Source organism: Erpetoichthys calabaricus, chromosome 13 (genome assembly GCF_900747795.2).
Source record: "Erpetoichthys calabaricus chromosome 13, fErpCal1.3, whole genome shotgun sequence".
Lineage (NCBI taxonomy): Eukaryota > Metazoa > Chordata > Cladistia > Polypteriformes > Polypteridae > Erpetoichthys > Erpetoichthys calabaricus.
Genome location: NC_041406.2, coordinates 118,491,972 through 118,564,060, shown reverse-complemented (window position 1 = coordinate 118,564,060; position 72,089 = coordinate 118,491,972). Strand labels below are relative to the sequence as shown.

Here is a 72,089-nt window from a genome sequence, read left to right as displayed (position 1 = left end):
AGTAATTGAGATCTATCAGTCTGGTAAAGGTTATAAAGCCATTTCTAAAGCTTTGGGACTCCAGCGAACCACAGTGAGAGCTATTATCCACAAATGGCAAAAACATGAACAGTGGTGAACCTTCCCAGGAGTGGCCGGCCGACCAAAATTACCCCAAGAGCGCAGAGACGACTCATCCGAGAGGTCACAAAAGACCCCAGGACAACGTCTAAAGAACTGCAGGCCTCACTTGCCTCAATTAAGGTCAGTGTTCACGACTCCACCATAAGAAAGAGACTGGGCAAAAACGGCCTGCATGGCAGATTTCCAAGACGCAAACCACTGTTAAGCAAAAAGAACATTAGGGCTCGTCTCAATTTTGCTAAGAAACATCTCAATGATTGCCAAGACTTTTGGGAAAATACCTTGTGGACTGATGAGACAAAAGTTGAACTTTTTGGAAGGCAAATGTCCCGTTACATCTGGCGTAAAAGGAACACAGCATTTCAGAAAAAGAACATCATACCAACAGTAAAATATGGTGGTGGTAGTGTGATGGTCTGGGGTTGTTTTGCTGCTTCAGGACCTGGAAGGCTTGCTGTGATAGATGGAACCATGAATTCTACTGTCTACCAAAAAATCCTGAAGGAGAATGTCCGGCCATCTGTTCGTCAACTCAACTGAAGCGATCTTGGGTGCTGCAACAGGGACAATGACCCAAAACACACCAGCAAATCCACCTCTGAATGGCTGAAGAAAAAACAAAATGAAGACTTTGGAGTGGCCTAGTCAAAGTCCTGACCTGAATCCAATTGAGATGCTATGGCATGACCTTAAAAAGGCGGTTCATGCTAGAAAACCCTCAAATAAAGCTGAATTACAACAATTTTGCAAAGATGAGTGGGCCAAAATTCCTCCAGAGCGCTGTAAAAGACTCATTGCAAGTTATCGCAAACGCTTGATTGCAGTTATTGCTGCTAAGGGTGGCCCAACCAGTTATTAGGTTCAGGGGGCAATTACTTTTTCACACAGGGCCATGTAGGTTTGGATTTTTTTTTCTCCCTAAATAATAAAAACCACCATTTACAAACTGCATTTTGTGTTTACTTGTGTTATATTTGACTAATGGTTAAATGTGTTTGATGATCAGAAACATTTTGTGTGACAAACATGCAAAAGAATAAGAAATCAGGAAGGGGGCAAATAGTTTTTCACACCACTGTACATAGAGAACAGGCAGGTGTGGCTCCTGAGCCTAACAGAACTTCATCAAGTCATCATGTTTCAACATTTGTTATCCTGAGTCACCAGCTATAGTGGGAAAGAGGAGATCACTAATGTCTGCAATGAGTTGAAGTTCTGCCATTTTGGAGGTTTTTGCCAGTCTGTGTGTGTGCCATCTGTCTTTTGCATTTTCAGCCTGCTGTGGCTAGAGAGCTATGGCTGCTTCCCTTCCTCGCCCTATTTGGCGGTCTCAGGGGCTGACCTCAGTGTGGGTGCCTGAAACCATGCATAGCATTTACTATTTTTATTTTACTAAGCAGTGTTTTCTCTGTAAATAAAGGATTCTGTTTATTCTTCTGCATCATACTGGACAGGAGTTCTTCCCCGGCCCAGTCCACGCACTCACTCACTGATTCACCTCTGACATCTTCAGCTGCCATTCACCTGATTGGGGTTGTGTGTTGCTTTGCTTACTTTTCTTATTCCATGTCACCATGAACAGCTGATTTTCTTGGAGGCCCCTTTAGGGTGGAGATATGCCAGGTAGTCTGGTCCTGCTAAAATTGTCAAGGTCTTCTTTTGCCCTATGACCCAAAGACCGCCTCTGCCACTTTGCTGATAAAAGACCTACAGTGAGCCCTGATCCAGTGGAGCCCAAAGCAGCCAGCATGGAATGAGGCGACAGGAAAAGGCCACTGTTTTGTCTAGCACACTGAAACAGCTGTCTTTGAAGAAAGGTAGAAACACTGGAGGAGTGCAGCATCCAGCTGCTTGATCGAGTTTTCTGTCAGCATTGCTGCATGCCCCCCATCATTTCTGTAGACAGATGCTTCCTTTCTTCCTTTTTTTACTTTGAGATGCCTCACAGAATGGCAGTGGACTCATCTCAAATGGGGCTTCTGGTTGCTCCAGCCAAATGTGGAGCCCTGGTCTCTGCTGCTCACTCCACCTTGTATGACATCAAGAAAGGAGCCTGTCCTGGCCTGGTCTGGTCTGACACTCAGAGGTTGTGAAAATACCCCATCTCACATCATTCTCAGCCGGTCTCGCCATATGTCCTTAGAATGAGAACAAGCTCAGTAATGAAGTCTCATGGCCAATGGCAAATATACAGGTTCACATGGAAAGCAAATTGTGGATGAGGAATGAAGTGCATCAGCGATGTACATGCGTCAGCCCCCTGACAGAGTCTTCCTGGCATCATTAGTATGTGTCTGTCCCTGGCACTCTTCTTGTAATAGCCATGACAGGCCTGAGGCAGGTGCTGCGACTGCACTAAATGGCTGTATGTGCATGCTTATGGCGGAGCCTGGATGTGTCTGTTTTCAGAACACCGTAGGTGACATGGGCTTGTTTCTTTACAATGGCTTTGTCTTTGATTTGTATGAAAGACTATCTGCTTATTAACACAACAATGTCATACTTGCCTAATCCAGTAGAGGATCACAAGACACTGGAGCCTATCCTGGCAGCATCAGGTACAAGGCAAGGGCCAACCCTCATGCACACACCCACATGGCATGGTTTACCTAAAATGCAATATTGTGGGATGGAAACTGGTCAAATACCTGATGGACATGGAGAACATGCAAACTCAACAAAAGTTAGTGGCTGGGCATTGAAGTCAAATGCAGGATGCAGCAACAACTACTGCCCCACCATTCCAGCCTATTGACATCATTATTAAGGGCTGCTTTTTAAACTTTGTTGTTGTGTTGACCTGCACTTGTTCCTTTCTCCATATGTGTAGGTAATTTATCTACTTTTTTTTTTTTTTGCCTCTTTGTTATTATTATTTTCTGTTGTGCGTGCAAGAGACTAAATGGAAGGGGAGTAAGGCCAGGTGGATTGGAGGTGGATTCAAATTGTTCTATCATGGTGTGGATGGGAGGAAAAATGGGGTAGGAGTTTTTCTGAAGGAACAGCATGTCAAGAGTGTTTTGGAGGTGAAAAAAGTGTCAGGCAGAGTAATGATAATGAAGCTGGAAATTGGAGGTGTGATGATGAATGTTGTTAGTGCATATGCACCGCAAGTTGGGTGTGCAGTGGGTGAGAAAAAAGATTTTTGGAGTGAGTTAGATGAAGTGATGGACAGTGTACCCAAGGGACAAAAAGTGGTGATTGAAGTGGATTTCAGTGGGCATGTTGGTGAAGGGAACAGTGGAGACGAGGAGGTGATGGGTAGGTATGGTGTCAAGGATAGGAATGAAGAAGGTCAGAGGATAGTGGATTTTGCCAAAAGGGTGGACATGGCTATGATGAATACGTATTTTAAGAAGAGGGAGGAACATAGGGTTACTTACAATAGTGGAGGAAGATGCACACCGGTAGATTACATCCTATGCAGAAGAGTTGATCTGAAGGAGATTGAAGATTGCAAAGTGGTGGCAGGGGAAAGTGTAGTTAAGCAGCATAGGATGGTGGTCTGTAGGATGACGTTGGAGATCAAGAAGAGGAAGAGAGTGAGGGCAGAGCCAAGGATCAAATGGTGGAAGTTGAAAAAGGAAGACTACAAGGTTGAGTTTAGGGAGGAGGTGAAACAGGCACTGGGTTTCAGTGAAGAGTTACCAGACAGCTGGGAAACTACAGCAGATGTAGTAAGGGTGACAGCAAGAAGGGTACTTGGCGTGACATCTGGAAAGACGAAGGAGGAAAAGGAAACCTGGTGGTGGAATGAGGAAATACAGGAAAGTATACAGAGGAAGAGGATGGCAAAGAAGAAGTGGGATAGTCAGAGAGATGCAGAAAGTAGACAAGAGTACAAGGAGATAAGGCGCAAGGTGAAGAGAGAGGTGGCAAAGGCTAAAGAAAAGGCATATGATGAGTTGTATGAGAGGTTGGACACTAACGAGGGAGAAAATGACCTGTACCGATTGGCTAGACAGAGGGACCGAGCTGGAAAAGATGTTGAATGGCATGGAGCTGGAAAAGCTGCAGCATGTTAGGGTGATAAAGGATAAAGATGGAAACGTACTCACAAGGGAGGAGAGTGTGTTGAGCAGATGGAAAGAGTACTTTGAGAGGCTGATGAATGAAGAGAATGAGAGAGAGAAGATTTTGGATGATGTGGAGATAGTGAATCAGGAAGTGCAATGGATTAGCAAGGAGGAAGTAAGGACAGCTATGAATAGGATGAAAAATGGAAAGGCCATTGGTCCAGATGACATACCTATGGAAGCACGGAGATGTTTAGGAGAGATGGCGGTGGAGTTTTTAACCAGATTGTTTAATGGAATCTTGGAAAGTGAGAGGATGCCTGAGGAGTAGAGAAGAAGTATACTGGTGCCGATATTTAAGAATAAGGGGGATGTGCAGGACTGCAGTAACTACAGGGAAATAAAATTGATGAGCCACAGCATGAAGTTATGGGAAAGAGTAGTGGAAGCTAGGTTAAGAAGTGAGATGATGATTAGTGAGCAGCAGTATGGGTTCATGCCAAGAAAGAGCACCACAGATGCAATGTTTGCTCTGAGGATGTTGATGGAGAAGTTTAGAGAAGGCCAGAAGGAGTTCCATTGTGTCTTTGTGGACCTGGAGAAAGTATATGACAGGGTGCCTCGAGAGGAGCTGTGGTATTGTATGAGGAAGTCGGGAGTGGCAGAGAAGTACGTAAGAGTTGTAGAGGATATGTACGAGGGAAGTGTGACAGTGGTGAGGTCTGCGGTAGGAGCGACGGATGCATTCAAGGTGGAGGTGAGATTACATCAGGGATCGGCTCTGAGCCCTTATTTGCAAAGGTGATAGACAGGTTGACAGACGAGATTAGGCAGGAGTCATCGTGGACTATGATGTTTGCTTATGACATTGTGATCTGTAGCGATAATAGGGAGCAGGTTGAGGAGACCCTGGAGAGGTGGAGATATGCTGTAGATAGGAGAGGAATAAAGGTCAGTAGGAACAAGACAGAATACATGTGTGTAAATGAAAGGGAGGTCAGTGGAATGGTGAGGATGCAGGGAGTAAAGTTGGCGAAGGTGGATGAGTTTAAATACTTGGGATCAATAGTACAGAGTAGTGGGGATTGTGGAAGAGAGGTGAAAAAGAGAGTGCTGGCAGGGTGGAATGGGTGAAGAAGAGTGTCAGGAGTAATTTGTGACAGAGGGGTATCAGCAAGAGTGAAAGGGAAGGTTTACAGGACGGTAGTGAGACCAGCTATGTTATACGGTTTGGAGATGGTGGCACTGACCAGAAAGCAGGAGACAGAGCTGGAGGTAGCAGAGTTAAAGATGCTGAGATTTGCACGGGTGTGACAAGGATGGATAGGATTAGAAATGAGGACATTAGAGGGTCAGCTCAAGTTGGACGGTTGGGAGACAAAGTCAGAGAGGCGAGATTGCGTTCGTTTGGACATGTGCAGAGGAGAGATGCTGGGTATATTGGGAGAAGGATGCTAAGGATAGAGCTGCCAGGGAAGAGGAAAAGAGGAAGGCCTAAGCAAAGGTTTATGGATGTGGTGAGAGAGGACATGCAGGTGATGGCTGTAACAGAACAAGATGCAGAGGACAGAAAGATATGGAAGAAGATGATCCGTTGTGGCAACCCCTAATGGGAGCAGCTGAAAGAAGAAGAAGAAGTTTCCCCAAACTTGTCATTGTCTTTTTTTGCAATTTATAATTTTCTAGGTACAAGGTATGAGCAAAACATTTTGCTCCTGAGCCTCAAAGGCTTGTTCTACAGTGCTGATCTTGAAAGTGGTAAAGAATTAGGAGAATTACATATTACTAAATTTGTGCTTCATTTTGTATGCTTCTAGTTTCAGAACCATAGTCATATACTGGTCTAGCACTACATCACTAGCACGATACGCCTTCAGAGATTCATTCTCACCAAGTCAACCTACCATGGACCAGTCCCCTCAGATGTCGTGAGAATTTTTAAGCAAACAAAACACTAATTAGAGCAATCCAGACGAGAACAGGCCATTTAGCCCAAGAAAGCTCACCAGTCCCATCCACTTATTTCTTCCAAAAAAACATCAAGTCGAGTTTTGACAGCCTCTAGTCCTACTGTCTACCACAATACCGGTACTTGGTAGCTTATTCCTAGTGTCTATGGTTCTCTGTGTAAAGAAAAATTTCCTAATGTTTGTGCGAAATTTACCCTTAACTAGTTTTCAACTGTGTCTCCGTTTTCTTTTAGAACTCATTTTAAAATAACGGCCTCAATCCACTGTACTAATCCCTTCATAAGTTGAAACATTTCAATCATATCACCTCTTAATCTTGTTTTCCTTAAAATGAAAAGGCTCAACTCTTTTAATCTTTCCCCATAATGCATCCCTTGTAGTTGGAATCAGCCTAGTCGCTCTTCTCTGGACCTTTTCTAACACTTCTGTGTCTTTTTTGTAGCCTGCAGACCAAAACAATACACAGTACTCAAGACGGGGCCTCACCAGTGTGTTATAAAGCTTGAGCAGAACCTCCTTGGACTTGTACTCCACACATCGTGTTATATAACCTAACATTCTGTTAGCCTTCTTAATGGCTTCTGAACACTGTCGGGAAGTCGATAGCTTAGAGTCCACTATGACTCCTAAATCCTTCTCATAAGGTGTACTCTTAATTTTCAGACCTCCCATTTTGTATTTAAACCTAACATTTTTACTTCCTACATGTAATACTTTACATTTACTGACATTAATTTTCATCTGCCACAAATCTGTCCAAGTCCCTCTGTAATGATTCAATGGATTCCAGGTTATCAGCCAATCCACCTATCTTGGTATCATCAGAAAACATAACTAGCTTATTACTTAGATTCCTATCTAAATCATTTATATATATTAAAAATAGGAGCGGCCCTAGCATTGGCCCCTGAGGGATACCACTCTTAAATTCACCCAATTCAGATATGGATCCTCACACCATAACCCTCCACGTCTGCACTCATCTACAAATATCACCCTGAACTCCCACTTCTTTTAGTTTGATGCCCAACTTCTCATGTGGCACCTTATCAAATGTTTTCTGAAAGTCAAGATAAATATATATAATATGCTCCACTTTGATCATATCCTTTTGTTACTTCCTCCTAGAATTCCAGCATTTTAGTAAAACACGACCTCCCTCTTCTGATCCCATGTTCACTGTTCAGAATAACTCCCGTCCTTGCCATGTGCTGCTCAATCTTATCCTTAATAATTCCTTCCATTAATTTTCCTGTGATGCATGTTAAGCTTACTGGCCAATAGTTGCTTGGATCTGCACTGTCACCCTTTTTATGTAATGGAATAATATTTGCCATTTTTCAGTCCTTCGGAATTTCTCCAGTGCGCAGTGACTTCCTAAAAATATGTGTCAAGGGTTTATATTTGTACTTGCTAGCCTCCTTAAACACTCAAGGATAGATATTACCTGGTCCTGGTGATTTGTTTGATTTCAGCCTATTTAAACTGAGCAGCACTTCTCCAAATCACTCGGTATGTGCCTCCTTTGTAGGTCCCGTTACCGCCTGCAGGTTATCCATATCCTCACATGTAAAGATTTCAGGAAAATGCAAGTTTAGAGCATTAGAGTCTATATATTTTAATTCTCCTTTACTATTCCTGATGCATTTTACCTCCTCCCTGACTGTTCTTTTACTACTAAAATACTGATAGAATATCTTAGGGTCATCTTTCGCCTTATGCGCTAGGTTCCTCTCTAACTGCCTTTTAGCCTTCCTAATATCCTTCTTAATGGTCGCCTTCATGTTCTCATGCACCCTACAATTCACATTGGAGTTATTAGTCTTATACTCCTTAATACAGCTGTTTTCTCCTTTCGAGATTCTACTGCAGAGGTTTTAGAATTTTCCGACTAATTCCACATTTTTTGATGTAGCTGCCATGCATTACATGTAAAATGTTTTTAAACCTTTGACACACAGTTCAATCAAAGGTCAATCAATGCAATAATGCAGAGTTCATGTTCCAAAGAAATGATAATAATCTGAAAACTGAACTCCTTTCCTGTATGCAATTCCAACAGCTAATCTAATGTGATCCGTCAGGTATACTGAAACAACAAAAGAGACACGACATGCTTCTTTTAGAATAGTGTTAATAAAATCTTGTCATTTTCTAAAATTTTGTGAACCATTCCTGACAGACAGAATTTTATTGTTGCCAGTTTACAATAATGAAGATCACCCAAGGCCTGGCTGTCCTTTGACATCGATGACAGAAGATATTGTTGCCACCGTGGTGTGAATCATAATGGAGAATCAAAGAGTGACAATGCATGAGATTGCAGACACTAAAGGCATTAGTCACGGGTCACTTGAATCCATTCTTCATGAACAATTAAACATGAGCAGGGACTCTGCATGTTGGGTGTCCAGAATGCTGACTCTTCAAATGAAGTATCAGCAAATCCAATATTCAAAGGACAGGGTTTCTGAACCTTTTTAACCTGAGGACCCAAACAAGAACATGAGGACCCTGGTGGGACCTGAGAAAAGGATTATTACCATAACGACAACTGAGCCATTCCCAGACAAAGCACAATAGCTATATAATAAAAACAGTAAAGGTTTTTGTTTACCAATGTCTATGTCTCACATAAATGTTATTAAAAGAGAAAAGTGGAAAGCAAACACGTTGTTAATAAAACAATTATCGTTAAAAATCATTTCTGGGGTATTTCATTACCATTGTAAATGGTTAGTGTAAGCTATAGGAAACCTAGGAGAAATACACTAAATTCTTTATAATGGGTTCAGTGCGAGGATGTGATGATTTTTGAAGGGACAGTGTGAATAGAAACTGAACTTAATGACATGACTTATGGGGCTGGATAAGACATGAAGTAGTCAAAAATAAGTGAGTTTATTTACTTTGTCTTATATAACATCATTTTTTAAAATAATTTTTTAAAATAAGTTGCACCATTGCATACATTTTTCTAAATGAGTTTGAAAAATGTTCAGTATATCCTGGTTCTCATTTAACAAGACAATAAAGTGAGTAGAAAAGCTGAATTGAGCAGGTAAATTATTCCTAAAAACTGTATGCACTCTTTGTATTTCATACAGGTAAAGAATCTTTGATAAAGTATTTGGCGAACAGTCTAGTCTGAAATGTTTAACACTACTATCTGACCACAGAGGTCTGTGCTTTTCATATTTTCTGTAGTTCTTACAGTTTTCAGTGGTCCACTAGACATGCCCTTCAGTAGACTGAAGTTTATCAAACCACTTTAAAATAGCATTATAAGTAGGAATTCTTGCCTATGTGTTAAACTTAATACAAAGTTATCTTTGCACCTCAGATACAGATTTAAATTCAATGTATGCTATACTGGCAAACATGTACTGAGGCACCGGCCAATTGTCAATGGCCACTGAAACTGCATTTAGTGTACAACCCTTCCATAGCACTATAAATACCCCCACCCAATTGAATGACCCCTAAAAATACCCCGAAAATTCTCACATCCCTGTGACTCACCCATTTTTTTCATTTTCACATTTCAAACTACAATTACGGTATTTTGTTTCCCAACCTCATAATTATTTGTGATGATATGAATATATTTTTTGTTTATTCAATCTTTTTTTTACACTAGGGGGCTCTGCCCCCTGCTCACTTCGCTCGTCAACCCCCTATGCACCAGTCACTTTGCGGCTCTGCCGCTTGCGTATGGGTAAGCAAATGAACAATTTAAACAGATTGTTATTTTCATGGGAACTGTTACATATGCATAATAGGCCTAACTATTTTACATTACAGCAAGTAATTAACCATAGTAAAAAATGGAAAAACGTAATAAATTGAAAGAAGATTATGTTTCCTGTTGCATTAGAGGTATTTGTTGAGTTATATGTTTTAATTCTGTAATTAACACGCAGATACTTTTTAAACTTCTGTGTTTGATATCTTCATCTTTCGAAACTATTATCGTTGACAATTCATCACATGTTGGTTTATTATAAATGCAACCATGATCTTTTGGATTCATATAGAAATCCAAGAAAACTTCTTTGTCCATATTTTGCAGATAAATTTTGTGTAAAGTGTGATACTTTCGATTCTATGTTGCATCGCTTCTCCGTGATCATAAATATAAACCTGACTGAATTGTGGTTTCTTCAAAATTAAACTTGTAGTACCTTTAATTGTTGTGGGACCATAGATTCTCATAGTGTATGATCCTGAATTATGTAAATCTACGTTTTGAGCATTGAATGATGCAAACGCGAACAGATTATTGTAGATTTGGATATTTTGCTTGTAGTGTTTGTGGATTTCACTTTCACTGAATAACAAATCTTTTATTTCTCGCAGATACGCCTCTTAATTGGGAAGAAACACTACTTTTCCCTGATGGCAACATGAATTAGATGATCTACAAGTCTCTGACGTAAACTTTAAAGCAGAACAATATCTACATACTTCTGTTATATCACCTATGTCCATATATTCAATCTCTTTTCACTGTTCCATTATTTCACCAAGTAATAATTTCCTTTTGTTAGCACTAATGTGATCTTTGCTATCAGTTTTTTGAGACTCTCGAATTTTAGTACTTTCATAATCTCTAACCTGCTCTGCATGTGTATCGCGCCAACGTTGACTTTAAATGAGGAAAACATAAAAAGAGTTGAGAGCACAGGAACTGTGTCTGACAAAAGCATTCACACGAATGAGAGTTGAGTGGACCGCTTTTGTTTGAAAATGGTTGAGAGGAGGGTGGGACTTGACAAAATCTCTTGGCAATAGTCTTGTCTCAAGATTTCCTTTTATAATAGAGATAGATATATATAATTATGTGTATTGTGTTATTAATTCTGTTTTTCATTTTGTTTTTTCTGTGTTGTATTAATTTGATATTGTGTTGTATATTTATTATTGTGAAATTATGTATTATGTTAACATTGTATGCATTAGTTTTCATTGCTATTGTTCTATGCCCTGTCTCCTGTAGGTGGAGCCCAGCCAAGTGGGGCCACTTGATTATGCAGTTTGGGTCCTGCCCAGCAATATAAATGGCGGCTGTGGCATTGTTGGCTTTGCTTCCTGTTGTTTGTGTCATGATTCTTGTTTGGATTTCTTGGTTTTGCCCCCTACTTTGATTATACGTTACTTATTGAGATCTCGAAGATTTATATATTCTGAGCCTGTTTTTGAGATTATTTAGAACAATTACTGTATATATCTAGTATGGGGCTTTGATGTACAGTGAGTCTGAATCTGTGGTTGTTTTTTGTGTTTTTTGTCTCTTGACAAAGTTGAATTTTATTTTTTTTACATTCTACCACTTTGCTATTTTTTTTTCGCCACAGGCTTTGAGCATTGTGCTGGCAGTTGCCATGGAAAACTGTCTCAGAATTCCAAGGAAGCAAGTGTTGGTGATGTCAAACAAACAATGGTATAAAGTTCTGTCCATTAAATCTGGGATATCCAACCTTGGTGGATAATAACCCTTTGCTTAGCAAACACCTAGAACTCTTCTGTTTTTTTGTAAACATGTTCCCCTTTTTTGTGCTTGGTGTGTGACAGGACTGGGCTTGCAACAGTTTTGTTCTTCCCTCCTTTGTGTACTGACTGTTCAGGGTTGCAGCAGTTTTGGACAAAGAGACAGTATCAGCAGAAAAGGAAAACAGACAGATAATCTAGAAAACAGTGTGCACAAATAAGACTATATTCATGAGGTTGAGCAAGATGGTCAAAAACTAGGATATGCCAAAGAAAACTGTGCTGTAAGGAAAAAGACATGGTCAAAAAGACAGAATAGATTTTGTAAACAGGATCAAAATAATGCACCAAAAAAGAACACCACAACATGAACAAACCAGGAAGTGCACAATGCTGACCTTTTAAATCAGCCTGGTAATGAAATTGCATTTTGCACAATCCCAAAAGTCCAGCCGAGCAAAAGCAAGCAACCCCTTCGAAATGGCTTAAATATAACAATGATAAAAAATGCATCAAATCAAGAAATCAATTTGACTACAGGACTCCTAGACTTCAATTAATTTTTCAAAGGAAAACACATAAAAAATAAAGAACAAAACATGAATTCATAACTGAAGACTTTCAAAGAGAAGCCCATACTGGTGACTGGCGAGCTCACTGGGTAAAAAGTAACAATGGAGTGCAGCATGTCCTTTGGGTTAAAGGTGCCTAGAAGTAATAGACATGTTGTAGGGGGCTGGCAGAAGGCCAAGGGGGCTTCCTCAGCCTGATGGGTGACATCAAGTTATTCTTTCATGGAGCACCAGATGGTTTGTGTTGCTGACTATCCTCTGTTCTGTTTCTCTTCTTGGTACCATGCTGTGGCACTTGGTTCAACTGCTGTACTTCCAAGCTGTTTTCCTGCTCATGGTAAAGATCCCAGAGATACTGTGAGCCTTGGAATCAACAAATGGAAAGACTGTATCATCAGATCAGCCCAGCAGAGTCTAATAATTTTTAATAATAATTATATAGCGCTTTTCTCACTACTCAAAGCACTTAGCAATTGCAAGTTAAGAGCCTTGCTCAAGGGCCCAACAGAGCAGAGTCCCTTTTGGCATTTTATGGGATTCGAACCGGCAACCATCAGGGAAGCTGCAGACTGGAGTTTTTGTCTTCCTCTCCCTGTTGTCAACTGGCTTGATCTCAATGATTCTATTCATTTGTGCATACTATTAGGATCTATTAGGAAAAATAGGATAATATTAGTACAATTTTGTTCATAGGAATTACTTATGAACATTTTGAAATCACTTCAATTTTTTTGTTGTTGTTCAGAGCCTCCTGGCTCACTGATACACGAGAACCCCCCCCCCAAACCCCACATATGACATACTGTTCAACTCATCTTGATGTCCAGTTAAGCAAAACACCAAGCTTTTACCACTAGTTTATTTCACTGTAGACCTGAGGAACCCTCATTTTAAAGCTATCTTTGACCAGATTTTGTACAGAAAATTACACTCTTATGATAGGCATCTTCAGCAAAAATGATCCTAAGGACTTGAAGTTGTGCATGCCATCTCAACTGGCCCCAGGGGTTCACCCCCTAATGGGATGCAAGGGATCAAGGGTACTCATTTCACAAAAAAAAAAAAAAACAGGGATCAGCAATGTAGACAAGTGAGATGTTGTTTTGTTCCACTGCGAGGTTGCTGATGGTGAATATGGTATTTTTAATTCTTTACTGGTGGTGCTAGGCCCTCTAAATGCTAGTCCCAGGAGATAAAGGCGACAAAGTTGAAACCTAAGCATGTGGGGTATTGTCTAAGACTATTTCAAGGTCACTGATTACAAATATGGTATTATTTTATGATGTTTGATCCTTTACTAGGGATTTAGCCCTCTATGGACCTCAATCAGTGGGTGAAAAATGACAAATGTTTATTACAATTGAGAATGTTTAGACATTAAATGTTTGAATTTAATCACCCATTTTAATATTTCAAATATTTCTTTATTAATATACTTCTACTTAATGAAGTAAATCATTACATCTCTTATGAACACCATGAGTTAGGGAGGCTGATGTTAACTCAGACTTTTTTCAAGTTGAAATTGCTTTGCTTCACTGTTTGTTTGAACTAATCTGCATCTTCATTGTGTAGTTAGTAATTTGTCAAGTCTCTTATTGTATGAGCTTGTTGCATGAAACACAGGCTACGAGTGCTGAACAAGAATGAACTGACTCTTATGTGCTATTTCCATCCATCCATTTTCCAACCCGCTGAATCCGAACACAGGGTCACGGGGGTCTGCTGGAGCCAATCCCAGCCAACACAGGGCACAAGGCAGGAACCAATCCCGGGCAAGGTGCCAGCCCACCGCGGGACACACACAAACACACCCACACACCAAGCACACACTAGGGCCAATTTAGAATCGCCAATCCACCTAACCTGCATGTCTTTGGACTGTGGGAGGAAACCGGAGCGCCCGGAGGAAACCCACGCAGACACGGGGAGAACATGCAAACTCCACGCAGGGAGGACCCGGGAAGCGAACCCAGGTCTCCTAACTGTGAGGCAGCAGCGCTACCACTGCACCACCGTGCCGCCATATGTGCTATTTGCTATTCTATATTAATACAGTGAGAGGTATGTCTGAATACTTGGAGTTACGTTGGTTTCGTTCACTGTGGGTGTTGGACTCCATCAAGGCTGTGTCTTGTCACCACTTCTGTTTGTGCTTTTCATGGACAGGATGTCATGGATGTGAAGGTGTCCAGTTGGGGAGGCTAGGGGTGATATCATTGCTTTATGCCACAGGTTCTTCAAGGTCTGGATAATGGTTGTGGAGATTCAACATTCACAGTAGTATATCATGGGAAAGATTGCCTTGCAATGGGTTGCTGTGGGGAATTAAGCACTCATCATTGCTCTGCTACCCCGTGTAATGATGGTCACTGGTGTTTCTCCAAGGAGGAATGCCAAACCAGGGATGATTGTTGGTGCTGATTCTGGGTGTTGAATGCACAAAAGTGGAAAAATTGGGAAAGTTTAAGAACCACAGCTTCATACAGATGATGTTGTCCTCTTTGCCTCATTTGACTGTGACTATCGGCACGCACTTGAGCAATTTATTGCTGTATATAAAGAGGCTCGGATGATGATCAGCAATTCAAAGTCTGGGGTCCTGGTTCTCTGGCAGAAGAGAGCAGATTGCTTTCTCTAGGTGAGGGAGGGATTAAAGCCCATAGTGGAGGAGTTCAAGTATCTCAAAATCTTGTTCACGAGTGCGGAAAAAATGGAACATGAGATTGATAAGTGGATTGGAGCAGCAACAGCTATTGTGCAGGTGCTGTACTGGGCCGTCTGGTAAAGTGGGAGCTACGGTTAGTCTAAAGACAAAACTCTTCGTTTACCAGTTGATCTACATCCCTATCCTCACTGGTGGTCATGAGCTATGGGTAATGACAGAAAGAATGAGATTGCAAGTACAAACAGCAGAAATGAGGTTTCTTCTCAAGGTGGCTGGGCTGATGTTCTGTAGTAGGATTAGAAGTTCAGCGATTCAGGAGAGACTAAGGAGAGTCTTTGCTCCTCTGGATCAAAAAGAACCAGTTAAAGTAATTTGGGTATGTTGGAGGGATGCCTCCTGGTGCAGCTCCCCCATAGAGTTGCTCCAGGTGAGTCCCTCTGGGCAGAGACTCTGCAGCAGACCCAGGACACACTGGTGGAATTATGTGTCTCAGCTGTCTTGGGAATGCCTGGGAATATCTTGGAAAGAGATAGAATTTGTAGCTAGGGATGGGGAAGTTTGGGCTGGCCTGCTTAACCTGCTGCCACCACAGCCCTCACCAGGAAAATCTGTTTCAGAAAGTCAGATGAGATGGGTACCTTTGGTGTCTGCCCTTTGACTGGTCTCAAGAGTGCAGGATTTCATTTAGCTACCAGAGGGACAATTGTATTGGGCACTGTAACTCCTTGGTGGAGTTTAAAGGCCCTATCCTACCAGAGACTGAGGTGAACTCAGAGTTGGGGTGAGTACTCAGAAATACTGTGAGAAATGGAGACAGGAAGGTGAAAGAGAGAAGAGCTGAGTGTTTGGGACATATATTGTGTATGAGAAGGGTGTATGGGTAGACATGGCCCAGGAGCAGTAGGGGGTGTATGGATTGGTTTCCAGTTTTCTCTCTGATACTGTATTCTCCATATTGGCCATCCCTCCCTTCTATGGTTTAATCAAGTGACCTGCTATTTTGGTTTCTTTTGGTAACATGTGTGGCTAGGGTGAACTATCATGATATTTATTTATTTATTTATTTATGTAAGCTTGTGTGTTGAGCACCTAGCAATGGATCCCTGGGACCCCAAAACTGGCCAAAGCAGACTTGTATCCCCATTTATGTGTGTCAGTTGTCTCATTCTCCACTTTTCCTGCTCACACTTTCATATTTACATATTTGTTAGTTTGCTTATTTCTTTTGTGCTGGCCTTTTTCATTCCCATTTATCCCTCTTTTTTATCATTTCCCTTTGGCTTCATAGTTGATGGACGTGTAAAGGCTGCAGGGCATTTGGGGAGGATACCTCTGGTGGGTCATTGAAATGCGGCTCCTGGCCATTTACGCCGGCTGATGATGATGATGGCTGCAGCATGGTGGGAAGCCACTTTTAAGATGCCTTTAGTGAGCGGTCAGAGCAGCAGGGAGCTGCAGACCAAACCCCCCCTCCCACCACCAACCCTGTCACTACTCTATGTGTAGAGATCTTATCTCTCAGCTTGTTAATCATTTACTGCTGCTGCTGGATTGCACCTTTGTGGCTGACATTGCTGCCTGGGGACAATGGCAGCAGTTCATAAGAAATACGCAGACTTCAGAATCAACAGCCCCTACAGGCCTGTGCCAACAGATTAGGCTTGCCCGCCCAGCCGCTGAGCCTCCTTTGGTGTGCTATACCTCCATGCACCCACCCCATCCCCTGACTGCCCATCATTTTCCAATTTTTATCACATGTTTGACTTTGCCAACAGAAGAAGATTCAAATCAGTAACAGGCTGGCCACCAGGGAGGCTGGCTGACTTTTCCACTCAGCTCCAAGTTTCCCACAATCCTTTGTGGCCTGGTCTGGCCCAGGCAGCACCCGTTCTGGCCAGGGTCAGAGCCTGAGCACAGCTTTGTAGACTCAGCTGTGACTGATCCCGGCTACACGAAAGAAATCAGGAGTAAAATGATGAAGAGCCAGTTACTGCCACCCCCCATGACATACCCCAACCCCCAACCCCCCACACACAATGGCATGGCCATAATGTTGGCATGTACGCCTGGATCATGCCATACACCCGCCGGGCCATGGCGACGCTCTCTCTGCTTCTGTTTTGGTGGGCTGCTGGCTCAGGGAGCTATGGTACACAGCCTGTGTATTTATTCAGTCACAGCACATGTGCGGCACAGTTGATTTAACCCCTTGGTAACCCTGGCAGGCCATGTGCGGGGTCATGTTTACCCACATGACTGGAAACACTGGAAATGTTACCCAGCAGGGGCACAGCGGCTGGAAAACGTTCCAAAATAACTTCCAGATCCCTGTCCGCTACCGGGCGGGCTGATTAGAGATGGCAGCTTTGGATTTATTAGAAGAGGTGTCTTAGAGTTCGACATTTAAAATTCAAATCTCAAAGTGCACTCTGATTGTTTTCTTTGTGGCAGTGCAGCCCTTTGAACCTGTTGAGAGAGCACCGGCCAGAAAGCAACTATTCTGGAGAAGCTGTGGCGCCGAGTCTCTGTATCCTGGTACCTCCCCCCGAGTTCCTACAGACAAAATAGGGCAAGAGAAAGCAATCTTTGTAATATCCTGCATGGACTCAACATGGTCATCTAAGCATGAGAGGATCACAGTCAAAGGAGCAAAGCTGCACAGTGCCCTTCAAATGGGTTCAACAGTGCTACAATTGACAAACATAGTTGGGGGTTCATATGGGACAACCCCTGTGCAATAGCAATGAGGGAAGGGAGTCAAGCACTAAGGGCCTGCACAATTGGAATCCCAAATTTGCCAGACAATAAAAAAAGATTTTTTCCAGAAAAATTGTGTCTGCCACCTGGGGCACATATTCCTTTGAACACGGGTGCAGAACCTATTGAGGATGACCCCAAGGAGCACTCTGCTCACCGACATATGAGACCTACCAGACAACAATTAGACAATGCCTGCCAAACGCAGCACCAACCAATTGGGTTCATCCATTTTTGTGATGTAAAATTCATGGCCTGACTCTGTGGTCATAAACGATTCCTAGGTATCCTTCAGAAAACGTAGGGTGTCACTCAATGTCCTGGCTAATTTACCCACCATGGCTTGGTCATTCTGGCTCCCTAACCATCCCTATCCTTCCATCCTTTATTGGCTAACTCTCTCTTTCACACCCTCACCGCTTAACAGTTAACATGTGGTGAGTGTACTGTCACATAAATGGCCGCCGTCGCATCATTCAGGTGGATGCTGCACAATGGTGGTGGTTCAGGTGGCTCCAATTTTTATCTAAATTGCTTTGAGTAATTAGAAAAACACTTAAATAAATGTAATTAATTCTTATTATCACATCTGCTTTCTCAGAGTCCAGTTCATGGTCACGGACAGCTGCATTGGAAACAACTCTGTACAGGACACCACTTCATCTCAGGGACTGTGCAGCCTTCAAAGCTGATTGAAGCACTGCACAATCACGGCTCACCTTTAAACCCAAAGCACCGATCATGCCCCTCAGGAGTCTGGTCTGACATCTCCAGACAAAGAACATGCTCCTCACTGTTGTGTGTCGAAGCAATGCCATTAAAGCTGATAGATTACTAATTCATTGTTAGCAGCTGTACCACCTACATTTCAGAACAGGTGATCCACCTGAAGCTAAGCATGATTGGGCCCAGACAGTAGTTGAATGGGAGACCATCTACGAAAAGCTTGGATTGCTGCTGGAAGAGGTGCTGGTGAGGCCAGCAGGGGGGCGCTTACTCTGTGGTCTATGTGTGGATCCCCAAACCCCCAGGTGCTGACACTCTCTGGTCATTAAAGATCCCTAGGCATCCTTTAAAAAGTGTAGGTACATCCTCATGTCCTGGCTAAACTGACCATCACATTCTCGTTCATTCTGGCCCCCTCATAATCCAGTGTCTTTTACTGGCTCACTATCTCTCTCACCTTGTTCACCACTGAATAGCTTGTGTGTGGTGTGTGTACTAGCGCAAGAATGTCTGCCTTCACATCATCATCATCCAGGTGGATGCCGGACATTGGTGGAGGTTGACGAGGTACCTTCCTATCTATGTAAAGTGCATAGAGTGTCTAGAAAAGCACTATATAAATGCCTCTGTCTAACTGTCATCACAAATAAAATAGGAATCCTCAGTCAGCTTCACATTAAAGAAGAAAAGATACTCAAGAAGATGCACAACAAGTAAAGACGATGCTAATACAGGTACTCGCTGTAAGCGTTTGCCTTTGTGTGTCCACTGTCTCTCAGAAATGGTTATGAAGTGGTGGTGGAAGCCTTCTTAGGGTGACCCGAGAAAATTTTACTTTTAATCTGCTTAAGCCACCAGTCATGTGGAATGCAAAAAGCGACATTTGTGTACCTAGTTTAATCAAGCACACACGTGCATATACACAGATTTATGGACATGTGTACACATTTAGACACACAAAGAGGCATAATTTAACTGATGCAGTGCTTGTACAAAAATGTACACTATTTTAGAAACATGGTCAGGCCTAAACTTACCTAAAAACGTGCACACAAGAAAGAGGCACACAGATTCATACACACATACGTGCACATTTACAAAAAGAGACTCAAAGAAGCACATATACATACACACGTGGAGGCTTATTAAGAAATGCATGCGAATTTAAACACACACGTGTAGGAGTAATCTGGACAGGCAGACATACACACATACTGTATGCACACTGGTTTATTTACTCAGACATTTAGACCTATTTTTATATAATCTATAGGCAGGGAGTATGGTGTAGTGGTTAGTGCTTTGGACTTCAAACACTGAGACACAGCTGACACTGTGTGACCCTGAGCAAGTCGCTTCACCAGCCTGTGCTCCAAATGGACAAACAAAACAAACGCGACCAGCTGTATCCAATGTTGTAAGTCGCCTTGGATAAAGGCATCAGCCAAACGTATATAAATGTTATATACATGTAATTGGTACGCAGACACTCAGATTTACACACACAGCGTTACTCCGATTTGCAAACGCTTGTGTGTTTCTCAAGAAGGGGGGGGGTTTGAGTTGAAGGTCTGTGTACAAAGTCGTCGCCTTCCGCTTTGCTACTTAGATCGCCATCTAGTGGTCATTGGCTCAAGTCAACAGTACCAGAATGAATCGCGTCCATCCAACCGTTCGCCGAACGCTCAAATTCTAAAGTCAGGGAGGCGGAGTGTCAGAGCTTCTCCCGGATCCAGTCGTCACACGGCACGCTCGCATACGTAAACTTGGAGTAGAGGCCCCTTGCTTCTGCTCCCTGCCCAGTAGGTTGAATCATATACACAGGAGCCGAGATGTGTGTGTTGGCGAGGCAGACGGGTCGCGATCTCAATTTTCAAATGCAGGCCGAGTGCCTTGAGTTTTAATCGAGTTACCCTTCGGTCGGTCAGACTTTAAGGTCGGTGCCAAACGGCCGACGCTTCGAGAAATTATTTAGGATATACGAGTTACGAGTAGAGAAGGCGCTTCCTGTAAACATGAGCTTTACCCTGAAGATAACGGGGACGTGCCAATTTTAAAGTGGGCCCGTACGAGGATAGACGCGTGGCATCCCTTTCAGGGCAGGACTTGCCTTGGGTCCAGTGCTTCACCTGGACAGAGCCCACTTCGACCGAGTAGATTTGATTCGAGTCGGTCTTTTTTTGTGAAATGAGTTGTGTAAAAAGGAATAACCCAGCCACAGGGGATGCACAAACCAGTGTGTTTTTTCGTGCCGGTTCAAAGCCCGGATAAATGGGGAGGGTTGCCTCAGGAAGGGCATCCGGTGTAAAATTTTGCCAAATCAATATGCGGACAACAATACAAATTTCCATACCGGATCGGTCGAGCCCCGGGTTTTAAGACATGGAAGAAGATGAGCCGCTGGGGCAACCCCTAACGGGAGCAGCCGAAAGAAGAAGATGTTGTGTAAAATGGATAACGCGAAGGCAGAAAAGCATATGCAGGCAGTAAGACAATAAGATGATGTAAAATAAAAAATAAATAAATTAGAGTTGCAGAAGAATGGCCTAATATACATCGTGCAAATCAGAACTGTGCAGAAATACACATTATGCTGCACTGTATTAATAAAACAAAACAGATGAACGGTGCAGAAGCTCAGATGATGTACGTTTCTGAGATTTCTGGGGACTTAACCAGATTGTTTGAAGTGGATCTGTCAAATAGATCCACTATAAAGCACATTTCATTATTTGGCGGCAGCTAGTGAAGCTTCAGCAGACAAACAACACTGCTATTCAAAATATGCCACCAGCCAGCAGGACACACGCACCAGAAAACAAGCAAGCAAAAAAACTTCAATAGAGTGTCTTAATTAACATAAATTATAAAAGACGCATTGCACGTGGTTTTAAACTAAACATCATAAAATGGTATTGTTGTAAATCAAGTTTATAGACGCAGCGGCGGAGATCATTCTGGGGTGTCAAATCCCTCCGACGCTTACAATAGCACAATGTAAAATAAGGTGACTTAACTGAGCCTGGCATTCTGAAACCCACACAGTCCAAGTCGGGGTCGTGGGTCAATCCCGATAAGTGAAAATAACGGGCAGATATCCAATTGACCTAAAATTTGAATCTTTACGATGTGGCAGGGAAACCGGAATACCGGGAGAAAGTGTAAGCTGCATACAATCAGACAATGGTCGGGCGTGGGATTTAAATCTAGCATGTTGTACCTGTGAGGCAGTAGCGCTAACCACTTAAATGTATTTATCTGACCGACGCCTTTATCCAAGGGTATATAAAATCTGAGATACAGTCGGTTACATTTCGGTCTTTTTTTCGAAGTGGAGCAGAGGCAGGTGAAGGGACTTGTTCATGCTGGTCACTGTATCAGTAGTCCAAAGCCTTAACCACTACATCGGAGCCTTTAGTAGTTCCGATTTAACTCATTTCGCAGCGAAACGCGATAATAAAGTACACTCTGTGCTGTAGATGATGCTAGTCCTTTGGCAGTGAATCATCGTACGCATGGCTATTAGGGACACCTCACAAATGGCTCGCGCCCTCAGCCCGTACACCATCGCATGTGTCCTCTGGGTGTCCGCAGTTAGCCGCACGTGCCTGTACTTACACACGGGCGGCTGCGCACGCGCGTGACAGTTTCCCGTGCAAGTGCGCCCAGTGTACAGCTATGCGGTCTATCTGGCACATCGCACGCGTGTAGTGATGTCACGGGGGGCTCGCCTCTCGGGAGGTAGGTTGTGTTTGTCTCCCCAGACTCATTGTCATGCTAAGTAACCCAAGAGTTCGCGCTGAGCCGCTTCAAGTGCGTTTTGTTTGCTCAGCCCAGTCGGCGCTGTAATGAGATACGACAGAAAGCAGGAGGTGGATCCCCCTCTCGGAAAGTGCTTCGCCTCTGCCCACCGACCTCACATCCCCAGAAAGGTGAGGCTGGTCGGACGCCAAGTGGATTAAGCACTAAAGCGGCGATTTAAGCGTGAGGAGCAGGAGCCGAGCAGGAGGAGGTGCTGAGCGCTGGCCCCGGCTGCCCAGTTCGGAACTAGCACTTGGCGGCTTTTGTAGGATCTTCGGGCTGATCACCTGGGAAAGGAGAAACGTCAGGATCTGCCGCATAAATTGGGATGTGAGGAGAGTCCAGGGGAGAGTCCAGGGGATCGCAGTCACTAACTGATGAAGGACGGTGCAGATATGCCGACATCACCGGCCTCTTTCAGCCTTCCACTTGGTCTCTTGCGAGGATGCTGACTGTGGTCCGTCTGCCGTGATCACGGCTGACAGCGGCGACAAGCGTGGAGAAGCCGCCCAGAGGATGACACGAGAGTGCCCGTGGAAAGGCGCCCTTCTCGCCGTCTGCGCTCTCGCCCTGCTGCGTCCTGTGGCGCCCTTCCTAACAGGTAAGGGGGTTGTCGCCGACTGGGATGTGCAGTGTCATGACATTACGGGCTCCTGCGCCCAATTCATCTGTTTACATGTCAACAAGTAGTTAGAAAGGAAAATGAGCTGACGCCGTAATTACAGGGTGCCGGCAGGTGCCGGGCTCGGCGCATAAATCAGCAGCACCTGGCGGCGCGCAAAGCGTCCCGGACACCTGAAGGGGAGCGAGGATTGAGTTTCCCAAAGAGAGCGCGCGGCGACTGTACGAGGGGCAGTCGGGGGGGGGGATATTTGGTGGAAGGTCTGTCACAACGATGCTTGCTGCACATCGTCTTGCCTTTTAACTCTTCTTCTCATATTTAGTAGTACTAGGGTGCTGTACCGTGTTAGCCATTATGAATGTAGAGAAAAGCCAAGCAAAATGACACCTTTTATTGGCTAACTAGAAAGATTACAATATGCAAGCTTTCGAGGCAACTCAGGCCCCTTCTTCAGGCAAGATGTAATCTTGTAATCTTTCTAGTTAGCCAATAAAAGGTCTCATATTTAGGAGGTTAGGTCCATCTGGACGATGCGAGATAGTTCGGCCCCCGTGCTTTTCTTCAGAGGAACCTGCAAGATTACACGCCAGACGAAAACGTCTCGCCTTAGCGAGTGGAGTAAAATGATGTCAGGGAATCTCCGAGTACAGAAAAACGAACACAAAGGAGCCGCATGGAAATATGAACTGTGATATTAAAAATTAGCGTGAGATGGTTCAACGAGAATCATTTAACTGGGTACAGCCGCCAGAAGAAAACACTTTGGCCAAACAATGGCAATCACAAACAACAACAACAACAACATTTATTTATATAGCACATTTTCATACAAAAAGTAGCTCAAAGTGCTTTACATAATGAAGAAAAGAAGAATAAAAGACAAATAAGAAATTAAAATAAGACAACCTTAGTTAACATAAAAAGGAGTAAGGTCCGATGGCCAGGGTGGACAGAAAAAACAAAAAAAAACTCCAGAAGGCTGGAGAAAAAAATAAAATCTGTAGGCGTTCCAGGCCACGAGACCGTGTGAAACGGTGTGAGGAGCGCTATATACATAGCGCACTTATATTGGACAGAGCAAGTGCGCTTCGCTCATTTAACAACAATTACTCTAAAACACATTACAACCTATTTTGAGACATTAACGGGCATTTCATGTACTGTACTACAATTTGTATTATGGCCTCTGATGGAGACAATGCAATTAAACGTGGGCTAAGCCACTGCATATTACAGGCTGACAGGGCGTTTAGACACGTTGTCCCCAAAAGGAGTCTCATGAGCGGCACGCGTCTCCCAGAGGTGTTCTCCAATGTAAAAGAGTCGGTCCGATACGAGCAGAATTTCTGTGTGCCAGTTCACACAGTCTGTGACAAAATATAAAAGAGCTACCAATAAGACTTACAAAATAGTCTGCCACTAAACGTCTACTAAGTTGCGGCACTTTCATTGAAGAAGAACCACCCTGTTCAAACAAAAAAAACAAAAAACAAACAGGCGCTATATAGGCCTATATTAAAGGCTTTGGACTTCAAACCCAGAGGGCGTGGGTTCAAATTCCGCTACTGACACTGTGCGATCTCGAACAAGTCATCCTTTCTGCCTGTACTCCAACTGGAAAAAGGAATGTAACCAACCAATTGTACGTTGCCTTGGATAAAGGGTTCAGCCAAGTAATAATAATATAGGACTGCATTTTGGCCGGTGCATCATCGAATTTGTTTTGGCAGGGCAGCGGAATCGCGAGTGGCGTTTTCTCGCGTCCGAAACTAAATCGTTCTTATTTAGGATAACCTAAAATGCATGACTTCGACATTTCTAATATTTGTACATTTTAATGCATAAATTCGTAAAATAATCGTGAATATTATTTTTTTTTTAAATGCAGTGTGACATGTTAAATCACGTCTGCAAGTCTAATGAAGCCACGATCGCTGTCATGGACAATCCAAGTTTGTCTGCGGATAGAACAATACACAATAGCTTCTGTCTGTCTCCGCATGCTTTTTGATAAACACGCCTGCCGGCGACATTGAGTTGTACGTAGCGTCAGATCTGCGCTTTTATTCTTCCTTCCACATTTCCCCCCACCGAGACGTCTTGTTCTGCAGTTTCTCGAGTTAATTCTTCGAGTCTCCTGGCCTCAGGTGATCCCTTAAACTTGACTTCACACCTGCGGCACGCTCTGTTGCTGCTGCTGCTGCTTTTCGGTCACCTTTCATGGCTGAAGTCTCAACTTATGTGGGACTCGATCTATTTGAGGCAATTAATTGAAATTCCAAAAACGAAATGTAAAACTTGTGTTATAAACAGGGTTCGCGCCGTGTGGAGATTATACAGTTACACATTTGCGCTTCCTTTCTACTGAACTTCTTAAGCGGTATGTCGTATTTAGCTGTTCGGTTTTTCTAGTAACTTTACCTTTTAGATGTATTTTGACATTGATTGATCCGTGGCGCACACGTTGAACTTTTCTTAAATGAAGTGTGGTTGATTTGGCATCTCAAGTGGTTAGACAGGGTGGAGCTACAGAAAGTAAACGATCAGAAGTTTATGTGCGACTCGCGGCTTTTTTAACCTGGAAAATGTCCGTCAATACGTAGGTTACTGGTTACCAAACTGGTAGTGCTACTTTCATCGTAATCTATACGAAATTGACAAGACTTCGGTATGGACCCTATTTATTTATTTAACGTACTGTGAATGATGTTGGAGATTTTGCGAGGCAGTGGCCGGTCATGCGCCGTACCGTTTCAGAGACTGGACTTGTCTCCGTCTCCGCCTGTGACTTGCTGTGTGGCCCTGGTCAAGTCACCTCACCTGCGTCACATTTGTAATTGTACAGCACGCCGATCGCGTTAGCAAATGCACAACACTAACAATCCGAGGTCAGTGCACAATGTGTCCGTGTCGAGTAACGCCCTGTAAGTCCACTGTCCTTCAGCGGGGCCTCCCTCGACTGTGCTTCACGTTAACCCACTAAGTTCAAAGCAAACACGATTCATTCCATCTACACCATGAACCCTAGACCGTGGTATTCGTATCGATTTGTGTCCAGTAGGCCGAATCGCTGTGTGTCACGCACTTTATTTATTACTCACTCCCGCAGATTCTACACTGTAACCTGGGCCTGATCGGAGTTCGGTTCACTCTTTTGTACACACCCACGCTCATCCCACTTTTAGATTAGTGAATTCAAATCCAGTGTGCTCTAAGTAAAGACCTTTACACACGGGGAGAACATGCAAACACCGCACAAAAACTGAGCCAGCCTGAAAAGCAACCCCTGGAGCTGCGAATGAGAGAGAGAGTGAGAGAGTAATTTTCGTGACTTCCTGTAATGATTTGTAGGAAAACGATCCTTAAATCAATGAAAAGGTCACGAACTGCAGCGTGCCGCGAGCACCACACGCACTCGACTGGACGAGCTTTAACAATCAGTTAGTTTTTACTTTTAAAACGAGTCCACCGACTGGACAGGACTGAGATTGGACGGCTGGAAAGATGAACTGGGACCCCGTCACCCATCATCATCTCGATGTTTTCTTTCCGTTTATTTCATTTTCATTTGTCACGCCTGCCCATGGCTGTCCTCATAAAACCACATGATGAGTGAAGGGACATCTGAGAAGGACAAAAAAAAAAAGGACATTGCAGCCTTTATGTTTTCCAACCCTGAACTGAGTGAATACGGAGAGTCACAATGTAGTGGCTGTGCAGGTGTGGGGGTCCTGGTCGCTTCCAGTGTGTAGAGATGTGTGTGTGACCCGCCAGCACTAATTTGTATGCTAGCATTATGTAAGTGGTTAGCATAGTGTTGGTACTGCCATCTCTTTGCTTCAGTGATCTGCATTCAGTTTCTAGTCTGTTTTTGTCTACTATAGACATACTGCTCTGTCCTTATGGGTTTCTTGACCTGTCCTGTTTCAATGCAAAAAACAAGCCGTCCAGTTAATGTAAATTTGGACATTATGAGACAGACTGGCATCCCAGCCAGTGTTTGTTCCCACTGGCCTCAGATCCCCACAATCCTGAAACTGAACAGAGTTTTAAAAGCTCTGAAATTTGGCAGTTTCAGTCATTCTGTAAATGATCAGTGAGTTGTAATACACTGCTAAAAATGACGCCTTAGCCGAACTGCACACCTGCATTCAGTAAAGCCATCAAGGAATGACCACTTGTGCAATTTTTTTTTTACTGGAAACAATGCAGAACTAGACTAAGCCTGGATCCCGATTCGTTTGCATTGCATTTTGACATTTCTCAGCATGGCGGATTCCTGCTCTGCATGTGAAACCCCTGTCGGCCATGCCGATGTCAAGTCTGTACCCAAACTTCCACTTGCCTGCAGGTTTTTTCTAAAAATGTGCTTTAATTATTCAGAGTTCTTTTGTTTTGTGCAATACTCCACATTTATTAAAGGCATCAAGTGTAAAGTAGTGTAAAAACAAAACCAAGAAAACAGTACTGCAGTGGGTTGGCACCCTGCCCGGGGTTTGTTCCCTGCCTTGCGCCCTGTGTTGGCTGGGATTGGCTCCAGCAGACCCCCGTGACCCTGTAGTTAGGATATAGCGGGTTGGATAATGGATGGAAGAAAACAGTAACGTCAAAAAGAACACCATCAGCGCTGCTGTCATTTTCTGCTCAGCAGGCAGTGTGGTTTAAAGGAAAAGAAGCTGAACTGTCAGGCCCAGGGTGGCGACCTGTTCAGTGCCAACTCAGGCGCCCTGTGTAGCCCCATGTGTGGCCCGGAGTAGGCTGCCTAGCCTGCGTCTGCTCCAGCTGTGAATAAACACGAATGAACACAGTTGTAATGTGCAGAGGTAGAAACCTGCTTTAGAAAATAAAAGTGTTTAGTATGTGGTGCTCATGAGTGGTCCCAAAAGGAAAAGACCACCCAAGGACACTAAAAACAGCAATAATTTTATCCAAGGTAAAGTGTATAGCCGAGCAGGGTGAACACAAAGTACAAATTAAGAGTAAGGAAGACAGTAGAAGCCCGCTGGTCACTGGGCCTGCCAAGAACCCCTCGGATTGTTGTCTGCTCAGTTGGGTGTCTGATCCACAAACCACAATACTGCCCCAATACTCTGGATTCACGCCTGGTTACACTCCTCCTCCTCCTCCTCCTCCAGCCCTTGGCCACTATCTCCTCTCACTTGTTGAGCCCTTGCCAAATGTCTGGTGGGCAGAAGGGACTTTTGCATGAATTAGCCCTTCTGGGTCCAACATTTTTGATGCTCCAGGATTTGACACCACAGATATAAACCGAGGGGTCCATGTACAGTATATTGTATGGGGTAGCCTATAGCGCCCTTTGTCAGCTCGGTGTACTGCCAACATGCGAATGGGAGTTCCTCATTATTTTAGTTTGACTAGTTGAGGGTTCTGACTGACCGTGCTTCTATCTGGTAATATGGGGTGTTGGCCATAAGTGGTGGCATTATTTGGGTAACTTTGACAGCAAATGTAAATATCAGGACGGTTATGTTTAATGTGATCAGTGTATAGGTAAGTGACACCTTCTTTGAACTTATTACTGTTTAGGGGAAAACACCAGAGAGCAAGCTCTCAGCTTTGTTTTAGTTCCTGTTGCTAACCTCCTTGGTGTTAATCCCGAGACTTGGGCTTGCAATTCTGTCATTACAGTCAAGGCCGAGCCAGACCAGGGGTAACATTTAATGATCCGCTTTACAGTGTAAAGCCTGAATAACCCTCGGGACTGTATTCTGTTGCCATCTAGTGGATGAAACAACATTATGCTGCAAAATGTTATGAATATTATTATGCATTTTGCCACTCTGTGGTAACTCATTAATATTCATGAGTGGGGCAGAGCCTTCAACCAAAACTCATTGGAGTGTAAATGAGAAGCTGTAAAGTAAGTTTTAGGAAAAAATGAAACTGAGCCATTAAGCTGAATCAAGTAATAGTGTTGACAGGGTGACTTGGCACCCAAACCGCCCTGGTATGCCTGCTGAATTTGGTCCTGTGAAGCTTCACCATAGTGCAAGAAGATTTGTGTCTTAAAGGGTGTAATGATTGCGATGAAGTAGGAGGACAAGAAAGACGTTAGCCCCGTAAATGATGTCTCAATGCATCAACTGTTGATGTTTGTCTCAGGGGAAATGTGGAAGTCACTAAGCCTCGAAAGGCGGTAGCCTGCCATAACATAAGGGGCACCGTCATTCTACTCTGTCATGTGCAAGCCACAGACAAAAATATGATAAGAAAAGCGCGCAAATAAACCCACTTCTGTTACTCTGATTGCAACGTCGGGCTGTGCGTTGGTGACTTTTAGAAAATAAACCACATGAAGGACATGAGCTACTGTACTGTAAATGTGCATTAGGACAGCAGTAGACACTAGGCGTGCCTTTCCTATCGTAATTGTGTTGATGTTTTGGTATTTCCATGTTTCTGTTACATATATAACATTTCTTCTTGTTGAAAACAAATGAGCTTTTTTTCTCATTTTTCTGGGGGTAAAGAGGTTCATGGAGAAGTGGCACAGGAGGGGAACTGTGCAGGGGACAGAAGGCACTCTCTTTGATTTGGGTCATCCATATCTGGCAGGGTGCCGTTTTCCAGATTTGGACTCCGCCATCGTACATGAGTGAATTGCTTTACCTGCCACATGCACATGGCTTTAACAAGAATGTACCTCAAAGTGCTTTACAAGATGTGAAAGAGAAAGATAAAAATAAAAAAATAATGATGAATAAATCTAGATATTGTGAAAGATCAGTCCAGACGCTGACAGAGAGACGCAGAGCTCCCAAGTCCAAGGCACATGTTTCTTCTTCTTTGCAGCACCACACAATGCCCAAATCCCCAATCAAAGCTCAGTCCTTTCACTCTCTCTTTGTCTCTGCTCCTCTCTTCTCCTGCCGCCTTCACTCCTCCACTCGTAGGCTCCGTCCACCACCGCCTGACTCCGGCTCCTCGAAAGGCCCCTTTTATAATGCTGATCTGGTGTGGCGGAAGTGCTGCAGTCCAGGGTTCTGGGATTGACCAGGCGCCCCCTGGCGGTGGTGGCCCTAACACCAACCAGGCCAGCTGCCCTCTTGTGTCCCAGTCCTTCCACTCTCTAGGCAAGGGTCTCGGCCGTCTGCCACAATATATAATTAGCAGATTAGTAGTGTCCTTATATACAATATCATATTGTAAGTCTCTAAAGACGAGCCAGGAGGACAGAAAAAAAAAACTCCAATTAAACTGGAGACAAAAAACAACAACAAAATCTTCAAGGGTCCTAAGGCCAAAAGACCGCTCAGCCCCCCACCAAAGATGGCTGAAAGGCACTATGAAAAGCTTGACGTGGCCCATATGAGCAGTTTCGAACCACTGTTTAGCATGATAGCAATATTCAGTGTTTTCATCATAGTTGGTTCGGAGAAAGGCAAAGTGGTGGTGCAGCGGATGGTGCTGCTACCTCCCAGCTCCAGAGTCCTGGGTTCAAACCCTGACTTGGGCTCTGTCTGTATGGAATCTGCATGGGATTATTCCCTAAGTAACTTGTTTTCCCTCACAGATTCCAAAGACATGCACATGAATTTACTTGCTGCCCATCCATCCTTCTGAATTTGGTCCCTGCCTTGCACCCACTGCTGCTGGCATATGCGCTGGCCTTCATGAACCTGACCTGGCCTGTGCAGGCTTTGTGATGTACAGATGAATCACTCGGAGAGGAAGGACAGCGTGTCTTTTACACTGTCTTGCACATTTCACCCGACTTGTCCTATGATTATCTTTCATTCTTTAAATCTGACTCTGCATTTGTTAATTATGGTGCCTCTGGTGCTGCTGTGTAAGCGCAGTGCTGCCAATGTGTGCTTCATCTGTCTTCATTTACTGTGTTTACCCATCCTCCCATTTTTTGAGCCCCTTTCTTTTGCTCAAGAGCCAATCCCAAGCCTTCCAGGGAAGGCACCTAAGCTCACTCACTCATACCGTGTCAGTTTAGAAATAACCCAAGACACCCAACCTCTGGGATGTAGGAAGAAATCCAGCAAGGGCCCCAATGAGGGGAGACCATGCAACCTCCATGTGGACCACCACCAGGCCAAGAACTGAACCTAGATCACCTGAGCTGTGAGAGAGCATCACACAACACCGAGCTAAATTATTTTAAAAACCTTTAACCCTATGTATGCATTTCTGTTATGCAACTTGTGTTTAGAAGTAAAATTATTGAGATGAAAAGCAGAAAGAAGGGTGAGGCCTTTAAAGCCAGCGACTGTCCACAGTGGTCATTTAGGCTTTTGAGCACCATGTGCAATGTGCAAAGCGCTGGCAAAAGAAAGATGAACAAAACACAAGACCACCCAAATCCAAAGTGAATGACACAGAAAGAGTAAGAGCCTGAGAGTTCAGATCCAGCAGTGGTGGACAGTCAAGCAGCATCATTTATAAATGAGATCTAAATGTGAGCAGCTCCTAGGGTTCCTGGTGACACGGAGATACCTGCCAGCCTGGGGGTGAGCACCTGTGTGCTGCTTGGCAGCTGCGTCCCCATGGGGGCCGTTTCCGGGGAGCTTTTTAATCCGGTCACCTGGGAGTGGCGTGCTCAAATCCTCCTCCCTGAAGCTGCTGTCTTACATGGCAAAGGTAAGGGTAACGTAGGGCAGGCAGGCTGTGGTGTGGCTGACTGGATATCGCTGGGGGGGATTTTGATGGACCCCATTCTTATAAAGGAGACACAGTAGAAATGATGTAAAGATCACACCCTTCTTTGCAAAGTGGAAGCCTAATGGAGGGACTGAGGCAAGTCATACAGCTGAGACCTGAAGCTGACTCCTACAGCAATCGAGGATTTGCTTTGTCAGACTGCAGCAGTTGAGTGGAGACATGCGCCCAATCTCTTTACTTTGCTGTTTCTTGCAGGATCGGTGGCCAGCTGTGAAAATGAAGGCCAAGTCTTACAGATTCCAACAATCACCGACAATCCATGCATCAGCTGCATCTGCCAGGTGAGATATGCTGGGACTGACTTTCGTTGTTTCTCCAATTTGTATGAATATGTCTGGAGGGTACATTCGACTGAAAGGCTCACTGTGGGACCCTGGCTGATGCCGTGAGGGAGAGGAGTCAGCGGTACGGCTGCTTCAGCACCACTGTCACAGCTTCACATCTCCAAGACACGGGTGTTGGGTGCAACGTTCTGCTGAGAAAACACGTGTCATGTCGCTCAGGGGCTACCCTGGGTAAAAGCCGCTGCGGTTTTTATTGCTAGACAAAACTGGAGTGGCGGAGGAAGTGCAGGCAATAACTCATGGATATCTGAGGCCACACCATAACACAAATGCAGGCTTCCTTCAGAAGAAATTGCCTGCTTTTGTTTTCTTTGTCTTGTCCAAATTGTGCCCCATCCCCCCCCCCACACACACATCACTTCTCAGTCTATAACATTTTACTGCCATGTCTCTCTATCCATAAACTCCCAACACATTGTTCACTCTTTATCTCCTTTCTCATGCTGGGTTTCAGACAGGAATTTGCCTCCACTTAAGACATTTAGAAAAGGCCTGGCCATCTTAATTTGAGATGTGAGTATAAGGTCCCTTTACCAGACCCCTTTCACGTGATCTTCCCCACCATCCGCTGCTGACTTCTCATTTACATGGGTAACTCCTATACATGAAATGAATTCTATATGTGACACCAATCCAAAAGACATCAGTTTTTCTGGAAAACGATTTAGTGAGCATAAGATGGACAGCGAGAACACGGGGTTATTTTTTTAAAAGACTAGGCTGCTTAACCCACGGCCACCTCCTCCTGGCCCTACTCGGCCACGATCACTTCAACACACCTCTCACGTCTCTGTTAGCACTTAGCACAGCATTTCTCAGGCACTTCACTGAGATCGTATCTGTCCTCCAGCTGACAAAGGTGACAATGGGACTGTAGCCTCAGGGCCACTTTCATCTAATGCTCTAGTAAGAAGTGGGATCAGATTAGCACACTAGACGGCTGGCCGTTGACTCGAGAGCGGCTGGGGCGGAGCGGGTGACACTCCAGACTGGTGATTGTGTGTGTCCGGCAGTGGAGCAATGCAATGTCAAAAGCAGATAGTCACCATTTCAACGTGATGCCTTTTAGAGGGATGCCAGCATTTCTTTGTGTCTTAAAGCAGATGAATCTCGTGAAGAGAAACTGCCCACCAACTACTAATAGTAACAAACACAGAGAGACACTTAGGGGCGATGAGCTCTGCTGGAGGCTGCAGACAATCACCAGTTCACCCTGGCCGTCTTACTGAGCCACATCCATGTGGCCAGCCATTTTAAATTTAAAGTCTTCATTAGGGTAAGCCATCTTAATTCAGGGTGTTCATAAGAAGTGTAATTATGACGTACAAGAACATAAACAAGAACAGTTGCATCAAATATTTAAAATCCTGAAATGTGTGCTTAAATTTACAGTCTAAATACTTTCAATTGTAATATAAATGTATTACTTTTTACCCTCTGACAGAGGTCCGCAGACAATCAGATTCCTAGTAAAGGATGAAAAATCCAAAATGTCATTATATTTGTAATCAGTCAGTCAGTCATTGTCCAACCCGCTATATCCTAACACAGGGTCACGGGGGTCTACTGGAGCCAAGCCCAGCCAGCACAGGGCACAAGGCAGGAAACAAACCCTGGGGAGGGCGCCAGTCCACCACAGGACACACACACACACACACACTAGGGACAATTTAGGATCGCCAATGCACCTAACCTGCATGTCTTTGGACTGTGGGAGGAAACCCACGCAGGCACAGGGAGAACATGCAAACTCCACGCAGGGAGAACCCAAGAAGTGAACCCGGGTCTCCTTACTGTGAGGCAGCAGCGCTACCCACTGTGCCACCGTGCTGCCCTTATTTGCAATTACTGACCTTGAAATAATCTAAAACAATTATTATAACCACATGGTTATGTTTGAAATGTGTCATTTTTAACCTTCTGGGAGTGGCTCTTAGAGGACTAGGACCACCAGTAAAGAATCAAATCTAAAATACATGCAGTATTTGTGATCAGCATCCTCAAAATTGCATAAAGTGGCGCTCCACATGCCTGTATTACTGACGTTTTGTGAAAAGGAGCAACTTTGACTCTTTGTTACCCATTAGGGGGTCAATGGATGTGTCCTGCACAACTTTAAGTCCTTCTGATCAGACACCTATCGGTTTACTCTTTATCATAAAGGTGTAATTGCCTGAACAAAGCTGGGTCCAACAATGTCCTGCAAATGAGGGTATTTTGGGTCTAGAGGGCCAAACAATAGGGGGACATCTTACGTACTGTCTCAGAGGTGTATTACTTGTGGGAATTTTCTCATACCAGTGAGTCAGGAGGTGCAGGAAAATAAAAAGACTAAATTGACTTCAGAGTGTTTATAATTAATTCTTATTAACACTACTCATTCAAAAGTAATTAGGATATAATATTCTCAAAACTGCTTCAAGCAATCCAGGGTCCTGGGGGCCTAACCGACCAGCACAGGGTACATGGCAGGAAACAAGCAGCACAGGGTGCCTGCCCACCAAATGACTGCCAATTGAACTAACATGGCTGGTGGTCCAGGGAGGAGTTCCAAAGAAAAACATGCAGCCTCGTGTAAACACAGACGACGGGATCCCGAGGCAGTAGCACTTAGCCACTGGGCTACCAAAGAATCTGACCAGAACTCATTAAGGAAGGCATTCGATGTTCAAACAGACATTAACGTGCAGCAGCGGCCTTTCCCACTCCACACGTCCTCTGAGATCCCTCACATCTGTGGAACTGCCTCTGGTGGCCTCTCCTGGCACCGCAACAAAACTGCAGTTGTAATCCCTTGAGAAGTCGCTGGAGTGAAATAAAAGCAGCGCATCTTCTAGTTTCCAGCATGGCAGACTTTTTTATTCTCATGTATTACTTTTCATTGCAGAACAAAGAGGTGACCTGCAAGCGTGAGAAATGTCCACTCATCCCTAAAGACTGCGCTCTGGTGGTTAAACAGAGGGGTGCGTGCTGTCAAAAGTGCAAAGGTGAGAGTCACTGAAACAGGACATGTGCTAAAGAAAAAGGCACGCGTTCTCTGTGGGCGCATACTGTATCTTTGGGGTAGTCAAAGAGGGCTGGGCACTCAGGATATGGCTTTCAGATGAGGCCTTTCAATTACATTAGGTCATGTTGGTGTGTGGCAAGTGCCCCTGCTTGAACCCCTAACATTGCAGGTTTAAAGGGCCTTCGCTACCTCAACTCGTATTCTTTTATAGCTCTGCAAATTGTGCTCACTGTTCTAGTAAATCAGTCTGGCATAGTGACCACACAGAAGGAGTTTGCGTAAAATAAGGAGAACCTCTTTAATGACCGTGCTGCGTGGTGGCATGGTGGTTAGCACTTTTGCCTGATGTGGGTTTTTCTTCTGGTCAGTCGCTGTCTGAGTAGAATTTGCAGAATTGCCAAATGTCCATGTGGGTTTTTCACTGGTTTGTCTAGTTTCCTCCCGCATCCCAAGAATGAGCAGTTGAGATTAAATGGTGTTAGTGAGTAAGATTGTGCCCTTGGGTGGCTAGTGCATTTTCCAGCCATGTACCTGATGGGATGGTCTATAATGGGTGGAGTGGTGGTTCTGAGGCTCGGGATTTGCGCTGGCAATCGGAAGGTTGCTGGTTTGAATCCCATAAACGCCAAAGTGACTCTGCTCCGTTGGGCCCTTGAGCAAGGCCCTTAACCTGCAATTCTTCCATCTTGGGTATGAAGTTAATCTGCATCCAGACCCTCCAACCTGTTGGGAAAAACCTGGGGGTTGGTGGCAGAATTGGCATTCCAGCCACCATAAAAAAACCTCACACTGGTTCCACTCCATCTGAACTTGTGTGGTGCTGAGGTGTCACACGTCCCATGGCTGCACTCGGGTCCTAATCTGGGGCCCTGAGTTGGTTTGTCGTGTGGTGGATGCAGCAATGCGCGGTATCAGTGCGTACTCCTATAATGGAAATAGCTGGACTAAAAATATGAATTGGTGAAAGACTGATGACTGATTTTGAAGGGTTGAGGATTTAAATTCCTTATTTATCTGACATTATTACAATTAATGAGTAACCTAAAACTATCAAGAAAATCATTGTTTATTTTCTGTGCGTATGCTGGCATCAACCTTTTTTTTTTCACGTTTTGAGTTAAGTGCTTCCTGTGCCAGTTCAATGGAGGTCATCAGTCAGTGGGTTTCCTTATCTTTAAATGTTTACAACATTACATCAGTGGTGATGAGCAAAGGGAAGCATTCCCCTGCCTTAAAGGCTTAACATTAATGGGTTCAATGTACGATGTAGTAATCTACTGCCAGTGTGCGAGCCCACGCTGGTGATGGTGAACGGTTAGCCGTTTGTGTCACACACTCTGCCACCAACACATTAAGCTGAGTTCAGCCGTTGAAGTAGTGGGGTCAATGCTCTACTGTAGTTACTTCACTACACAACACCAATAATCTAGTTCATCATGGTGACCTCAGGCCCTCTTGGCTTCCACCTCTTTTCACCCATAGTCAGTGTGACTCCTAAATAGTGTCAGAAGAAACTGAAAAGCAGTTACATGTGTGTTTCACCACAGGAGCTTGGGGGCACAGTGACTTAACATCTTTACTTCTTGTCCAGGGTGTCAGATCGGCGGGAGTCGTTACAACAGCTCCAGCAGGTGGCAACAACCCTCCCAGCCCTGCAGCCAGCGAGTGTGCCAGGTAAGCAAACCGCCTTCCAGGGCAAACTGCTTCCTTAGACAACAGTGCCTGATTTGATTGCAGAAGGACTTAATGGTATTACTGTTGAAAATCAGAATCTGAGATAGTGCCAGGGCTGGTGAAAGAGATGGCAGATATTTTAGACCTCAAGAACCATTTTCTGTAAAGATGTGAAAGACCTCAGAATGATGTGGGCACACTTGCAGTCCCACCAGCAGTGGCATTGTGACACTTGTATTTCTAATCGTGGGGTCCAGAGAGTGGATGTGGTCTGCCGTCAGTTGTTTTTACAGGGAAGAGAAACGTTTATTTGTGACCGCTATATCAATATGATTTGGCATTCTGTCATGTGTACAGCATCTCACTCTTATATATGATGAAATACCACCGTACCATCAGCATCTACTGTAACAGTTACACCTTTACAGGTGTTTACACATTCTATTACAATATTTTGTAACATTTTAGTTTTCATTTTGACTTGCCTGATGTTACGAGGCTGTAATGCAGAATGTGGAAGAGAGCATCTGAATAGCCGCACAGGTGAACGTGTGCTTGTGGTCTGCAGCAAGCCGTCTTCTTTGATTCTACGCACCCTCGCTGGTGTCCTCAGTGGTCTCACTGGCGACATAATGAGACTGCGACTTCATGCTTCACAGTTTGGCTGCCTTCCAACCCTCTTTACACCACTGAGCAGATGCAGCATTCTATCGAGAGGGTCGTGAATGAAATTCCCCTCGTCTTCTGTCAGCATCACGACACTTCTGGGCCGCACAGCATGGCTCTGGCAGCCAACATACCCCTTCTGGACCTAAACTGACCACATAAACTTGTTTTGAGCTCTCTGATCAGGCGTGCCAGATGTGCCTGTGAGCCCACATTGTAAGGCGGATGCTTCTTGTGGAAAACAGTGCATCCGAGTGGAAGCGGGAAACCGCCATGGTGGCACTTCAGGCTGTCACGTGCTATGGGAATGACCACGTGTGACGTCACACCTTCTCATTTATTGTATTTGGATGGATTTTCAGTTGGTGGTTTGGGAGAAGCCTGGACGCACGGTTGATTTTCATCTCGGGCCACACAAAATACGAGGAAAGGGGTAGGTGCTTTTTTCATTAAAGTAAAAATCAAACTAAATACATAAAATGTGTGTCATATTGCTCCTAATAAAATGCAACTGCCATTTCTGGCCGGGTTGGTTATCTTTTATTTTATATTGCTGTCCATGTGGTGTCCTGGTTTCCTCCTCCAATTCAAAGACATGCAGTTTAGTTGGATTGGCATTGCATCTGCGACGACTAAATTTAGGGGGTGGGCAGCACATGGCACAAAGAAGCGCTGGATTTTTTTTGCAGAATTCTTCTCTCCACACCTTTGTGCTTACCCTTCATGATGGCACCATTGTCACATGATTGCCTTCTGCAGTCATCAAAAGGAATATTTAGTTCCTCTGTGCAGAACAAAAGAAGTCAAAATCTCTCCTGTCATCTCTGTTACTGGGAGAAAGTGCCCTTTAATCCTGGGTACTTCCTCCAGTGTGATCATTCTTAAAATTAGTGAGGTTTCTGCTCATGGCTAACATCAGGTATACAGTCCAAAGTAATGGAGTAAAGTCTGGACTGCTTGATGTCACTCACTATCTACTCAATTACCATCTCAGTTACAGAATTAAGAAGCTCATTTTGTTTTGCTAAGGTAGGTTGTGTGGGTGCCAGTGCCACTCTCAACATGTCTGACACGCTGTTTCAAAACAGGTTTAAATTTGGCAAGAGGTTCAGCTTCATTCAAAAAATGGCAATTGTTGGTGTGGTGTACAGTGTATGTGAACCTCCTCAAAGCAAGATTTGTGTGTGCTACGGGCCGAAGTATCACCTCTGAACAAGTGAGACGCTCGCTGGCTCTCAGACTCCATGAGTGTCACATCTTGTGTATCAATTGTCGAGACACTTTTATGGCGCAATTCTAACTCCTTCCAGGCTTTCATGTGCTTTCAGTGTTCTGGACAATTTTCACGATTTCCAATCTATGAAGTACAGGTGCATTTTTCCAGTCACTAAGTCCCTAATGGTTCAAATTGTAGTTTTTTGTTGAATATAATTTGCAACAGAAGCAATGCAGGGAATTATTTTTTTTTCAGTAGTTGAGCAAGCTTCTTTTTGTTTTTTTTATAAAATAATAGTTATGACAGCTTCTGCCATCCTCTCTTTTTTTTTTGGAAAAGTGAAACTGACCTTTAGTTAAAATGGCTCTCCTCATGACCAAATCAAATCTAACGGAATCAGACAGGACAGGAGGCCAAGCAGCAAGAATCAAGTGATGGCGTAATGAAGGAGCTGTCTTGCTTTATCTAATATGCTTGTCTCAACAGCTGGCAATGCGTGACAATGAGACAGTAGCTGGCTGGCACCAGTGAGTGTGCGTCTCTGAGACTGGGGAGAGGGTGGGCTGAATGGTACCCTTAACTTGCTGGTATCGGGCGCAGGGAGAAGAGGCAGAGTGTGGCCATTAGCTTCAAATGGAGATGAGGCTTGAACATATTTTAGTAGTACACCTGAAAGGATGCAATAGTCAGATACAATATAAATCATTCCAGCCCGTGTACTTAAATATATTGATGATGTGATAAATTGTGTAGCTTCCCTGCGACATAATAATTTATTTGAAAACATTTCAGTTAATAAGACAGTGAGTTGAGCTGAATAAGAAAATATCAAAACTAACTAGCAAGATAAGTCAGAACAAAGCTACAATACGTAAATACATAGAATAATCTGTATATATACTGTATATAAAGCCAAATACCACTGACTCGCTCATCACAAAATCTCCTGAAGCATGAGGACTTGGGACTTGAAATTTGGAATGTGGGTTACCCCTGGCCCATAGGTGCTTGCTAAGAAATGGTTTTAAAAGTTTTGTGGTCCAAGCTCGAAATTTCTTACAGTTTTGTAGACCCGTCTGTATGTCTGTCCGCTTTCTCTATAATTTCCTTGAACATTCTATTGATCTTGCGTCTTTCTCATTGCGGTAAGTATCATAGTTCACTTGCAGTACCAATGTATCCGCGTCTGCCTCGGGGTGTAACCTTAACTCTGCTTAGTTAGCGAACGAATGAACTACTTAATGGATTTAGATCTTTTTTTTTCTACAATTTGCGTGAACATTCCGGTTGATTTTACGACTTCTTTCATTGCGCTAAGAATCATAGTTTGCTTGCAGGAGTGATATATTGGCGCTAATCTGAAGAGTGACGTCAGGAGTAGAGAGCTGGGCTGGGCCCTCCTCACTGCCCTGTTTCACTAATATGTGGGTGAAGCCGCGGGGGATGGCTAGTAATTAATAATTCATTTAACATTGCACAACCAATATAAGTTATAAAACACACTAATATTCTAGTCAAACAAAATGTGATGTATCGGGTAATCAGGCACATTCAGGGTCTTTTCCCTTTTTTTATGTGGATACCCTTCTCTTGAAGCAACCAATGGGAATCAGAGTCACCACACATGAAAATACAACAAACTCCACGTCATCACGTATGAGCAATCTTTTTTTTTTCTCAAATGAGAAACAAGTATAAGCAGTCCTGGCTCTGGTTTGCTTCTCACACACAACGAGTCATCCCTCATGGAGATTTCCGATTTGATTATTTAGTTAGATAATTTCAGATCAGTTCTCTTTTGTGCAAGATGAGATGCTTCTTTTCTCGTGGAGTACTACGGCTTGCAGTGAAATCCCTTGTGTGGATTACCTAACTAAATAATACAAAAATTACCAACTGCAAATAAGTATTAGTAACCTGGCCCTGCCATCCTAAGTGTTTGTGCTTTATACTTTATTGCAGGGTCTGCTCACTGATAGCATGTGCCAGTAGCTGGCAGTCGGGTATCTCAGTTGAAAGTTACTGCCCACCTGCTAACCTCAATGAACGTAAGCTACTTATAGCATGTCACTCTATAAAAGTGAATCAGTGACACCTCCCAAAAAATACGACCACTTTGATCGTTCCAACCCCAAGGGTGCACGAAATTGGCATACAAAAAAACAAACAAACCTTGAATGTGTTTGATGCGTGGTACCCATGGTGCTTTGCACCCAAGCTGATCGCTATGGCTCCAGCTGCCGTGTGATTCTGCCCTGCATAAGTGGGTTAAGAAGCTGGGTGGATATCATAGAATAAGATGAGAAGCCCATATTGTATTTCCCACTAAGAAGCTCATTTTTTCCATCTGTCTTAAAGCAGGAGTGTCCACAAAACCACACCTCACCACTAAGACCCAAAATTAGGCTTATGGGTGATGTTCTTGAAAGGCACGGTGACGTAGTGGTTCTTCAAAGATTGTATATTTGAGTGTCAGCCCAGTTACTGTCTTTGTGGAGTTTGTATGTTCTCTCTGTCTCGGTGTGTGCTACGGCCCTGTGTCCTGGCTGTGGTTCAAGGTTTGGTTTCCAGGCTTGAGCGGGAAAGCAGCAGTTTTGGCTGGATGACATGCAGTATTTTGGTGCTGCTTTTCTTAATGTTGTGCATTTTTTTCCTACCAAAAATAAATCTTCACGTAAATTTTTAGTAAATTTAGAGAGGCAGGCAGTATAACGTACAAAGGGGACTTCTGTAGGCCTCGCACGTATATTGAAATACAGAATGGGTTCAAGGCACTTGTTTCAGAGTCAGTTGTGGAAGAAAGCTTGGCACTAGTGTGTGTGTTTGTGATAAGTAAGAGATGTGTCTGGCAGTCTTTCTCCATCTTCATGTGTTTGCCTAGCCTGTTCTGTAATGAACATTGAACGTCTCATGTTTGACTCTACGTGGTCTGGCTTTGTGTTGTACCCTGGAAAAATGCTTTGTAAATGGTAGAAGGAAGCTGACAGCTAAGGCCTGCTACTCGTGTATGCTGCTGGTTGAGTGCTTTTAGAAGAATGGTAGACTTTTACAGAGGCCATTACTGTGTGCTGCCCCTTCACCACACCGGCCCACCAGGTGACTCCGCATCTGTAACTGAAACCTTTAGCTCAGCTGCCTGTGCGTTACGCTGCCATTCATTTTCCTTCCAGCCACCCATTTTTTGAACTTGTTTTTTCCATCAGTCCTCTTAAATTCTCTTGTTCATTTTTCTTTTTACTTCACTAGAAGTAGTTTTTGAAGAAGCCGTTCTCTCAAGATTAAGGGCTCCACTGTGTCGGCTCACTTTTTATTGGCCACCAGTAAAAACCAGGAACTGTTTTAATGGAAAAATCAAACTGAAAAAGTGCCTAAAAAGGGAATCACCAGAAGCGCAGAAGAGAAGCGAGTGAAGGTGGATGATGAATAGGCTGCTGTGTGCCTAAAGCGGTGACCGCAGCGCACGTCCTTCTAAATCATTTAGAAGAAGAGAACAGGCACCACGGCTGTTTGACTCTGGGGCTGGAGAGTAGGATTAAACACAGAACTCGCTGAAAGACAGGAAGTGATGTGGCCTCTAATGAAAGGCCAAGGCGACACAGCGCTGCTGTTGGATGCTTTTACCAGTCCAGGGTATTTGATTTCTGATTTGATTCTTGTCTGGAGTGAAGTTGGGGTTGAGCTGGGAAGTTCTGCCATTGTTCCTATAAATCACATAAAAAGTCAGTGCCCTGTTTTTTCAATCCTGTGGCTTTACATGTCAGCACATAATTAACTGCCATCCAGTCCTCACTAAACCCTAAAATTAGATACATCTGAAATGAGGTGACAAACAATGCCTAGCAGATTTGCCTTTGTCACTCTGAGTAGGCCTTGTGTGATTGTAAGTGTGGGCGTGGGCCCTTTAGTAGAGATGTGCCCATCCAGGGCATTGCACTGAAAAGCTGCCAGATTAGGCTGTAGTCCCCGGCAAGTCTGGTTTGGAGTGAGTGGATTTGAGAATGTTTTGTTTTTATTAATTTTGTAAAAGAAAAAAAGCCAAAAATGGATGTACTGAGTGACTTTTACACAGGACTGTCTACCATGCCTTTAAGAGCACACAGCATTGTAAAGTTCCACGTCAGAAAAACAAAGTGATCTGCAAGTATACCTGAGGAATTTAACAGCAAAGACTCAATGGAGTTAACAGATCGAAGGGATGGGGTCATGGCAGCAGTGGCAGGCAGAGCAACAGTCGGAGGTTGACTGACTGATGAATGATGGCCAAGCTGTCGGAGCTGCTTAATGTCGTACACAGTGGGCCCTGTGGGCCCAACAAAGACTGGGTTTCCATTCTCAGAACTGACTCTCTGTTGGCGGTAATGAACTGGCAGCCCCTCAGGCTTGGCATCTGCCTCACGCCCATTGCTACTGTCTTCTCTCAATACCTGAATTGTGTACAGTGAGCTCCTAAAGACACCCCATCCAGTGTTGAGTCCTGCCTTGTGCCTAATACTGCTGCGATAGGCTCGGGCTCCTGCCACCCAGAGCTGGTCTAGGTTGATGTGATAATGGATGGATAGAACGGAGGCTAGTTTAGTTTGAAAAAATGTGTTAGCAATGTAAATTCAGCAACGTCTCCCATCACACTGCTTCACATGAAAACGAACAATTAAAACAAATTACATTTATCTTTAAAAGAATATATAATAAGAACATAACCAGAGCCTGTCCATGACACGTCTTTTGTAGTCACTGCAGAGAGCCTTATGAAGTGTTCTGATATCCATGGTTTGGAAAGCAGCAGCCACCGGTGGGCTGTCAGCAGAGACGACAAGCCCAGTGTGAACGCTACTGAGCAGCTCTGCTTTCTACTAAAGTCATTTGAAAGGTAAGAGCCTGAAAGATGAAAGAAATGCCAGCCGTGCTCCTGTGATGGCTGCAGCCAGACTCGAATGAATGTGTGGCAGACCTCCCTGTAATGCTGGTGGCGTCTCGCCAGGTTGGGGAGGGCAGAATGCTTACTGTCTGCTAAGCCCTGAAGCGGGGCACAGTGCTGTCAGCTGGCAGCTGCAGGCGGGAGTCCTGCTTTCACTTTTTATTTCTTTAGTGTCCATTACCGTGTCTTTTGCGTAGCGCTGCGCCTGCAAGTGTTTGGCTCTCCCTGTTTCCGCCACCTGCTGCTCCTCCAGTGCTCACTTCAAAGGCATCATTGTGCTGGTGTTCTTTGTGTGTACGGGAGGCATTTTTGAAGATGACACTTTGAGGGTTGTGGTGTCAACCACAGCTGAAGTAATTTTTGGTCTTCTTTTGTTTCCCTAAAGTACAAGATTGAGAAATGAAGGCAGCATTGCATCTGTGATGTACCACTGCAGTGTTGGGTGTCAAAGGGGGGGAATCCCAAAGTAGTTTTGAGTGGAGAATAGAAATGATAAAGAACAGCTCCACCACCTGTAGGTCAGCCCAGGTTCACACCATTGACTGGACTAAAGTGCTCTGCAAGTGAGAACTTCAAGGCCAGAGCTAGCATAATTCCAACAAACCTAACCCCTCAACCTCTCTGTGAAGAAACCCATAAAATTAGAGGTTCTTCTTCTTCTTCTCCTTTCGTCTGCTCCCGTCAGGTGTCGCCACAGCATATCATCTTCTTCCATATCTTTCTGTCCTCTGCATCTTGTTCTGTTACACCCATCACCTGCATGTCCTCTCTTACCACATCCATAAACCTCCTCTTAGGTCTTCCTCTTTTCCTTGATCCACCCAAAATGTCACAGAGGCCTTAAATAAGGTACACTGACATGAACAGAGAAGAACTTGGATATACAAGTCTGCAGATAGCTTGAGAGTTTTCACAAACAAGTGCAAAAGTCATTGGTTTGTTTGGCAGTGTTAGCTCTTTACAAATGTCTGGAAATTTGAGGGAATCATTTGAGTATAGGAGTAATTTGGTAAGCGATCTGCAGAAACAGTAAAGGGTCATGGCAATGTCAGAACAAATGAAAACGGTTCTGAATATAAAGGGCGTTGTCAGATAAAACACTGAATTTTAACTCTTCGAGGGCTGAATAGTTTTTCCGAAAAACTCAGTTTTCTGAAAAAGCACAAAGATCAATGGCTTCACAAATAAATCAACATAAAACATCTGTTGCTGCGTGCTATGGCTGCTGTCGCCGCCTGTTTGGAGTCTTTGGCAGCAGCGCCTGCACAGGGGCAGCTTGATGACCAGCAGGAATGCACGCGCGGCCGACTGCCTGGCTGTTTTCACGTGGAGGTGGCAGTCGCAGTGCGACACAATCTGGTTTGTACCGCTTGTCATTGTAATTGGTGGTCCTCCCAGGTGAATGTTGCTGTAGGCGCATCAGCTACAAAAACATATTCAGCTCTACGATCAGCTGGGGACCGCTCACCTGATGTTAGTACCTCTCCTTCGTTTTCGATCTCCAGATCACGTGCATCAAAATCGGAGTCCAACAAGTCAGAGTCTGATTCAACGATAATACGCAAAATGTCATCCACAGAGTATTTAGCTTTGTGTATTCGCTTAGGTCTCCCACCAGATGTCGATGCCATTTTAGAGGTTAGTTGCCCTTCGCTACTCATGCACGCACAAGGAATCGAAAATCTAACTTTCCTTCTAGCAAAGAGAGTCAAACTAAAACATAACAGTGTGTTTTGATGCAGTTTACAGCTAATTACCATCCCCTACCCTGAATTTCGACAAAGTTGACATCCGCCCTGAAAGAGTTAAACAAATTGGAAATTCACTGGCGGTCTGTGTTTGTGGACCTCATCTCTGGCCTAACTTTAAAACTGTCAATTGTGAACAAAGTAATAAATGAGTTATTAGTGTAAGCCAACTAAACTCGTAGTGTAGTCAGTCCTCTAACATGCCAGGTTTTACTTATTAAATCAGTTTAATACTTGAATTACATACTGTATAATATCACTAAACTAAGTGTCTTCAGAAATGAAAGCATGGATGACTAGACTCTGTTACATGGCCTGTTTTCAGTGACCTGTTTGACAGTTATTGGTAATCATTTTTAATATTCAGTTTGAGGACTTTGTCAATGAATCCATATAATGTGACACTTTTTAATCAATTAAAATGTGGATCCTGTATTCAACCATTCAAATGGTTTGCTTTCACTAAAAAGGATGATGTAAGATGATCGTTTTCTGTTATTTTTGCACATTTACACACTTTTGCATTGCTGTATTGTAATGGACTGATGTCCCATCCAGGGTTGCCTCCTGCCTGAAACATCATCTTGCTGCAATATTATTCTTTGGTAGCCTAAACACTTAACATGAAATAGGCAGGTTCAGGAAATGAATGATGTGTTGCTTTATGTGGAAGTCTTAAGCTTAAAAAAATAATTTGCTCTCACTTTTATTTGGATTTTTAGGCTGAAGATATGCCATTAATGTTGTACACTTCTTTTATTATACATTAAATGTGTTTTGTTATTACAGTATATACTGCCCTTGAGGCAGTGAGAGATTCCAGTTATCTAACTTCCAATGATTTTGCAAAGTGACTCATTAAAATAACAAAATATGACGTATTTCTCAAATGACATCCCTACATAAAACTGTGGTTTCAAAAAGGTTACCCTGTCATAATACCTTCTTTGTTTATATACTAGCCGTGCCCTGTAGCTTGGCCCATGTATTAGTGAAAAAGGACAGCGAGGAGGGTCCTGCGCGGCTCCCCACTCCTGACGTCACGCTTCTCCCTCCCCTCGGCCCACAGCCTCTGTTTCGCATTAGCGCAAATATATCGCTCCTGCAAGCAAACTATGATTCTTAGCACAATGAGAGAAGTCGCAAAATCTACCGGAATATTCAAGCAAATTATACAGGATGGGACATACAGTAAGTTTCCATAGGAAAATAAACATTTTTTTATGAAAAACCATTTTTATTTATATAATGTGCTCTACATGACTGCCATTGTTTTGGAAACACATTTCAATACGTGTCCGCCACTGCTGATGAACACGTATTAGCACAGCTGGAGTTATGCTTGTAATGGCGTTGGTGATACGTTCCCTAAGATGATTTATGTTTCGTTATCTTTTCCTGATACACCATGGCCTTCAAATGCCCCCAAAGATAAAAATGAAGTGGGGTGAGATCTGGGGATCTGGGAGGCCACTCCAGAGGACCACGGCGACCAATCCAAGCATCCGGAAATTGCTGTTGTAAAAATTGACCAAAAACCATATGTATGGAAACTCATGGCCCACCCTGTAGAAAAAACCTGATCTAAATCTGTTAAGTAGTTCTCTCGTAAAAAGCAGACAGACATACAGACAGACGTTGGATTTTATATATATAGAGATACTGTGGTGGACTGCCGGATCACTTACCCGGCCAGGATGCCTTGATATCGGAAGGACTGGGGGAGAGAGCTTTTTGAGTACATTATCTCCCCGGAATGCTAGAGGCAGCCCCCCTGGCTAGCAGCAGGGTCACGGGTTTGGAGCATAGAAGCTCAACCCTTTTGGGGCTCGTGGCCACCGCCAGGGAGCGTCTGGACATTGGCAGAGCCCTGTTTGGCAGCATTTCTACCACACCCAGAAGTGCTGCCAGAAGAAGCTCATTGGACACCTGGAGTCCTTCTGGGTGTTCTATAAAAAGAGCAAGCCGCCAAAACTCAGAGAGTCGGGAGGAGATGGACGAAGCTTGCTGGGAAGAGGAGTGGAGGTGGAGAGAGAAGAAGAAGAGGGTTTTGTGCTGGACTGTGCACTTGGTGTTTTTGGTACTTTGGGAGCACAGCTTTAAAATGTGACGCTCAGTCTCTTTCGCTTCCAACATATCCGTATGCCACTGTACACATAGCACTCTAATATTATCAGCAAAATCACAATTACATTGCATTGGCATCTGTATTGGCATTTGCAAATCAGTAGGTAAGAAAGGTCCTGAAAAGTTTGTAATGATCTTCCAGGCGGCTAACCGTCAGTTTCTAGCATTTTCCTGCAATGCTGTGTTTAATGTCCTGATGAACTCCTGGTCTGCCATAGGTTTTCCTGGCTGAAGTACATCACAGTTTAGCACATAATTTGAATCACATGACACACAAAAAAAAACTCCTCTTACTTGCAGGGCTTGAAGCCGCCACACTCATTTGACGAGCATTTGATACTCGCAGTGATGTGGAATGTAGTGGAGACAGTGTCCCAGTTGAACGCCTTCCCATTACACTTTTTAGTTCCATCATCAAACAGCAATTCCTTCTCTGTAAACATTCTACAGTTAACTGTTCCAAACACCAAACTGCTCCTCTGCACTCTCTTGCAGTTTATTTACTGCAGTTTGTTTGTATCCATGCAGCCCTTCCTCCCTAGACACAGTGCTTTAATTCTCATTCAACACTGAATCATCCATTGCACTAATTCTCCCTGCATGCTCTTTCACATCCTGTCCAATCCCAGTCATAAACGTATCCTCCAGTTTATCCACGTACAACATATCTAGTTCATTCAACATTTCAAATACTCCATTCTTTTGCTCAGTGTAACATGGCAGTCATCCATGAGGAGCTCACTTTTCTGCTCTGCCCTTTGGCTTGAGCAGCTCTGGCTGTGCTGAGCACATCAACATCCTGATCAAATTATTTATCCTAACTGTAATACACCAAACTCAAGGGTTTCTCAAAAGTAGTATCAAGTGGCTAACCTCTTGTCCCCTTAAAGCAAATAAAGGGTATGGTGGTGCAAGTTAGACCTATTTTACCAGATTCCATTTATGATTAAATGATTAAGTCCCTGATTTTATGAATGGCTTCAAAGTTAATAAGTTTAATAAATCCTTCCACAAAGAATCACCTGGAAGCTAATGAACCCCAGTGAAATGTTCAGGTATATTACAATATAACAATAGTTCAATGCACGACATAAAGAAAATAGATAATATTTCATCCTACTGTCCGTATAAATCAGCCTTTGTTGAATAAGCTGTTCTGAAACTTATCTTCTGCCAGCTAATGAAATGTATCCTCCACCATAAACAGTAAATGGTTTCCAAGAAGGATGTAGCAAAAAGTAATGCTCAGCCAGCTCTCCAACATCAAACCTGGTATCAGTAGCGTTGTGCGAGCGACTTGAGTATCCTTCTTCTGATACATGGATTCTTTATCTTCAGCCAGAAAATTCTGCAATACAATTCACTTTCCTCTCTACTTGATTGTTGACCGCTGATTTGTATGATTGTCTTCAATCTTTCCGAGTTTAACAAAAATATATCTCTTCTGTGTTGAGTGTGCCTGCCTTTATACTACTTCCAGCTGCAGGAACATTTATAGTGGTCATCACTAATCAAAGCTGATGAATGTGTATTCTTAATATTCAACATTTACAGTATACTATCTGTCCCCCACGGCTTTGCCCGTGTAGTAGTGAAACAGGAGAAACTTTAAAAATCAATAAACTAACATGTATTGGTAGTTAAAAAGAGACAAAGTCCACTCCAAAATGTGGCCAAAGGTACAGCGATTCGAATGGAGGCTGGCGCATGAGTAAGGTGGGCCCCAGCCAAATTCCCACTCCTGCCATCACACTTCCCCCTCCCCTCGGCCCACAGCCTCTGTCTCAGATTAGAGCGAGTGTATCGCTCCTGCAAGCGAACTATAATACTTTAGTGTGATGAGAGAAGTTGCAAAATCAACCGGAATGTTCAAGCAAATTGTAGAAAAAAACTTGAATCCAAATCCATTAAGTAGTTCTCTTCATCACTAGCTAAGAGGATGTAAATTACGCATTGAGGATGGCGCGTGAGTAAGGAAGGCCCTGCCCCCCTCCCCTCGTCCCGCTGTGTCTCTCTCGGATTCACGCAAATAAATTGGTACCACAAGCGAACTACTGTATGACACAAAGCGCAATAAGAGATGTCACGAAATCAACCGGAATGTTCAAGCAAATTATACAAAAAAAAAAATCTAAAACCGTTAAGTAGTTCTCTTGTGAAAAACAGACAGATGTTGGATTATATATATATGGAGATTTATACACTGTGATTTAAAAAAAGGAGGATTACATATGCAGATGATGAAAAATAAATTACTGTACATACAAAGAACAACACATGCATAATATACATAAAATCCTTCAGATTACTCACAGTATGCAGCTTTGTTACAGTTGATTTGACTTTTCTGAATTCAGATTGGGGTACAGATGGTAGCTACACAGGTCCAGGACTAGAAAATATGTTGGGTGTCACATCTTTCCTTACCTGTTTTCCCTAAGTGACTTCCAGAATTGCCATAGCAAATTAAACATCTAAAGCAAATCACCATTACGTCAACGTGTTATATGGGTTTTTGTGGTGTTTCATTAATATGGACTATACAATCATTATCATTAAAAATTGTACATCTTTCTGGCACTGGCTTGGACCTTGAATGTCAGGCACAATCTTCTATTTAGGTTATTGTTTGGGTTCTGGGCCCCGTTGACATATCCAAGTTTCATCCCCAGTTATGAAATGCTTTTTAAACTTCTCCCAGTCTGAATAACTTAGGATTGTCTTTGGAGCATTACAGGCTGTGATTTCAAGAGTCCACATTCTCTGCACCCACTGTGGACAGTCCCTGCTCATATTTAACTGTTTGTTAAAAATGGGTTAAACTGATCTGTAACTTTATAGTGTCTGCAGTTTCATGCACTCCCATTCTGTAATTTTCCTTTACTACATACTGTATATGATCTATGGTGGCAACAATTTCTTGTCAGTAAAGTCAACAAATGACCAGGTGGAATTGTACAGCTCACCTCTTGACTGCAGCTTATCCTAATAGAGCATGGTTAGGTGATAATGAATCTCCACTTTCCCTTAACATTTCTTTTTTTTTTTTTATATTTTTATTTTATTAATTTTCATTGTAATCATTCCATACAAATAGATCAATTTATAACCCAACAAAACTGAAGACAAATCAAACCCCATCCCTGAGAAGGAGAGCTTAGCCGAAGGAGAATTGCTTAGGGCTTTTTAATAAGACAACAATAAACAAAAGAAAGGGAGAAATAAATATATATGTAAATAAGAGATGGAGAAGTGGATTAAATGCGGTCATAACATTTCAAGTTCAATGATGCCAAGATGCTTGGTTCTAAAGCAAGTTATACACCTTATAAAGCACAGCGTTTTGAAGCTTGTAGTTCATATATTTTAGTACACAGGACTTAATCTTTGTCCCCTTGCAAAATCAGCACAGTAGAATTACCCCTTTTCAGATTATATCTCAACATATTTTGGCCACCTCTCATATAACTAGAGAGGTACCTCTAGTAAATACAGAAAAAGCAGCACGTAACAACCTGAGAGGACTATAACACAAGATCGCACTGCAGAGGTCTGAGTTTCAGTGACTCTTAAAATAGCAGTCGGGCTGAGAAAGTAACATAAAACTGATGTAGCAGAACTTTGAGTCTTCCACTGTGGTCTCAGCTCTGTGATACTGAGGTCAGTCTGCTTTCCTAAAATGATCTGTTGGTTTTGAGTCACTGCCCCAGTGGCATGAACCAGGCCCCAATCTGAAAGTGTGCCTTTGTGCCTTGATGATTTTTGAAAACTGGTGTTTACATGCCCAGTCAACATGGCCATTGTGTACTTCCTAGTTTCTAATTGTTTAATGGGATATGTGTCAGTGCTGATTGTCAAACGATGGCTGAACATATGCTATGTACAAGGAAACCGTTATGTAACCCGCCAGACTTTTAATATAGCTCCCTCCAGCTGATTGTTTGCAGTCAGGCTGAAGACCACAAATGTTATCTCTCTGACATGGAGAAACAGGAATAAAAAACATAAAAAACGATTGTGAACCTAAGAAGATAAGCCCTGGAGGAGAAAGGTAAGGTCACCTTCAGCTATAAACTGACTTATTCTGGTGTGGTGTCCCCTCTGAGCCTTCTGTCCTGCCTCCTTGAAGAATTTGTTTAAAATTTGAAATGCTTGTAGTTGCCGTCCCAAGTCTGAATTTAGGAGCTGGGATACTGTAAGTGACACAGGGTTTCTTCTAAATTGAAGATAACTTCAGTCTCTCTGATCCGACAGCTTTGTGAAAGGTGCTATACACAATAACTAGCTGTAAGAAATTGCCTGCCTCCACTAGCACGATCCCCCCCCGTCTGCCTCGGGGGCTGACGTGGAACAAGAGGGGAGGCTACATTTCTAGGACGCCTCATATTCTACCACTTTGATTTTTGCTTCAAAGCTGAAATGAAAGGGAACGGCTGGAGTTTGAAAATGCGTTTCCTCGCTTTTGTCGTATCTGCTGTCAGGATGTAATGGACGGCTCTAATTACACAGATGCTGGTAATGATGGACCTGCAGCCCGCCACTGGCAATTTTGTCTCTGTGCGGCCTGAGAGCCCCCTGGCTGGTTGATGTTTTGGGGGAGGAACAAGTTTAGTGTCCGGAGGGATTTGATCCCAGATTGGGGGGTTGGGGTGGGGTGTGTTGGGAGGTCCTCAAAAGCAGCTAATGTGACGTGAACAAAGAGCATATTGGAGCCATCCTGACACCAGTTTAGTGCTGGTTGAAAGCCATGTGCAACCCACTCCACCATTAGCATTTTCAAATGGGGAGTGCAGCTCAGTGCATGGATAACAGCGTATTGGGGTGGGTGGGAGAGTTCAGAATGGGAATACTGAATGCATTCCGTCTCCTGAATGCCAGTTTACTATGACTGAGTGGTTCACTAATACAGCACCAGCTGGCACACGCTGAAATCTTTTGTATATTAAACAACGAGTGCAGGATGGGAGCCTGTTACCAGTTGAATATGGTGCCAGTATAGCGCTCAGTGGCTGTGTTGAAGTGCACCAATGCCCACTCCTGATTTTCACAACTGAGTTTTTTAAAATGTTGTCTCACTCACTTTAATGTGTTGCTATCTGATGAAGCATAGCCAACAGGATGAAAAGTCTGGCCAAGCGAGCATGTCTTATGAACTCCTCGGGTTGATGGGGGGCTGTCAGTCAAAAGCCACTGATCTTACCTTTTTTTATGTTTTTCTCTAGGGCACACCTGTGCCAAATGGGTAGTGTGTCTGTATCCCTATGATCCTCCCCCTTTCACGTGAAAGAGTCGCTTGTGTTTGATGTACAGGTGTGGAGATCAAATGATCAGCTGGGTCACCTGTAGTTTGCTTGCCATCATGGCAGCAGGGAGCACCCCTAACACTTGTATTTCTCTTTTGCCACAGGAAGGTGTTGTCACTGAATCAGACGTGCAGTGTGTAGTGCATTGCAAGAATCCCATAGTGCAACGAGGCATGTGCTGCCCGTCGTGCCCAGGTAGGTGCTTTGTTGCTTTCATTTATTTTGGAGTGAATTTGTGTGTTTAATCTTTAGGGTTACTTTTATGGCACTGTAGACTATTTTATTTGTTGTCTTGAAAACGACAGAAAGTGTAGGGGGGGTGGCACAGTGGGACAGATGTGTTATTTTGTATTGACATTTTCGTGGTTTCGTGGTTTATGTTTGATTTACTGTAACTTCTATTTTCTGTCTACTTCATTAAAAATTGATTAAAAAATACAATAGCAGAAAAGGATTTGTTGAAAATTCCTTTTTGGTAGAATTCACCTGCCCCAGCCATTTCACAGTACAGTATTGATTGTGGTAAGGTGACCTCTGGTAACTTTGGCACATATCTACACATTATCGCCAAATGGCAAACACTGGCCACTAATTATCATCATCATCATCTCCTACCATAAAAGAGAGAAAAGAGAGAGCCAAGCTGTGCTAGAATGGTGAATAAACAGCACAAAGTGCGGACACCGTATGACTCTTCTTTCCACGCTCACACTTTGAAATGACACACACGGCCGCTCCAGTTGCCTAGCACCTCAGGCACTGATTGGAGGGCCAGTTCTCTGGATGTATCACTTGGGCACTAAGGTTTATCGTCTTGCTCTGTCAGCCTTTCTTAAATGTGTTATGCTGTTTTTATGCTGATGTAGAATCACTGATGCAAATGGAAGTCATTTATCTCTAAACCTGGTAAAGGGGGTGTATGTGGGTGCCGGCCTGGTATGGCAGATAAGTCACCACTATCTGAGTTTCCCTCAATGGTCAGTTGAACGACACCCATTAAGGTCATATGTGTGACTGGGCTGAGAAGCCCAATCTTTGACCCATAATGTGAACAAGACTTTCTCTTTGGGAGATAAGTAGCCAATACCTGCTTACCCATTATAAATCATTGTCTGACAGAGATGCCTCCAGACCAGGCTGGACCCACTTTGGGCTCCAGAAAGGCTTCTGGCCTTTGACAATGAGAATTCCAGAGTCAGTCGAATGTCCGGTTTGTTAGAGCATGTCATCTTGAACTTGCTTTGCCCAAGGATATAGGGTTGTCATAAGTGTCTCAACATAGTCCCTACATTCCTATCCATGGAGTGGCAACCACATTGGTGGGGACAGCCAAACATGGCCCTTGATCTCATACAGGCATTTGCACTTTTTATTTTAAAAGGAACAAATAACCAGTGAGGTATGACGTTTAATGCGGACGATGCACCCTACAAACCACCCACCCCCAAACACTCCTTTTCCAGCAAGACAAATGTACAGAAGGGTCGTCTGTCTTAACAGGTCCCTCCTTTGGCAGTGCCTCTTAACCCTTTGCTTGCTGTCTTGCAGGTTGTGTCTTTGCAGGCCACCAATTTCAAGAGGGAGAGGAATTCCACCCAGAAGGGAACAGATGTGTCACCTGCCTCTGCACTGTAAGCACAGCTCTGCTTGTGTGGCCCAGATGCATCTGGCCTCACTTGCTCCACTTTTAGCAGCTTAGTCTGGCAGCTGTGGTGCCATTTAATGCCCGCTCTTTGCATCTCTTAATGCTGGCTTAGCAGTTACTCCCCGCCAGCTGTGGTTGCATGTTTTTGTAATTGAGCGTCTCCATAGATCTTTAACTACCCCTGATTTAGAAGGCTGGTTTGCTCTGTCCGACTTTTCTCTTGGGACTGGAAGACTTGAGACTGACTGATCTTCACTTAACCCTTAAGCCCCTTCTTGCTCAGTTTTTGCAAGCTTATAAATAAGTGTCACTCACTATTTAGTGTCCATTTGCGCATTAACGCTAACTTAGACACCTGGAACATATCCTCATCTTAGACATAACTTTCAAGAGGAAGACATATGTGCCCGTGTTATGGACACTTCTAATTAGCATAAAATCATTGCTATTTTCTTCCAAACCAAATGTTACACCCTTAAACTTGTCCTCGTCCCATAAAATGACGTGTCCACTATTGAATGAGGACGGAATCACTGGCACCGGAGCCTATCTCTGCAGCATCAGGGCTCAAGGGAGGACCAACCCTGACCTGGGCACCAGTCAGTCACAGGATACACGCACATTCACTTACACAGGCCAACTAAAAACACATTCTGATCTTTGAAGCATGAGAAAATGAGTCGGTTGAGAGACATGGACAATGTTTAAGCTCCACAAACTCTTTGGCTGGGATACAAACCCAGTGTGCTGGAGCTGTGAGGCAGCTGTGCTAACCACAGTGTTCCAGTGCTGCCCTATTTCTCTTTTACTTATTTAAAGTACTGTTTAAAAACATGGCCAATATCTAATCAGCACAATCTGCAGCCAATTTATCCCCAAAGGTGAACTATCCAGGATAGATATAATGTGTCATGCTCCCATGTTTTATCTTGAGGATACGCCCTTTGTCAGCCAAAAACTTTTCAGAGGCCTCTCGAAAGCAATATGAACCTGTGCTGCACAAAGCTACAGACACTTGCTGTGATGACTGACCTGCCTCACTCCATCTGCCCAGCACCCACATCATTAATGCAGAGTCAGTCAACCCGCTATATCCTAACTACAGGGTCACGGGGGTCTGCTGGAGCCAATCCCAGCCAGCACAGGGCGCACGGCAGGAACAAATTCCAGGTAGGGCACCAGCCCACCGTAGGACACACATACCAAGCACATACTAGGGACAATTTAGGATCGGCAACACACCTAACCTGCATGTCTTTTGACTGTGGGAGGAAACCGGAGCAGCCGGAGGAAACCCACGCAGACATGCCAACTCCACGCAGGGAGGACCCGGGAAGTGAACCGAGGTCTCCTTACTGCGAAGCAGCAGTACTACCACTGTGCCAGTGTGCTAACGCAGAGTCAACCTTTCTGCAATGAAGGCCTAACTATTCCAGTGTACAGTTATTACAAAGTGGACAGACAGAAAGGGAATGTGCCAATTTGTCATTTGCATCACCGTTTTTGCTGTATTAAAACATTACCTACATCCATACCACCAGCACTTCAGAACAGATAATCCACCTGAAGCTAAGCATATTTGAGCTCTGGCAGAAGTTGGATGAGAGACTATCTAGGAAAAATTAGGTTGCTGCTGGAAGAGGCATTAGTGAGGCCATCAGTGAAATGCCAAGGACACTGCTGTAAAAATCGGCACAGTTTTTTGGATGAAACATGAAACCGAGGCCCTGACTCTCTGGTTATAAAAAATTCCTGGGCAACTTTCGAAAAGAGAAGGGTGAATCCTAATGTCTTGGTTGAATTACCCATCATGGCCTCATCCATTCTAGCCCCCTAGTCATTCTCCATCATTAATTGGTGACTGTCTTTCTCACCCCTTAACCAACTAATAGGTAATGTGTGGTGAATGTATTGGTACAATGAGCAGCACGGTGGCGCAGTGGGTAGCGCTGCTGCCTCGCAGTTGGGAGATCTGGGGACCTGGGTTCGCTTCCCGGGTCCTTCCTGCGTGGAGTTTGCATGTTCTCCCCGTGTCTGCGTGGGTTTCCTCCGGGCGCTCCTGTTTCCTCCCACAGTCCAAAGACATGCAGGTTAGGTGGATTGGCGATTCTAGATTGTCCCTAGTGTGTGCTGGGTGTGTGGGTGTGTTTGTGTGTGTCCTGCGGTGGGTTGACACCCTGCCCAGGATTGGTTCCTGCCTTGTGCCCTGTGTCGGCTGGGATTGGCTCCAGCAGACCCCCGTGACCCTGTGTTCGGATTCAGCGGGTTGGAAAATGGATGGATGGATGTATTGGTATAAAACAGTAGGTGGATACTACACATTGGTGGTGGTGACAATGTAAAGCACTTTGAGTAGGTTAAAAAAATCTATAAATGTAATTAAGTATTATTATTTATTATCATTTTGGAAACGTGATGGTGGTCACATATCAGATATGTGAATCTTAGGGCCATACCAATACACATAGCATAGATGAGAACCATCAAACTGACCTGCAGCAGAATCTTATCAGCCACCCTAATGCCCTGCATTGCACACAGACCCTGAGTAACATTTCTAGAAGACCATTTAAGAAAACTTGCAAGTCAGGTCTCAAGTCTACCATCCATCCAATTTAAAACCTGCTTAATCCAGTTCAAAGTCGCAGAGGACCAGACTCTATCCTGGCTGCATTGGGCACAAACCACATACCAACCCTTGATAAGGGTCCTAGACTACTGAGATTACATTTACACACATACCTACATTGGAGCAGTTTATAGGATGGGGGAGAAAAACAAACCCATGGAGAAAAAAGTACAAAGTCAGACTAGGCCTGGGATTTAAACCCGGTCCACTGTGCCATCGTGCTGCCTCTGTCAGGCACCATATCCTGTGTCATAGTCATTACCTGTAACTGCTGTAGTACAGTCAGTGGGTTCAATAAAACTCAAATAGGGATTGTAAAGAAGTGGTCACATAGTGCAAAGTGTGAGTGGTGACTTTCTGCTGGGTGTCATGATTAAAATACTCCATACTGTTGAATTCAGGGCTTGAAGTGGGCCATTTTCACTGTGGCATACTGGCAGTAAATGGTTGTATGCCAGCATTTCCCACTCTAACCTTCACTCTAACTGTCCCCCACTGTCTGTTCAAATATTTGTATATCATCCCGATCAAAACCTCTAGGGGATCCCCACCCCCTTTCTGATCTAATGTGTGTATTTTGTCCTGATCAAAACTCCAAGGGGGGAATCCCACTGTCAGTAAGGAGAATCAAGAAATAGACAGAAACAGAGTACCGGCATTTATGTGTTTCCATTTCCATTTAATTAAGTATAATTTAAGTATAATTAAATTAAATAATTATAATTATATATATATATATATATATATATATATATATAAAATAATTATAATTAAGTATAATTAAATTACATATCCAGCCAAACAACTCAGATGTTTGCCGACTATCTTGTTGTAGTGCAGGGTGCACGGCGCGAACGAGTCTGTCAAAGGCTGTCCATATTTATACACACCTGGCCAATTTACAGTCTCTGGGTTGCCAGTTATGCACGGTCTTGGGAGACGAGTGGATGTAAGTTGCCATGTGGGCAAAGAGAGAACATGCAAACTCCTCACAGTGGTCTGGCCAGGAAATGAACTCATGTCCCTAGAGTTTGAAGCCATTTTGTCCTCAATTAATTTAATCAATTTTTATTTTATAAAATGCCTATGACAAAGTACTCCACTTAAACAGATACATGAAAGAGTTATAAAACATATGTAAAACCGAACCAAATTCCAGTGACTCCACAGGGATGTTCAAATGAGTTGCATTTTGGTGCCTTTTTATCAGACAGGTCTTGGTGTAACACCAGAAGTCTCACAAGAGCAATGGGATCGTGAGCCAATCTAACCAAAAAGTATAGCTAACAGTTGTAAGGTCAGGGACCACAGAATGGGTAAGAGAAGCCAGCAGGTCTTAGAAAACTCCCTGGGAGGTCAAAAGGTCTGCCGTGGAGTCATCACTGAGCAAGATAAAGCAATCACTCCCCAGTTCAATGAGAAGTGGATAATTGAAGCGAGCCAGGCCCTTGGCACCCACAAAGCCCCCAACACTAAGCATGGGCCTCTCGCGTCAGCTACCCAGCCACAAGTGCCACAGCATTCCAGGCTGTCAGAGATAAGGTCCTGCATTCCGCACTGGGGTGTGTCTGTCTGAAGGCAGGCTATTTATAGATGTGTTGGTGCTTGTGGTCTTATTAAACAGAGCAGAGGGCAGCATGGGTGACACGTGCCCAGTCAGTTTTTTCACCACGCCTTTCAGGGGCTGGAGGGGACAGTGCCTAGTCAGGGATATCTCACAGCGGCCTGTCGGAGCAGCTCTTAACTGTTTATGTCCCAGCAGGGAGGCCGCACCCGCTGCATGAAGGAAGTGTGCCCCGTCCTGTCTTGTCCCCAACACCTGAGCCACACGCCTGCTGGACAGTGCTGCCCGAAGTGTTTAGGTAAGCTCCTTCTGCATGTCACGGAGGGAGGGGAGCGTTTTACTCACCCAGCTGCACGTGTCTCATGCTCAGTTTGTTTTTCCTTCCCTGCTTCCTGATTTCATCTTTCTTACTACTCAGAACACCATGCCCAGTGCTTGTTACCTTGTTTACAAAACAACAGCATTCATTTCAGGAAAGCCCCTGACAGAGTATTCACCCACATGGGTACAGCTCAGGGCATCACAGGCACAGGTGCCAAAGTGTTGTGAATTTTGCAAGTTGGCATCTTACCAGAAGATACCCTAGTGCTAACTGACAGAGGATATGAAGGAGTGGCAGGCCCCTTGTTTCTTTGGCCGCAGTTTACATCTCAAGCTGTCTGGAGTGATGTCGTTGGTGACATGCACAACCATGTTCACAGTCTGACATAGCAACTAACAGCTAACCACCTGGTATGGTACCAATCACTACGTGTGGGCATTTTGCCACTTTTAAAACACGTGCAATGAGTTCTGAATATAAGGATGTCCAGTTTAAAAAAAGCGGTAATGGATCCTATTGATATGGTGGGGAGGTGTGTGAAATTTTTCGGTGTTGCTCCAGCTGTCCCCTGTGTGCTGCTCTGAGCTACGCTGATGATTTTTCTTGTTCCCATATCATTTGTAGGCCAGAGGATTGTGTTTGATCTGTCCCTTGGAAACTGCCTCTTTCATAGCGAAGTGTATGAGCATGGAACGTCTTTCCAGTACGACAACTGCACGACTTGTGTCTGTAAGGTGAGAGGAGTATAACTGGTCTTTGTGAAGGCCACAGAAAAACAGGAATGCCAATAAGTGTGCCATTGTTGGCATGTAGCTCAAGGTGTCAAACATCTCCCATGCCTGTATTGCCTGCAAGCAGCTGGGACAAAGTTGAAGAAGCTCTGTCCATGTGTAGTTACAACCAATGTCTAGAGATGTGATTGGGGTCATTGTGGTCCTGTCCTTTTAATCCCAGTCATCAAACAAAGATTTAGGCTACTCGCATTGGTTGTTTGGTAGCTGCTGTTGCAGTCCTCTTCACCCTCTGGTGCCATACTCCCCATGTGGATATTGCATGTCTGTAACCACCTGGTTTCAGGGACAGATATAAGAAGATATGTTGGTTATGTTCATTTGACATTGGATATTGGACACTACAGTCACTAGCCATCTCCCTGTCGGACCCAAGAAGTAAGGGTATTAGCAGCTGCATGGTGGATTTCTCCATTTTGCCTCAGCTGTCAAATACATACAGGTTTTGACCAGGTCCTCCTAGATATTTTGTAGCTCTAGTTGTCTTAGCTGGCCCTTGATGTCATTCTGTCCATGTAGCTTCATGGATTAGGAAGTCCACAGTTATTCACAAATGTCCCGGTCTGTGCAGAATGTCAAACCTGTGTCACTGATAATAGAATTCAACAAAATCCTGTGTCTCTGATCCTAGAATTCAACAGTTGTTTGTCAGAGGAGGTGTTCACGTACTGGAGAATGTCATGGGGAGAGCGACCAGTGCTGTGAGGAATGCGTGTCCTACGTACCAGCTGAAGAGGTCAAATTCTGCCAAGATGGCAATAAAATGTATAGGGTGAGTTGGGATTGGGACTGAGGAGTTGGTTTGGGTCTACAGCTTCACCCATCACCTGGACTGTACAGGGATTTTGTGTCTGCATGCTGACCGCTTAAGCAAGACGTTTGTTATTATGAGTATAATTTAATAGTGTATTTCAGAGCTGCTTCTGGAGTGTTCACGCAGTCATCTCCAATTTGTTTGGATAGGCCCCAGAATTTACTCCCGGCCCACCATTTGTCATGCAGTTTCCATTGCTCCAACCATCTTCATTTGTTGCCAAAATGCAGTCATGTGATGGAAAAGGCAAGATACACTAGACTAGAGGCTGATCATGAAGTACCTGTGCACAGAGAGCTCTGTTTTTATTTCCAGTGTATGCCCTAACCCCATTTACGCCCAGATATGCACATTGAGTCACAGTACCAGTGAGATGGGTGGTGCCAGGGGAAAATGCATTTGAAAGGAAGAGCCTGGGGTCAAAGTTCACACTACATCCTCACAGAGCTAAGATGGTGTGCATAGCTGCAGCACAGGTGGAGGCAGTACTGTGTAAAATGATGTGTGGGGTCAAAGGGAGACCTCTGAAGTGATGACCTGTCTTGTAAACTGACAGGCAGTCACACAAGTACAATGCTATTATTAATGAAAGAAATCTTACAGAGTTACTTGACTAAAGGATGGGTCAGGTTTCACAACCATTAGATAAGGCTTCCTGTCTGCAATGATCACCCTAGTCTTCACTGGTGTTACATTCTATACATTTTAATTTTTGGTTTTGTTTCAGGATGGAGAGATGTGGCCATCCACTAACTGCACACTTTGTGCCTGTGTGAAGGGGAAGATGGAGTGCCACAAGAAGGAGTGCACACCCATCCAGAGCTGTCCACCAGTGAGTAGGCAGTCTGTTCATGACATCTGTAGCAGGCTTGAACCACCTCATCGTGAACTTTGGGTTTCTCCTGTGGCGCATGTTCAGGCCTCTATTCTTCATAACCTGCTCTGCAGTCCTCTTGTCTCCTGGCTGACTCATCGGTCAAGTAGATGGTCTGCAGTTATAGCTGTGGCCAGTTTTGGGGACACTTAGATTGAGAAAACCCAAGTTGTGATTCCATAATGTAAGAAACCCAGTGGTACACAAGTTTAGGAGAATCTGAACATGGTGCCATTGGAGATTTTTTTTGCCACTTCAGTTGGCAATCTTTTGAGTAGAAAGTGTTCAAAGAGCATGGTTTGACCCTTGCTTTTAATTGGTCAACTAATTCTGGGGCATGAAGCCCTGGATAGCTGTGTGCCAACTTGCCTCTTCTAATTAAGCCACACCTCATGAAAGCGCAACATGCTCCTGTAATTGGTGTGATTAATGGTAGTCCCAATACACTCACGGACTGAAGGTGAATGCAGAAATCCGTCAGTCAGGTCTGTTTCTGCTTGATGACACACTGCCGGCAGCATGGCCGGTTGACAGTCCCTGTCATTAGTGTACTGTGTGGTGCAGCCAACACCCTTTAATGCTTTGAAATTTTTTCTCCTCAGGGGAAAATCCTCAATCGTAATGGCTGCTGCCCTCTGTGCACTGAAAGTGAGTATGTTTTACTGTTAATCCAACTTTGGTCAGTACAAGAGGCCCCGGTGACTCACTGTTTTGGGTTCTGGGCCAACTGGGAATCAGTATTTTAAGATTTTAGGGAATGTCTCTGGCAGCAGAGACACAGAGCCTAACTCTGGGTCACATCCCTCTTGCTGTGACATGTGTGAATTGACCTGCTCCTCGCTAAGGCCTGGAAACTGACTCTCATTCTCTCCCTTTTCTGATGCACAGAACCTGGAGTTTGCACTGTGTTCGGAGACCCTCATTACAATACTTTTGATGGAAGGACGTTTAACTTTCAGGGCACATGTCAATATGTTTTGGCCAAAGACTGCTCTGCAGCTGGCAGCTTTCAGGTGCTGGTGAAGAACGATGCCCGCAAAACACGCTTGTTCTCCTGGACAAAGTCAGTAGAGTACATCACTAATGATGTGAGCATCAGCTTGCACCAGCACCTCTCAGTGAAACAGAACGGCACGCGAATATCACTGCCCTACGAGACACCGCACCTGCACATTGACTTAGAGGGGTATTTACTGAAGCTGACGACAACAACAGGTGAGTTTTGTTTCTCTGTTTGCATTGTACTGTGATGTCACTGACACCCCCAAAGATCAAAAAAGGGTTGCCATTAAATGATTCAGCTTAAGCTATATAGTTGAATCCCTTTCTCTGTTTGTCAGTTGTAACGTTTGGACAGAAAGGCTGCTTCCTAAGAAAGAGGGGGTGACAGGTCAGAAACTGAAAATATGAGCAAACAGAATTGGAAATAAAGCAGGCACCAAGTACCTGGCACTCTCACCGCTGCCCTTCTCTCGAACTCCACATCCTACATTTCACACAGCTGGTATATTAAATTCTCTGTTATTTTTCAAGCTGTTTTAGTGTTGAGGCCTTTCAGTGAAAATACTTGGATGAGAAGGGCTGGTTGGCACTCTTTGAAAATAAGCAGAAAAGGAAGTTTAATCGTGGCTCGCTGGAGATGTGTGTTGGCAGCTTGCCGACAGTCTCCCTTACATTGTCTGTGGCTCCTGTCCAACTTGCATCACTGTAGGCTCCGACCCTCGTTTATCGTTATTTCCGATTAAGGGAACCGAGTGTTTTATCCTCACTCGGGTGGCTAATGTAAAATAAGTAGTAGCCTTTACTAACTGGCAACTGTGCAAAAGTTGGGCCGGTGATGTTACCGTCAGGTGCCTGGGTGCAGCTGGCACTTTGTTTTATGTCACTATGCATTTTTGGGTGGCTTCTTTTATGTCCATTTTCAATGTTTCTCTTTATCCCTGTTGACTGAGTAGGATTTTTTATTCAAGTTTGCCTTTTTTTTCCACCAGAATACTTCAGAGAAGCCGAAGTGGCTTGGTGTGATATGGGCTGCCAGAATCCAGTGAGGCAATTGGTATATCCTTGGGCAGCCAGCTTTGCACACAAGTGTACCTCTGAAACGTGAACCTCTCTGTTAAGTGTTCATCACAACAGGCATTAATTTTGACTACCTGAAGCCATTTCTCCCTGACTTCATCTGAATCTGAAACTGTGCATCCTGCCTAGGCTGCTTTGTGGACTACAGTTGTTTTCGTTACTTCCATAGTGAGCAGGGAAGGCCAGTCTTGCACAGATGCTCTTTCCTTTGATTTCTGTGCACTGTGTTTTTCGTCTCTGTGCTGAAAGTGCATATTTAGATCATTAGCTAGAATAACAGTGATTTTCTGGGGCGCGCCGAGTGGGCCCACACCGAGCATTAATTGTGTCGCCTGTTCCTCCTCCTGAAACTGAGAGTTATTCATTAGTGAGGCTTATCTTTATGAAGGATTTCATGAGGTGTAAATTACTGCATAAAGATGTTTCTAGGCTGTAAAGCGGCATATTGAGTGCTCCCTGTGTTTAGGCAGACAACATGGAGAAATTACTGTATACTGGAAACAGAATGAGAAGGCACAGGCCTTCTTGGAGTCAGAGCACCTGCCTGATGCTGTTTATTTGCATCCAGTCTAACTCACTCCGTGTGCCCCCTTTGTGTTTCCCCAGGACTGGAGATCTCGTGGGATGGCGATAGCTTTGTTGAGATCACTGCAGCCCCTCATCTGCGAGGCAAGCTTTGTGGTTTGTGTGGAAACTACAATGGACACAAGCGGGATGATTTCATTGGAGGGGATGGCAATTTCAAGTTTGATGTCGATGATTTTGCTGAAACATGGCGGGTAGAGTCCAATGAAGTGTGCCACCAGCTACAGAAAAGACCCTCCCCCTACCTTTGCCCCGGAAGTGTCAAAGTGAAATTCCGTGCTCACCGTGAGTGTCAGAAGCTCAAATCCTGGGAGTTCCAGAAGTGCCATTCCACTGTGGACTTCACTTCATTTTACAGGTGACGTATGGTGGCTTGGTGGTGTGGGGTGGGCCTTGGTCACTGAATTTCTCTAGTGCTCTAGTTTCTCAAAAATGGGTGTGACAGATTAACTGGAAGCTGTGAACTAAGATGGAAGAGAATTAATAGGTGTGTACATGAGTGTGTTCAGGGTGGTCTGGCTTTATTTCTAAGGTTGGAATCTATCTCTACACCGTGTGGCTGGGACAGACTCTTGTCATCAGTGATTTTGTAACAAAAAATGTAAGATATGAAAATGGATGAAAGGAATTTGAGAACAAGACTTGAGAACAAGATTTGAAATATTATGGATGGTCACTTTAATTGCAGACCAGACAAACACCTTTGGAAGGTGTAATAGCAAACTTATAGGACAAATCAAAAAAATGATAGATATCCTTTACTGTGTAAATCAAGATAAAAATATAAAGGGAGCATTTAGGGCAGGAAAAAATACAAAAACACAAAGAACAAAAGAAAGAGAGAGAAGGCAAGGAAGAGGAAACTGTATCATGGCTAAAGAATACAACAAGTGGCTTTAACATTGAATAACCCCAATTCAGAATAAAGTAACAGAATGGTGAATATTGAATAGAACGGCGCAAATGCCCCTCTGTTCTGCCCTGCCAACATCCCAAATGCTGGACATTGTGAGGATAGACTTTGGGAGCTTCCCTTCTCTCCTCACCATGCCAAAGCTCCTACTCTGTCTCTGCCTCACCTGCCAGCATTCATGTTCAAGGCAAGTCGTTCAGCGGTCCCAGTGAGTCCAGTTTTTGTTCCATACAATTTTTTATTTTCTTAAGGAGCATATTGTCCGTGTGAAGCACTTGGGGGGCAGTGCATGTGTTGTCAGATTTTTGAGACAGATTATTTTGCCAGCTGGATTTGCCTGTCTGATCCTTTCTTCAGTGTATGACCACAATGCATGGTATTGATGGTGAACCACGAATGTACACAAATCATGATTAAAAAATAAAATCTACATGAAAAATAATTGCTACATTCACTAAGTTTTCATTGTCAAAGCTGTTGTGATCTGGACTAATGCTTTTTGAAAATAAGGATTATGAACCATTTCAGTTTTGGACTGTGTTCAGAAAACAAAGTTATTAAAAAAATAAGTAAATAAAAACTACAAGAGCACCTCTGGTTTCTTCGAAGCCCAGCCCCAAACTCAGCCTCATATTCTTCAGCAGGGTGCAGGAAACAAGCAGCTTGACAATGTTCCTGACACCTGGAAAAAGAGTCTCTGCGGGGTCAAAAATGTTCATCCCTCTTGTTTTTGCAAGCCAGTATTGTGATGTGAAAAGCTCAAAATTGGGAGCCAGGAGAAATATTAGAAGGAGTCTGATAATAAACAGAGTGTCCGCTGAGGAATTGGGATCCTGTTCCGGGGTGAGGAGGGCACCATTAAAAGGCCCATCCAGTGGAGGAAAGGGAGGAATCCGATATTTCTGTCTTCCTGGAGAAGCACTTAGCAAAATAAACTGCTGTGCAGCACCATGTGCTAAAGGAGACGCTGACACAGGCTGCATTGACAGCGAGACAGAGAGGCCACTGGCTGCTTACAGTGCATGCTGGGGAAAGCGAACAAGCAGCTTTTTTATAGCAAGTTTGATTTTACTTCATATTTCATTTAAAAGCCATATCCATAAATAAAAAAAAGTCTGTTCGTATTCATTATTAGTTTTTTCTTTTCTCTTTAATCTATGATTTAACAGCATGGGAATGGCTGACTTTTGGGATCTTTGCATGCCTTTGCTTTTCCCCATTCTAATTATTTAACGTTTCTATTTTTACCTTCTTTTGCTTTTCTTTCCCTTCTTTGAAGTATTACATCCATCCCATTCTGCCTAAAAATATAATTGAAAGGAATTATCACCATTTTGCTGGTTAAAGCAGACTTGGCTTCTCTGAGCGCTACTTTAACACTCTTAACACAGTTAATATTACACCATTTATTTCCTCTTTCATTATTAGGTTTTCCCTTGTTTAGACAAACTGGACATCACTAAATTCTTAGTAGATTCTACTCTTGGCATGTCTTGTTTTCAGACTTTCCTCTGCGCTTTTTTCTGTTTGCCCAACATGATGTGTGCTGCGGTTTCTGTTTCATGACATTGAGTTCTTATACATCTTTTTTTTTTATGAATTAGTCAGTAACTTGCTGGCCTCCCATTACACTATTTGCAACTGGTCTTGATGCGATACCTTCTTGCTTTGGGTCCTTGAGTGAGTTTTGAAAATAATATATAGAAACTAGGGGGTTCCCCACTGCTCGCTTCACTTGCCAGCCACTTTGCGTCTCTGCCGCTTGCGTTGTGAAGAGGGGGGCTGAACACACCCCAAGGAGACACGGTCGCTCCTCCGAAACCCCCTCTTAAACGGTGATACAATGGGAAACACCTCTTTACTCAATCAGCTGCTGGCTTGCTGCTGCTGCCATGCCGTGTGATCTGCATCTCGCGCGGCACTTCGAACATTTTAAAGCCTGTACAACAGCTCTCCTACTGCTTGTGTTTTATTTCCGGTCCCGGGCGTGGTTAAATCTTTTGGCACAAAGTCTCCTCTTGCAGGACGTGAGTTCTTGATATTTTTTAGTTTATAATTTAAAACCAGAATAAGAATCTGAAAATCTAACAACATCACATTAAAGTTCCATAAATTCTGAAAAGAATGATACCAAACATATATACAGTATGTAACTTTTAAAATAAGCCCAATTTAAAGCATGACAAAAAATGTGGCATTAAAAACGTCATCGTTGCACTTTTTGGCTTAGGATTTTATATATATATAGAGTAGATAAGTTTGTGGTAAACTTGACAGATGATAAAAATATAATGAAAAAAAAAGATAAGATTAAAACCCTGCTACCTACTGGGTATATCGTGGCGATCTGCTACACAAACCAAAAGTGAAACTAAAGGGTTAAATGCTTACCAAACTGTCAGAAAATAACTACTATTTATTTACCACTAACAAAACATAAGGGGGCTCACCTCTCAGCTATACAGACTGCAAAGATGTGCAAAGTGGCACCCATTCTAGCAGGTGACCCCTTTTCCATATAACATTACATGTACATAAAGGTTATACTGTACATTTTAATTAAGATCCTGCAAAACATATCCATAAAAGTGCAGATTTCTTAACATCCCACTGGCAATTATACAAAGGGACAGACCTGTTATCTAATGTTACAAAAGAAAACCCCTGCTGACCCCTCAAAACATATAAAAGGACAATACTGTCAAAATATCCAAAAGAAAGCCCCTGTTGCCCACTGACAGATGTTATGCACACTGTACAGTATAAACAGACCTTGACACAGTCCACTTAGAAAAGTACAAATGGGGCATCCCTCTTATCAAAAAATATAAATACATTCTTGCAGTCACATTTCACTAACATTAAGAGTTAGAACATCTTGGTGGTATGACTAGCAGCCATACCACCTACACTTTAGAACTGGTAACCCACTTGAAGTTAAGCATGTTCAGGCCTTCCAGTATTTGGATAGGAGACCATCTAAGAAAAGCTTGGGTGGCTATTGGGAGAGGTGTAGCTGAGGCCAGCAGGGCGCACGTACCCTGTTGTCTGTGTGTAGATCATAAAAGTTGTTATCATAAAAGGGCCCCGGGCATCTTTTGTAAAGGGTAGGCACAGTGTTTCTTGATGTCCTGGCTAAATTGCCCACCATGGCCCCTTAATCACCCCCAGTCCCTGATTAGCTAATTATCTTTTTCACCTTCTCACCACTTGATAACTAAAGCATGCTGAGCTTAGTGGTGCAAAATGCCTTCCGTCACATCATCCATGTGGATGCTGCACGTTGGTGATGGCTGAAGTGGCTCCCACACTTTCTATGTAAAGCTCTATCAGTGTCTTGAAAAGCTCTACATAAATGCAATGTCTTCTTCTTCTTCTTCTCGGTGTGCATACATTTATATATACATGGGTTTTGTTATTTTATCATGGGGCAGCACTGTGGCTCCGCGATATGTCCTCACAGCTACATGCTATTGGATTTCTAGGTTTATAGATTAATTACTTTCACGTATACAGAATGCAGCCAAATGAATCCCATCCCACTCCTTGTCTGTGTGGATATACATGTTCTCCCTGTATTCTTTGTAGGTTTTTTACCCAGTACTCCAGTTGTTCTCCTTATCCTATTGACGTGAGTGTTAGGGTTAATTTTCAGATTTCAATTGTCCTTGTATGATTGGATGTGTGTGTGGGTATCTCCTATGATGAATGGGTGCCATTTTCAGGGCTAGTTCCTGCCATGCACTTGATAGTGCTGGGGTGAGCTTTGAATCCCCACAGTTCTGGTATTAAGCTGTTTCAACGGTGGTCAAGTGGATGGATGGACAATTATTTAGATGTTCTGTCTGCCGTGCTCTGAGTCTGCTCAGTAAGAAGAGTGAAGTAAACAGAATAAAAGGATGCAAAAGAGACCACCCTGCACATACTAAATAGTACTGTCTCCCCATCCCAGACTGCCCACTACACATGGACTTTGTAATGAGAGGAGTTACTTTGTGGTAACCAAACCAAACAAAGACTGCTTCATGTTTCCTATTTAAAAAGCATCTCTGGCAATATGTGCTCAGCGTGTTCTTCAAAAACCAGTAATTATAAAAACAAGCTAGCAAGGCTTCAAGCGAACAAATAAAGGGCACTGCGGTTAGGCCTACTGCCTCACAGCTCTGGAAGACTGGGTTCAAATCCCAGCACAGTTGCTATGTGCTTTTTACAGGTCTGTGTGGGATTTTCTTGAGGTTCTGTGAACATTGTAGTGTATTGGACTTTAAACCAGTAGGGTGCTGGTTCTGCTGCCACACTATGTTGGCTATCTGTGGTGCAATTGTAAAAAAAATACACAATTGTATTTCATCCTCATCTTGTAAGTCGCTTGGATGAAGGAGCCATCCAAACGTCATATTAATAATAATGAAATGTTGTTCTTGTGAGAGTGATTGGCAGTGTAACAAGTTCTGTGCCCAGCCAGCACTGCCACCAAGCAGCTCACCCTTTAGGCAGCCTTGTCTGTTTCATTCAAAGTACACAGCCTTTGAGAAGATCTCTACCATTTGAAAGCTTTCATAATATCCGTGCCTAAAGTTGGCAGGTGTTTTGCAGGTTTATATTGGCATTAATGTCACGTGTGCAGAGCAGAGTGAAATTCTTATAAGCATAATCAACATGCATTATGTCATCACTCTGATGTTTGCCCATATCTTCACTTGGGACAGTTTCTTTTGCAGTAAGCCAGCTGTCCTCTGCCCGGTATTAAAGAGAGAGATTCATTTTTGACAACATTGTTTGTTTATTGGAAAGGAATTTGGTGCAGTCAGGGGGGAGGTGAGCATAAAAACGGATAAAAAACACACTGAAGTGTGTATGTGGGATGAAGCCTGTGATGGACTGGCTGTCTGTTCAGGTGGGCCACCCTGTATGGCCAGCACCCATTTTGTGACTTCCATGACTCCATGCAGGCCACAGTGGCTTCAAAAGCACAACTGAGTGCAGCCTTAAACGTGCTGGTGTGTTGTGTCATACTGCCACCCAGTGGCAGCCTATAAATGAGTAAATAAACTTCAGCCAGTTACAAATTTATATAAAATATTTCACAGAAATTAGTATAACCAGGCAATGTACACAAAAAGTATGATACAAAATGGGACAGTGCAATAAAGATACAAGAATGCTGAGACTTTTGAGTAAAGCCTGCAGACATCATGACATCAACTCAGAATGCAAGAAGAGAACCAACAGACAGCCCAGATATGGTTACAGCAAAGTCAGTGAGTGACACAGTGTCAACAAGTCCCAGAAGCAGCCCCTGGCCACATTAGTAGACTACATCTCTCTGCCAACCTGGGGGCGCCTGTGGAATTCCCTGGGAGGAGAGGGATGCTGTCATTAACCTGAGGAACGTCTGGCCTTTTAACAACGTTGGTTCATAGAGTCAGTAGTATAACATGAACAGGGTAGAGTGAAACTCTTGTGCCTTCTAATAAAGTTCAGCATGTTGCCATTCTCCAGCACCATGACTAGTGAGTAGAACAACCTTACCTCATAGTTTCTGTCATCCTTACCTCAAGAATTCTGTCTTATGTGAAATAACTGCCTTACCTCGCATCATGGTAGCAGTGCAACTGCCAACAGGTCCAGTGTTTTTAAGTGCTTTTGACAGAGGACCACAAATGGTCCCTAAATAAGCAACACAATGGAAAGCAGAGCACCAAAAGCTGACTAAATAAGAATCTTAAGAAGATAACTGGAGCCAAGGGCAACTAATCAGATAATTAATGGTTAGTATGGACTGAAGGCACATACTGGTAAGTAGAGTGGTTGAGCTCAGGACAACAGGAGGTGCTGAATACCCATTATCCTCAAGCACAAGAGGCTATGAATCCCACCAAGCACATTGGACTAACTATTCATGCACATACTTCTTCCGCAGGTCCTGTGTTACAGACATGTGTGAGTGCCCAGTCCACAAGAACTGCTACTGTGAGTCCTTCATCGCCTACAGCCGTGCCTGCCAACGGGAAGGGGTGCAGGTGCACTGGAAACCGGAGCAGAGCTGCATGGGTGAGGAGAATGAGGGCACAATGAAACACACTTGCCATACCCTTTCATTTTTAATTTTTTGAAAATGTTTATTGTATAATCCCTGGTGTAAAAATGAGTTGTAAGGTTGACTAGGGTCTGCACACTGCTCCGCTGCCCGAGAATGTTGGACTGGTGTACCCCACAGGTGGATCTGGCCCCTGGACCGCAATACATTTCCTTTTATTTATTGTCCAAGGAAAGCTGAGCTGTTTAGACTGTGTACAGGCATGTCCTAGGCACAGGAGGGCTTACTTCATCTGACCATACTTGTTAGGTGTCATGGAGGTGTAGCAGTTAGCACAGGCAACCTGAAATCAAATACTAGACAAGTTATTGTGTGTGTGGAGTTGCAGGTTCTCTACAGGGTTTTCTCCTATATCCCAGGTACATGCAGGTTAGGTTCACTGCGGCTCTAAACTACTCCAGTAATTGTCTGTGTGCCCTGTTGTATTGGCTGGCTCCTGCCTTCCTGCTGACAAAGGTTCAAGCTCTCCACAATCAACCTGTAATTGGAAAAAAAATGGATAAATAAGCTCTGGCATGATGCTTCATAATGCAGTTTGCGTTTTCCGTTGTGGCCCACCCTTGTGACTCATCTCTCTTTGCTTTGCCTTTCCAGCCACCCAATGCAAGCACGGAGCAGTCTTTGACACCTGTGGGCCGGGGTGCACCAAAACCTGCGATAACTGGAATGAAATCGGCCCGTGCAATAAACCCTGTGTGGCTGGATGCCATTGCCCCGCAAACCTTGTTCTGTCCAAAGGAAGGTGCATCAAACCCACACTATGTCCCCGCCGGTGACAGCATCCTCAGCGGGAGCCTTGGCTTCCGCGACCCGCGACCTCGGCAGCCCTAGAGGCGGTGGGCTCGGCCACTGGACTGTCGGCTTGTGGAGACCATGAAGGGTCGATAAGCTGCTTGGTGACTGAAGCAACTTAGGAAATGAGACAAAGCAGTGTAGCTGTAGCCTGATGTGTAAATGTTAATTTTTTACAGATTATTTTAAAGGGAAGAAAACTTTATTTATGAACAGAACAAACCCGTATTTAGTCCGACTCTAGAATTATCTTCATATTTAATAATATAAAATGTCCAAAACTAGGCACTGTAGTGTGCGTGTTGTTTTTTTATGCTCTGGTGTTCCCCCTTTCTTATTCTGAAACATTTTAGTGTGGCGCTGGCAGAAGACCACTTGTTTCATTCCTTTATGACTGTCCTGCAGTGGGAACCCAAACCAAATTTCTGATGGACACCATCAGCCACTGTTACAAGGCCTTGGCGTGATCCTACTAGCCTGAAAGCATGATGCTGAAAAAGACGTGAGGAAATGGCAGCAGGACCAGGCGACGACCGGCAATAGCT

At 43.8% G+C, this 72,089-nt stretch overlaps 1 protein-coding gene across 2 annotated transcripts; it reads left to right on the top strand.

Annotated features, from left to right (window-relative positions):
- Positions 1-21,975: 21,975 nt before the first annotated feature.
- On the top strand, positions 21,976-71,829 carry bmper (BMP binding endothelial regulator). Of its 2 annotated transcripts, none has more exons than XM_028817505.2 (15): positions 21,976-22,724; positions 31,632-31,717; positions 34,668-34,767; positions 36,379-36,461; positions 52,541-52,631; positions 53,985-54,067; positions 58,470-58,572; positions 59,221-59,330; positions 60,019-60,159; positions 60,929-61,033; positions 61,678-61,723; positions 61,964-62,290; positions 63,761-64,097; positions 70,576-70,706; positions 71,347-71,829. In XM_028817505.2, exons 1-15 carry the CDS (start codon positions 22,640-22,642, stop codon positions 71,526-71,528), a joined length of 2,010 nt encoding a protein of 669 aa, XP_028673338.1. In that variant the 5' UTR covers positions 21,976-22,639; the 3' UTR covers positions 71,529-71,829. The 2 variants fall into 2 exon arrangements, with proteins under 2 accessions (XP_028673338.1, XP_028673339.1); XM_028817506.2 differs by having other exon boundaries at positions 21,979-22,724; positions 58,473-58,572.
- Positions 71,830-72,089: the final 260 nt, after the last annotated feature.

Bases quoted from the DNA above. Each gene is read 5' to 3' on its own strand.
- bmper (XM_028817505.2), top strand. From the start codon at position 22,640: ATGACACGAGAGTGCCCGTGGAAAGGCGCCCTTCTCGCCGTCTGCGCT. The intron at 36,462-52,540 runs GTAAGCAAACCG...CTTTTGCCACAG, and splicing joins GCAGCCAGCGAGTGTGCCAG to GAAGGTGTTGTCACTGAATC. The intron at 60,160-60,928 runs GTGAGTTGGGAT...GTTTTGTTTCAG, and splicing joins ATGGCAATAAAATGTATAGG to GATGGAGAGATGTGGCCATC.